The sequence below is a fragment of the Microcaecilia unicolor genome, chromosome 6 (genome assembly GCF_901765095.1).
Source record: "Microcaecilia unicolor chromosome 6, aMicUni1.1, whole genome shotgun sequence".
Classification (NCBI taxonomy): Eukaryota; Metazoa; Chordata; class Amphibia; order Gymnophiona; family Siphonopidae; genus Microcaecilia; species Microcaecilia unicolor.
In genome coordinates, this window is record NC_044036.1 from 254,381,256 (window position 1) to 254,453,344 (window position 72,089).

A 72,089-nucleotide genomic window follows, 5' to 3' on the forward strand; every position below is an offset into this window, starting at 1 on the left:
GTTCTAGAAGAAAGGAGTCACAGTATGAGGATGAAAGGGCATAGACTCAGATGTAGCATAAAGCAACATTTATTTACTGAAAAGGTGGTGAATGTATGGAACAGATTTCCTGTGGAGGTGCTGAAAGCAAAAACAGTAACAGAATTCATGGAAACATGGGATAAGCAGAAAGAATCCTTAGCTGTGGGAAAGCAAGCCAAACACTAGACATATAGAAAGAAAGAGGAAGAAAGGCAGACTTAAATGGGTCTTCCTATTTCTATCTGCTGCCATATTTTGTCTTTATATCCAAACAAAGAGCAATGACATCATGTGATTAGTAGCAAGACTGAGGTGTGGAAATCGTACATTTTAAATGGTATTCCCCGAGGGCCCCTTTCACAAAAGTGTGCTACGTGTTTAGTACACGCTATAAATAAGCATGTGCTAAACATTAGAGACTCCCCTATATTCTTGTGGGCGTCACTAGCGTTTAGTGCATGCTAAAAGCATTAGCGCACCTTTGAAAAAGACCCCCTAAGTGCAATAATATCCCGCAGCAGTTGTATGGGTTATTCTATCTTTCAAAAGCCAAGGATGGAGGAGTGGCCTAGTGGTTAGAGTGGTGGACTTTGATCCTGGGGAACTGGGTTCAATTCCAACTGCAGGCATAGGCAGCTCCTTGTGACTCTGGGCAAATCACTTAACCCTCCATTGCCCCAGGTACAAGTAAGTACCTCTATATAATACATAAGCTGCATTGAACCTGCTATGAGTGGGAAAGCGTGGGGTACAAATGTAATAAAAATAAATCATCTATTGCTCTGACATTTAAAATAAGTGGAGGGACATTTTCAAAATGATGTGTAAGTCAGAATTGGGACGTCCTGCTCATAATGTCCAAAATAAAGAAAAGTCTATCTCACATTTTCAAACAGGAAGAACATCCAGCATAAAAACAAGGATAAGGATGTCTGTCTGGCATCATTTTGAGAAAAACAGCCACATATATGCCCAGGCAGAGCAAAGAGGTAGCCTAGTGGTTGGAGCAGTGGACTTTAAACCAAGGCACCCTGGCTCAAATCTACTACTACTACTACTTAACATTTCTAAAGCACTACTAGGGTTACGCAGCGCTGTGCAATTTAACATAGAAGGACAGTCCCTGCTCAAAGAGCTTACAATCTAAAGGACATGTGAACAGTCAGTCTGATAGGGGCAGCCAATTTGGGGCAGTCTGGATTTCCTGAAAGGTAAGAGTTAGGTGCCGAACGCAGCATTGAAGAGGTGGGCTTTAAGCAAAGACTTGAAGATGGGCAGGGAGGGGGCTTGGCATAAGGGCTCGGGAAGGTTGTTCCAAGCATAGGGTGAGGCGAGGCAGAATGAGCGGAGCCTGGAGTTGGCGGTGGTGGAGAAGGGTACTAAGAGGAGGGATTTATCCTGTGAACGGAGGTTTCGGGTGGGAACGTAAGGGGAGATGAGGGTAGAGAGGTAGTGAGGGGCAGCAGACTGAGTGCATTTGTAAGTAAGAAGGAGAAGCTTGAACTGAATGTGGTATCTGATTGGAAGCCAGTAAAGTGACCTGAGGAGAGGGGTGATATGAGTATATCGGTTCTGGCGGAATATAAGACGTGCAGCAGAGTTCTGAACAGATTGAAGGGGGGATAGGTGGCTAAGTGGGAGGCCGGTGAGGAGTAAGTTGCAGTAGTCAAGGCGAGAGGTAATGAGAGCGTGGACGAGAGTTCGGGTGGTGTGTTCAGAGAGGAAAGGGCAAATTTTGCTGATGTTAAAGAGGAAGAAACGACAGGTCTTGGCTATCTGCTGGATATGCGCAGAGAAGGAGAGGGAGGAATCAAAGATGACTCCGAGGTTGCGGGCAGATGAGACGGGGAGGATGAGGGTGTTATGAACTAAGATAGCAAGTGGAGGAAGAGGAGAAGTGGGTTTTGGTGGAAAGACGATGAGCTCGGTCTTGGACATGTTCAGTTTCAGGTGGCGGTTGGACATCCAGGCAGCAATGTCAGATAAGCAGGCTGATACCTTTGTTGGGTCTCTGCGGTGATGTCTGGTGTGGATAGATACAGCTGGGTGTCATCAGCATAGAGGTGATATTGGAAACCATGAGATGAGATCAGGGAGCCCAGAGAAGAGGTGTAGATTGAGAAGAGAAGGGGTCCAAGGACAGATCCCTGGGGAACACCAACAGATAGTGGGATGGGGGTGGAGGAGGATCCATGAGACTGAACTCTGAAGGTGCGGTGGGAGAGATAGGTGGAGAACCAGGAGAGGACAGAGCCCTGGAACCCAAATGAGGACAGTGTGGCAAGAAGTAAATCATGATTGACAGTGTCAAAAGCAGCAGATAGATCGAGGAGGATGAGGATGGATTAGTGGCCTCTGGATTTGGCAAGGAACAGGTCATTACAGACTTTAGAGAGTGCTGTTTCTGTCGAGTGTAGAGGGCGAAAACTGGATTGAAGCGGATCGAGGACGGCCTGAGAGGAGAGAAAATCAAGGCAGCGGCTGTGGACAACGCGTTCAAGTAATTTGGAGAGGAAGGGTAGAAGTGAGATGGGACAGTAGTTGGAGGGACAGATTGGTGGGAATGGGATCAGAGGAACAGGTGGTGCACTTAGAGGAAGAGAGAAGGTGAGTAGTTTCCACTTCGGTGATCTCAGGGAAGGAGGAGAAGGAGGAGGAGGCCAGGCTAGGTTGGTTGGGGGAGTGGGTTAAGAAGTCACAGGGAGGAGAAGGCTTGGAAGTGAATTCAAGGTTTATCTTCTGCACCTTATCGCGGAAGTAGTCAGCTAGTGTTTGAGGAGAGAGTGAGGGGGGGTGGGAGCGGAGGGCACTTTAAGTAGGGAGTTGAGGGTGGCGAAGAGGCGATGAGGGTTGGAGTCAAGAGAATTAGTTAATTGAGAATAATATTCCTGTTTGGCAAGGAATAGGGAGGACTGGAAGGAGGATAGCATGAATTTGTAATGGGTGAAGTCTGACAGGGTGCGAGATTTCCTCCAGAGTCGTTCAGCAGATCGGGTGCAGGAGCGAAGGTAACGGATGCAAGGGGTTAACCAGGGCTGAGGATTAGTGCGCTTAGTGGGTCGAGAGACAGATGGTGCTAGGGTATCCAGAGCAGTGGAGAGAATTTCATTGTAGGCAGAGACAGCCGTGTCGACAGATTCGGAAGACGAGATGGAAGGGAAGAGATTGGAGATGTGAGAGGATAGGGTAGGGGGGTCGATGGCCTGGAGATTCCTGAAGGCAGTGGCTATAGTTGGGTGAGGTTGAGGGGGAGGGTGATGAAGTGTGAGGGTGATTAGGTGATGATCTGAAATAGGAAGGACTGAGGTGCAGAAATTGGAAGGTGAGCAGGAAGAGAAGAGAACGAGGTCGAGACAATGGCCATTACGGTGAGTAGGGGTGGTAGAGCATAGTTGGCGGTTAAAGGAGGATTAATAAATATAACAGAAACCTTCAAAACAATTTTAAACAAAAAGGAGGATGTCAGAGTGAGGAATTTAGAAGCGTAGGAGTTGGATGGGTCGTCAACGTGAATATTAAAATCACCAAGAATGAGGGATGGAGATGAGGGATCAAGAAAGATGGTGAGCCAAGCGTCAAAGTCAGTAAGGAAGGAAGAGAGGGGCTTATCAGGGGGGCGGTAGATGACTGCAACTCTGAGTGGTGTCGGGTAGAAAAGCCGGATGGCATGAGTTTCGAAGGATGAGAAGCAGTGAGACTGTGGCAGGGGGAGGGGTTGGAAACTACAAGAGGGTGAGAAAAGAAACCCAACGCCTCCACCGCGTGCGTCTGGGCAGGGAGTATGGGAGAAAAGATATCCTCCATGGCATAGGGCTGTGATTGAGGCAGTGTCGTTAGGGGTTATTCAAGTTTCAGTTAAAGCGAGCAGTTGAAGGGAACGGGAGATGAACAAATCGTGGGTGAAGGAGAGTTTGTTGCATACTGAGTGGGCATTCCATAGGGCACACGAGAAGGGGAGGGAAGCGGGGGGGAGAAGGGGAATAGAGATGAGATTGGAGGCATTCTGGGATCGGTTACGTGGATATGGAGAGGAGAGGTGGGGGGGACCTGGATTGGGATTGATGTCACCTGCGGAAAGTAGGAGAAGGAGTAAGAGAGTGCGGAGGAGGGTGGGGGAGGAGGGTCGACGAAGATGACGAAGACGGGATGTGTTAAGGAGGAATGGGGATGGGTTAATGGTGGGGAGGAAGTGTAGAAGGTTGAGAGCTAGGAATGACGAGGGGGGCAGGAGAGCTGGGGAGGTGGTGGGGGGTGGGGGAGGTAGGGTAGGGGAGTAATGAGCAGGACGGGAGGGGACAAGTGTGGGCAGTGAGTTCCTGAGGTAGACAGTGGAAGGGGAGGGGGGAAGAGGTTAGGAAGGGACAGGGCGATGAAGAGAATGTGTATAGGGGCCATATATAGGGGCTAAGGTGGATGCGGGTAGATGTCAATCTCAGATGTCTATAATTTTTAAAGCTTAGTTAAATAGATATTTCAAGAATAACCTCCCCACAAAAAAAAAAAAAATAGTGGAATAGTGCTTCACTTCTTCTATATCCAGAACTTATAAACAATCCATATATGTTGAAATAGATATGTAAGAGGAACAAAAATGGAGGAGAAAGACCTCAGCTGGCTCGCTGTTATCATCAATAGGACACAGACACTGTTTTTCAAACACAGCTCAGAGTCTCATTCACAAGTCAAAAAACTCCTTTTAAATATTTTAAATTTTAAATGTGCTTCAATATCAGTGTTCACTAAAAAAAAGTTCAATTCCTGTTCATGCAAATTGTTTTTATTGTATATCATTTATATTCATGCTTGTCAAACATATTCATAAGTCAAAATAAAGCAGAAAAAACTTCGCTTCGGCAACAGGAACGATCCCAATGGGGAATTGTTTCACCTTCCAGGTTTCTTCAGGGGAACATTTCACCCTGCTGACGCTGCCAAATCAGTATCAACATTTCTGCTGTTTCAAATCCGCTTTGACCACCATAAATCCACCATACAGTATTTAAAGGGTTTCCATGCGTGTTGATGCTAATAAAGACACTGGCTAATTTACAGATACTGTTTGATAAGTGAGATATGATGTGCTAGATTTTCTCCTTATATTTATTTATGAGATTTACATCCCAAACTATCCTGAAAACAAGCTCAAGTTCAATGTGAGTCTTTCAGATTAGTATAGTTCATATACGCAGCAGCCTAGTATAAATCTAGCAACAGAACTTTACTCTAGCACATAATAAATGTGGAAGCATATCTTCAAAGCATTTAAACTTACAATGTTATGTGGAAGGACATTTTTTTAAATGATGTTTAAGTCCAACTTTGGAGGTTTTTCTAAAGACGTCAAAAATTCAAGTGAGAAATATAACCATTTTCAAAACAGAAAAATGTCTTCTTTTTTTTTTTTTTTTCGAAAATGGTTATTTGCTGGAAGTTTTTGTGCTCTGTTTGTTTATCTTTTTGGTCTATTTTTGAAAAAAAAAAGTGCAAGAGAAAAACATACAAAATCAATTTGGGATGTAGGAGGAGCCAGTGTTCTTAGTAGACTGGCCACTCAAACATCCCAGGAGAGCAATGGGGCACCCTAGGTGACATTGTACTGCACTTCAAATAAATGCTCCCAGGTACACATCTCACCATTGCTCCCTTGCTTTGTGTGTTGAGCACCCCAACCCCCCCCCCCCAAAGCCCACTACCCCAACTGTACACCACTATAATAGCCCTTATGGGTGAAGGGGGCACCTATATGTGGGTACATTGGGTTTCTGGTGAGTTTTGGAGGGCTCACAGTTTCCACCACAAGTGTAACAGGTAGTGGAAGGCATGGGACTGGATCCACCGGTCTGCAGTGCACTGCACCCACCAGTAGACTACTCCAGGGACCTGCATGCTGCTGCTGCTGCTGCTGCTGCAGCAGCAGCAGCAGCAGCAAAGGACCTGAGTATAACATCTGAGACTGGCATAGAGGCCAGTACTATTTTTAATCACATCTTTTGACAGTGGGAGAGGGTTAGTGACCACTGGGGGAGTAAGGGAAATTCATCCCTGATACTCTCTAGTGATCATTTATGGCACTTTTTGTCCCTTATTCATTCTAAAAACAGGTCTAGCTCAAAATGTCATAGTTTTAGTCCTGGATGTTTTAATTGTGTTCCATTTCGGCTGAAAAAAGACCAAGACTTGGGAACACCTACATCCCGTCCTTAACACACCCTTTTGAGATTTGGATGCACTGCAGATGAACAGCATACAAAACCATCTGAAACATAGGTTTTGAGAATATGAATTTGGAGGCCTTTGTCACAAAAACATCCAAATATGCTTTATGACATGCCGCTTTTTAGACGTTTTTCTCTTTCTGAAATGAGCCCCATAGAGGGGTATAATCGAACGGGGCCGGCCATCTATAAAGACGGCCAACTGTAATGAGGCCCTGTTAAGCGGCATACTGACTGTATTATCGAAACAAGAGGGCCGGCCATCTTTTGGTTCGATAATACAGTCGGGGCCGGCCAAATCTCAACATTTGGGCCGCCCTTAGAGATCGCCGGCATTAGAGATGGCCGACATTGGTTTTCGGCGATAATGGAAACTAATGGCAGCCATCTCAAACCCGGCCAAATCCAAGCCATTTGGTCATGGGAGGAGCCAGCATTTGTAGTGCACTGGTCCCCCTCACATGCCAGGATACCAACTGGGCACTCTAGGGGGCACTGCAGTGAACTTCACAAAATGATCCCAGGTGCATAGCTCCCTTACTTTGGGTGCTGAGCCCCCCAAGCCCCCCCCCCCAAAACCCACTACCCACAACTGTACAACACTACCATAGCCCTTAAGGATGAAGGGAGGTACCTAGATGTGGGTACAGTGGGTTTTGTGTGGGCTTTGGAGGGCTTCCATTTACCACCACAAGTGTAACAGGTAGGGGGGGTGGGCCTGGGTCCGCCTGCTTGAAGTGCACTGCAGTACCCACTAAAAACTGCTCCAGAGACCTGCATAGTGCTGTGATGGAGCTGGGTATGACATTTGAGGCTGGCATAGAGGCTGGAAAAAATGTTTTTTATTTTTTATTTTTTTGGGTGGGAGGGGGTTAGTGACCACTGGGTGTGTAAGGGGAGATGATCCACGATTTCCTCCGGTGGTCATCTGGTCAGTTTGGGCACCTTTTCAAGGCTTGGTCGTAAACAAAAGAGACCAAGTAAAGCCGGCCAAATGCTTGTCAGTGCCGGCCTTTTGTTTTTCCATTATCGGCCGAGGCCAGCCAACTGTTAACCACGCCCCTGTCCCGCCTTCGGTACACTGCCGACACGCCCCTTGAACTTTGTCCGGCCCTGCGACGGAAAGCAGTTGAAGCCGTCCAAAATCCGATTTCGATTATACCGATTTGGCCGGCTTTAGGAGAAGGCCGGCCATCTCCCGATTTGTGTCGGAAGATGGCCGCCCCCTTCTCCTTCGAAAATAGCAGGATAGTAACCTATGGAACTTTATAAGTCTAAGTGCTTTGAAAATAAGATCCTTATTGTTTCAGGCCCAGGGGCCAGGGCTGGATTGCTCCAGGAGGCCAGGAGGTAGCACTGCATGCATACAATACTGCAGATCACTCTGGTTGGGTATGCTGAACCAACGTCTTTACTTAAACTCCTTACTGCATATTCTTGGCAGGCAAATTATTTACAATGTCTCTCCTCTTTATCTCCCTTGAGACTTTATGAGAAAGTATGCAAATACTATCTACCCACTTCTTTCTTAACACTTGTTCTACTTTGAATCCTGTAGATATTAAAAGGTTAACACTTACAGTCTTGGCAGCTCATCTTTCATTGGAGACCCAGGGATTCCCAAGACTCTGTCAGCACAGAAGATGTTGCTTTACACTTGGGTAGCAAATTATTCCCAGGGGACAAATGACTGCCAGAGGATCTCTTTAGCTCTTTTTTCTTTCAGCCTTTGTTGAAGTAAATCCAGAACCTGTAGAGCTGAGTTGGAAGGTCCTGGGTACCCAGATATAATTACTAAATAAATATACTCTCCCCTCACTCCTGAGCTCTAGAAGTGGAATCAGCAACTATCCTGCTTTTACTGTAAAGATACAGTGATTTTTTTTTAGTGACACAATCATAGTCATTGTATATGCTCCTATATTTTGTTTTCTGGTCTGGATGTTATTAGTGTTATGTCAAGCTCCTGATACAGCCATTGTTGCAAAACGTGGCCACGTTGTTTTTTTTTAAAGTAAAGAAGTTCCTGGACTCCTGGTCTGCTTTGGGAAATAAAGCCAGACCATCAACTCTATGTTTCCCCCATATCCACTTAGATGATCGGGGGGGGGGGGGGGGGGTGGCCATTTGACCTTGTACTTATGGGGGGTTCACATAAGGACAGATTAAGTGAAGATTGAAGCCCAGGAACTCTGTACTTAATGGGAATCTGATTCTTAAAATCTACTTAGGTCAAAGGGAATTTGAAGTCCAGAAGGGCCTAAACCAGTGGTTCTCAATTGGTGTGTCACAAGCTCCTGGGAGGTGTGTCATGGGGCCAGCAATCAAACTGCAGCACTTTTTTTTCAATGTTTGCCCTGCAGTTTCTCCCTCCTCGTCCCTCTGAATATGAATCCAGGAGCTTCTCCTTATCCTCCCTCAGCCAGCCAGCCAGATCCCCTCCCCTCAGGGGCAGCCTTTTCTCCACTATTGCCCTGCCGCCCTGACAGAACCTCCTGTTTTTGTGTTGGAGGGACAGTAGTGGAGGAAAGACTCCAGGTCTGCTCAGGCAGCTTCTTATTGCTGTCCCTGCCACTGCTGTTGATTAACTCAGCTTCTGACAGCCTTGGGGGGGGGAGGGGGTTGCCAGCTGGTTGGCTGAAGGAGAATGAGGGAGAGGTGCTGCACCCATCTTGGGGGAGAGCAGAGGGAGAAGGAAGAGGGAAGGAGAGAGGGAGAAATGCTAAACCCATGGAGAGTTTGTGAAGGGAAGGAGATGTGCTGGACATGGAAGGGGAGGGGAACAGGAGAGATGCTAGACCAGGGGGGAGCTGAGGTCTATGGAGATGCCAGACTATGGGTGGGATGGTAGCTGGGGAGAAGGGGAGGTGTCAGACCATGGGGCAGGTGGGGATAGAGGGGAAGATAGACAATGGGAGACTCAGAAGAAGAGAAAATGGGGGGGGGGGGAGCTAAAGGGAAAGAGGGAGATGTCAGACCATGGAGAGGAGTGGGAGTATGAGAGAGATGCTGGACTGTGAGGGATGGACGGAAAGGAGGGAAGAGATGCAGCTGCACAAACCTTGATGCTGAGATCCTTCCCAGATTGTGTAGGCAGTAAACTGCACTTATCAGGCTTTTGTTTCCAGGGCATTAGGATCTGTGTAGCCACATCTCCGGCTGTCAGACTGAGTTTCCTGCGGCTGCTCTCCCCTCCAAGCCACCAAACCACTGCCTTGTTAACATTAAGGGCGAAGCGGAGAGAGAGGGGACATGGAAATGCTGCACCATAAAGGTAGAGGAGAAGGGAGCAGGGACAGGGAAATGCTGGACCATAGGGTGGAGAGGAAGGGAGAGGGGACAGGGAGAGACAGTATAGAAAGAAAGAAAGAAAGAAAGAAAGAAAGAAAGAAAGAAAGAAAGAAAGAAAGAAAGAAAGAAAGAAAGAAAGAAAGAAAGAACCATGTGGGAGAGACCATGGGGGTTCTCAAGGAGATGCGTGAGTGGAAGATAGTGAGTACAGGGGGCAGAAATGTAGGAATGGGAGTGGGTGAAAGAGAATGGAATAGGAGGCCAGGAAAGAAATGAGGTAGGAGAGCTAAAGGGTGAGAGGAGGAGATTAAAAGTTGATAGATAAGTGAAATATGGGTGGAGCACTGAAGAATGAGAGGGTGAAATTTAAGTGGGCAGACAGAACAGAGAGAAAGAGGAAATATGTCAAAGATGGATGAAGTGAGGGAATGGAAGATGATAAAAGAAAGTAGAGAAAGATCAAATGGACAGTGCCCACTAGAAAAAAGAGCATAAGACAAGAAAGAATAAAAAAGAAACTGGGACTGACATACTTAGAAAAATAAAATGCCCAAACATCAAAGTGTTTTATTTTGAATTTATTAGGTGGAATATGTTAGCTTTGGGAAATGTGCATCACAAATGTCTTTGCATTTTGTTAGAAATGCATTTCAGTTTTATTTCTCCTATGTTGAGGTACTTGCCTAGTTTGACTTCTTTGGGTTCCCAGTTCGATTTTTGTCTTTATATTTCTGTTTCTAATTTGTGATCCCTTGTTCTGTATTTGGTGAGGGTCTGACTATGTTTTGTGTGTGATTGAGGTATGCTATTCTTTTGCATGTGGTTTCTGAATAGAACTCTGTAACAGTCCACTTGTTTTGTTTTATAAGTAGTTGGTGTATTGGTGTCCTTGGCCCTGTGTAATATTTATAATGCTGCCTATTCATAGGAAGAGTTCATATTATTTGAATCATAGGAATTAATAATATTGTTGTATGGTAGGTCTTCTACATGTATGTTTGTATTACTTCACAGTTTGCCTGGTAGTGGAGAGATTTATGTTGCTATTACTCAGATGGCATGAGAATCAGAATATAAAGATATGCACATGACTTGTGGGGGAGTGGGAGAGAGAAGATTTTTATGAATTAAATGCAAACATGCTCCAAATCCACAAGAATTGCCAAACTGTATCAGACCCAAGGTCCATGAGGGTCATGTATGAAGTGTGTCACATATGTGAGCATTGTCTGTCAGGTGTGTCCCAGCTGAAAAAGGTTGAGAAACACTGGCCTATACTAATAGATCAGGGGTCTAAGATTTTAATTTGTTTAGATTTAGCTAATTTGTTTAATTTATAGTATAAGGCAAGTTATTCTAAGATACAGATATTCCTTGTCCTTTGAGAGCTTACAATGTAAGATAGCAGCTGAGGCAATGGAGAATAAAATGACTTGACTAAGGTCACAATAAGCATCATCAGGATTTGAACCCTGGCTTCCCTGGATCTCATCCTGTTGGTTTAACTATTAAGCTTTTCTTTTATTTGTGTGTTTGAGGGGATTAAGGTCCAAGAGAACCTGCTCAGATGGATTAAGGTAGGTGGGTAAGAGGATAATGTCATGGTGGAGCCTGACTCTGATGAGTGGGGATAAGGGCATGTAACTGACTGGGGTATGGAAGAGAGGTTCAATAGAAGCTGGTGTCCTATATTAAATGGATTTAACAAACAAGCTAAGTGATAGCAACTTATACTGAGTAGGGCCCTTTATCATTTATTGTTAGACAAATGTATTTTATGATTTTTGTTGTGTATTCCTGCCTTGGAGCTTTGGGGGAGGGATGTAATATAAATATAAAGAAATAAAGAAATATAACATGCTGTATATCACAAGGTAAGTGAGAAAAACATAGGCACAGTGAGTAATCATACTCTCTGGGATTATAGAGCTATGGGTTTGTGGACTGATGGTCGTGTGGATGTACCCAAGGCAGTAGAGGGTTAACTGACTTGACATCCCCAAGGTCATAGGAAGCATTAGTGGGAGGGACAAAACTTGCACCTTGGCTTCCTCAGTTCTCAGTCCACTTTCTCACTACAGTCTGTGACATACTCACCTTCGGCAGTGACTATCCTATCACCAGAAATACAGTCCTGCTAAATAATCTGAAAGAAAGGCATGGTAAAATATTTCTAGTTCTACCCCCAGCGTCTCTGTCTTCTACAAGAGGCTGGACATAATACCTAAAACTTCATAGACAAAAAAACCCCTCACAACCCCAAACTTTCCATTTCTGGATTTTAGAAATAAAGCAGCAAATTTAGAAACCCGTTCTTTCATGTTTACTTGGTGCCAGAGGTTAACATTAACTTTATAGAAATACAATGCCTTAATGATAACAACAGCTTAAGAAATTATACTGATTCCTTATTTACGTCTGGTATTCCTTTCCTAGGATTGACTCATCTGAAAAACATCCAGAAAAATGAGGCCATGGAATAAACAAATTGACCAGTAGCATAAATAAAAAGTATCAATTTTCTCTTTTATGTTCTGAGCAAGAGTAAATCAACAGTTACATATATTTTTCAAAATATGTTCTTGCTTCTTCTGTGCATAATTCTTTGTACTTTTTTTCCTGGTCATTCTTCCTGGTCCAGGTGTGAGAATGGGGGAAGACTCAAAGGGGCTTTGATTTTTACTTTTCAGGGTGACACTGCTGCTATTTTTCAGCAGAATGAAAGAAGATCCAAAGCTGGAAACTGGAGACCAGAGACTAGACTAGAAGCTGCTTTACCAAAATGAGTAGAAAAGGGAAAGGGGAAGAGATTTTGAATTTAGCACATACCTTTTTCAGTTGTAGTTTAAGGCAAATTACTTTCAGGTACAGTTAGAGGACCACACAGGGCAAATGCAGCGTGGCTGGGGCAAAATACGTAACCTAATACCAAATAAACGGCTCCAGCCAGAATTGACTGTTGGTCGCGGTGCTCATTGGGTGAGATGGAGAAAAGCCCTCAGAAACCACTGGTATAATACTGGTGGTTTAGTGTGTGGTTATGCAATGTTTATAGAATAACTCATGCAGCAGTTCTATCATTGGGCAAAAAACTCCACTGGCCCAGGCTAAATTTTTAAGCCTCAAGGTTCTACACACAGTTTTAGCAAATATATTATTTATATGCTAATATTCAACAACACAGGATAGTGAGTAGCACTTAGCTTATGATTTCTATCGGGCACTCTTTTGTATCCGTTTAACGGGGACCACCGTTTCACCTAGAAACATGGCTTCGTCAGGAACGGAGTGCTCTCTTGTGGTGTTGAGAATCTGAAACAGACAAGATATATATTAGATGCCTGTGATTGTGTGATAAATCTTTTGGTAAACACACCTTCAGGAAGTCACCCCACGGACAGACGTACTTGAGCTGGAGGCATGAAATTGAAAATGGCGCCTCGGCGTTCACGTACAAACAGCTGATAAATGTACTTGCGTGAATATGACGTAATAAGCATCAGTAAAAATTGAACCAATCAATGGAGCTGTTCAGCCCATTGGGTGCTAAAGTGTCCAATTCAAAGATACACCTGGCTTCCCTCCTTGCTAGTTTAAGTTTGCGATCACCGCCCCTATTGGACAGCGCTATCCAATCGATGACAGAACATTGCAGGTCTTCAAATTTGTGTTTTTGAGTGACACAGTGTTCCACAATAGGCTCTTTTACTGCTGACCTCTGAATATTTGATCTGTGTTCTAGGATCCTGACTTTCAAGGGTCTCGTTGTCATCCCGATGTATGTTTTACTGCAGGGGCAGCTTAGAGAATATATCACATGATCAGAAGAGCAATTGGAGAAATGTGCTAGCTTGTATACCGTGTTGGTTTGGGGATTTACAAATTGTTTGATTTGTTTGGTGATATTGCAAATTTGACAATGACCGCATTTGAAGTGTCCTAGTATTTTTGGTTTGTCGGTGTAGGGTTTAATATCTGCTGGACTGATTATTTCTTTAATATTATTAGTCCTAGCAAATGCTATACGAAGATCAGTATTTTCAAATGTATGCGTGGATCTCATAATGTCCCATCTGTTCTTGATCATGTTGGCAAGGTAAAGGCTGTGTTCATTGTATTGCATTACCATAGTAAATGTATTGTCTTCTACTTTGTGTTTCATGGACTTGGACAGCAATAACTGCCTGTCATTGTATTTTGCTCTCCGGTACGCATGCTTTAGGACAGACTTCGAATAACCCCTGTCCAAGAGGTTTGCCATCAAATCATGAGCTTGATTTTTAAAGGTGGCAAAGTCGGTACAGATGCGTCTCAACCTCAGCATCTGTGAGAAAGGGAGACTGTTTTTGAGATGTGAGGGATGGCAGCTGGAATTGTGTAGGAAGGTGTTTCTGTCCGTAATCTTCTTGAATACTTTCGTGACAAAACCATCAATGGTATTGTTGACTTCCACATCTAAGTAGTGGATACATTTGGACGAATGCTGCTCGGTGAATTGAATGTCTTGATTGCAGCTGTTAAGCCAATTCATAAATCTCTGAAGGTCTGCTGTTGAACCTGCCCAAATCATGAAGATGTTATCTATATATCTCCACCAATGCAAAATGATCTCTTTAAATGGAGATTGTGTGATCCATGTCGATTCGAACTGGGACATGTACAGATTGGCAATAGAGGGGGCAAATGTTGCCCCCATCGCTACTCCACTAGTTTGTAGGTAAAGTTTGTCAAGGAACATAAAATAATTCTCTTTCATTGCTGTTCTGGCAAGCGTCAAGAGGAAGTCAGTGAGTATTTGATGTGGTCTGGGTCTGCTGTCCAATACTTGTTTAATTGTGTGTAAAGCTTCTTCCTGTGGTATGGACGTGTATAAAGAACACATGTCAAGGGTGACCATTAGGACTTTATTGTGATCAACATCGGCGTCTTGTAATCTTTGAAGAAAGTGGGTGGAGTCCCTAATATATGAGGGATATTTAGGTACTTCAGTTCTCAAAAAAGAATCAACGAAGGTTGATAATGGTTCAAGGACAGAGTTTCTGCCCGATAAAATTGGTCTGCCTGGTGGATTCAAAAGGCTTTTATGTACTTTGGGTAGAAAGTACATGACAGGAATGGTGGGAGAATTACGACACAGGAACCTTTTGTCTTTAAGAGTAATAAAACCTTCTTCTACCGCTTTCATGGTTGTTCTGTTTATGAAAGACTGTAATCGGTTAGTTGGATTAAGCGGAAGTCTTTTTTATGATTTGGTATCGTTCAATTGTCTTAATGCCTCATTGACATAGTCACTACGATTCAGGACAACAATCCCACCGCCCTTGTCTGCCTTCTTAATAACAATATCATTATCATGTCTGAGTGTTCGGAGTGCTTCTTTTTCATCTCTGGTGATATTGAAGTGTTTAAAATGCAGAAGGCTGTCTTTCGTCTTGAAATCATCCAAATCTTTGAGGATCATAGTCTTAAAAGTTTGCAGTGTTGGAATTTGTGGGACTGAAAAACATCCAGAAAAATGAGGCCATGGAATAAACAAATTGACCAGTAGCATAAATAAAAAGTATCAATTTTCTCTTTTATGTTCTGAGCAAGAGTAAATCAACAGTTACATATATTTTTCAAAATATGTTCTTGCTTCTTCTGTGCATAATTCTTTGTACTTTTTTTTCCTGGTCATTCTTCCTGGTCCAGGTGTGAGAATGGGGGAAGACTCAAAGGGGCTTTGATTTTTACTTTTCAGGGTGACACTGCTGCTATTTTTCAGCAGAATGAAAGAAGATCCAAAGCTGGAAACTGGAGACCAGAGACTAGAAGCTGCTTTACCAAAATGAGTAGAAAAGGGAAAGGGGAAGAGATTTTGAATTTAGCACATACCTTTTTCATTTGTAGTTTAAGTCTCTGATGAAATCAATAATACTATTGCGTTCGTGCTCTCTATAATTAATAATAATAAATGTATTCTCTGCACGTAAATCGTGTTCACACAGTCTTTTTCCTCTTTTAGTTATTTAATCTTTTAGACTTCAGATTTCACCGGTGTGTCTATTACATATCATAAACTACACCTCACCGCTAAGTTTAAAAATAAACTGCGGGAATCCTCATTAGTCTTAAATGTTCTTAATTTTTTTACTTCTTTTTTACATGTTTTATAACCCTTAAACGTAGCACTTATCTTGTTTTCCGGTTTTTTCTACTGGTTCCTAAGTAGAAAAAACCGGAAAACAAGATAAGTGCTACGTTTAAGGGTTATAAAACATGTAAAAAAGAAGTAAAAAAATTAAGAACATTTAAGACTAATGAGGATTCCCGCAGTTTATTTTTAAACTTAGCGGTGAGGTGTAGTTTATGATATGTAATAGACACACCGGTGAAATCTGAAGTCTAAAAGATTAAATAACTAAAAGAGGAAAAAGACTGTGTGAACACGATTTACGTGCAGAGAATACATTTATTATTATTATTTGTAGTTTAAGGCAAATTACTTTCAGGTACAGTTAGAGGACCCACAATCAATGCCTGTACTTGAGACAATGGAGGGTTAATTGACTTGCCCAAGATCACAAGGAGCTGCAATGGGATTTGAAGCTGGCTTCCCTTGTTCTCAGCCCACTGCTCTGCCTCCACTCCATGAAACTGTGTTGGTGTTTCCTTATTTCTTTCATTTTAAATACCAAGTGGTAAATTATGTTAGCATTTTGCTTTACATTTCAAATGAAAGCACATCCCTAACATTCAGATACCCATAACTCTTTCAAATAAAACTGAGGGGTAAAGGAGGAAGACGGTATCTTCATGTTATTTTATTGTGTTCATTTTTTTTTGTTTCAACATGAAAGAGTTTATACTGTCCTGAAAAGGAAACTTACTCATACTGCTTATAAAATCTCAACATTTTGATCATCTTAGTAAGAATTCCTAAGGTAGTAGCTAATCGAAAAGTCAGGCTTACACTTTATCAGACTAACTTAAACTGATTCATAGGCATTATCCTGTGCTGATTTAAATAAACTGCCACTTCAGTTCTTATCCAGTATGTATACAAACATCAGGCTTGCACTCAGTACACACTGCTGAGTCATGAAATGTTGAGTCATCTTCCTGATGTCATGTTCATCTTCCAGAAGAAAAACTTTGTGCCTTCTTCTGGTCTGTGTAGCCTCAAGTGAGCATATAGCAGCATTCAAAAATTCAGCAGAGAAAGATTGAGTTGTGCTATCGTAGGAGATGCAAAAAAGATTTATAAAAATTCCTATTGCATATTCAGTTGGAATTTTTATTTTCTGAATTTTAGGTTTGAACAAGTTCCCTTTTGGGGCATTTATTTTTGAGCTGGCTTTCATTCTAGTGGGCTATGGGGACACATTAATTCTTCCAGTATGTACTGAAAGGGCTACTCGATGTGTTATGGGTGCTTCTATCTGTGAATAACCAGTAGTCCTTGTTCACCTAGCACACTTCTGGTCTATAATCTGAAAACTGCACTGAGGGCCTCAGCTTAATTCTGAGGGCAAATAACATGGCTGAGCCTGCCATAGTGAGCAGGTGCTTATTAGGTTAAATAGGGGTGTAGGTGCAGACTGGAGAAAAAGGGGGTTGAATAGTAAAATGAGTGAGCTTTGATGGCAACTCCAGTAGATGGAACATAAGGACAGAGCTGATCAGATTTCTATGGTCTATGTCCCAGAGACACCAAAGAAAGACCATGAACAAGTATATAATATTGTATTCATTGTTGATTTAATCTTGAATTGATAATGAATGTGACTGCTGAGCAGTCTAGATGGACAATTCAGGTCATTATCTAGCATCACTTGCTATGTTACTAAAAAAGGGTACAATAAACAAAGGGAATTGCGGAAAATTAAGAGTTAAAAGTTATGGGAGTTTTAAACTGAATGGTGGGTAGCGGTTGGGAGGTTGGAATTTGAAAGAATATGTTCCATCCATCCTTCCCAGTACTCCTTAAGGGTAGATTTTCAATCACAGCTGGGGTGGATGAAGGCCTAGTTGTGAAGGAGATTTGGTATTAGGTATTAGGAATTAGTAGAGAATGAAGAGTCAAGAGACTAGAAGTTTGTTGGGCACTCATGTGTGACATCACCATGAGTGTGGGCATGACTTTGCAACACCATATTTATGTTTATTTATTTACAGCTTGCCTTTATCCAAGGTGGGAAACAAACCAACATACATAATCTAAAATACAGAATATAAGCTCACCAAAACACAATAAAAACTAGTACAGCACAAAAAAAAGAGCAGTCCAGATTCCATAAAGCATTACAAGTCAATTTGTTGATTCAACAAACAAATGCTTCGGCATCAGCTTCAATGATGCAATATTCTGCTGGGACTTCCATGGCAAAGTTCTCGCCACAGAAAAAGTATCAGTTCTTGTGATTTTTAGATGCAAGTGTCTCAATCTGGCACTGACAGTAAGCAAGCATCAGATGAGCACAATACCCTTGATGGCACATAACAGTGAAGAATGGTATGCAAGTAACAAGAAGCATCATGATACACTCCCTGATGAACCAATAACAGTAATTTAAACTGAATCCTCTGCACATAGACAACCAGCACAACTGTCACAACACTGGAGAAACATGATCAAACTGTGAAAGTCCTTAAAAGTTGGTTAATGCAAAATATCATTTGTTGAATATTCTTAAAACTGAGATTGTATGGGTAGGTTATAAACCCTGTCTGAAGGATTTAAAAGCTCTAAATTCAGAAACAGTGCATGTCCTAATATGAAAAAAGTGAAACATTTGGGGGTGTTGTTGCACTATTCATTGTCAGTGGATATGTATGTAGCCACGATACTAAAAAGGCCTGTGGCAGGTTGTGCATGGCTGAGCAGATTCATTCATTCTTGCAGTCTCAGGATCTTAGACCACTAATACAATATACGATCCTGAGTAAGCTAGATTACTGTAATTCTATTTTCATGACATATCCAAACATTAAGTAACAGAAGAGAGAGTAGAACAGTACAAAGACACAAGCAACAAAAAAAAAGCACAACTGGGCCTTCAAGATTGAGATGAACAAAAGTCCTTTATTCTGAAAGATCCCAACATGGGCCATGTTTCGGCGTAACAATGCCTGCCTCAGGGGTCTAGTAACAAAACATCATTAAAAAATATATAAAATCAAATAAAACAAGCATATACACAAAGATATAATATATAAAGAACTAAAGCCATAAAAGCTGGTATATATGTGAGTGATATACAGAAAAAAGTGCCTAACATCATGCCTCTAGACAATTAAGTATTCATATAGGCAGAAAAAGTCAAATGAGAAACACTGCCATATGTGTACATGCACGTTTAAAAAGTGATAAAATAAGTACGTAAGTAATGCCACACTGGGAAAAGACCAAGGATCCATCGAGCCCAGCATCCTATCCACGACAGTGGCCAATCCAGGCCAAGGGCACCTGGCGAGCTTTCCAAATGTACAAACATTTTGGTTCAATCTGAACATGTGTGAATGCTTATACAAAACAAGTGATAGTGATACATATCAGTGTTTAAAATATCATCTGTATAAAGTAGTGATAATCAAGTATTGTAATATATGCTATAAAAGGAATCAATTTAGTTTGAAATTCATATGATATACACAGTATCAATACAAAATGTTGAAATGTGAAGGAAACCAATCCTATGCAAACTATGCCATGAAAGAGAAGGTGAAAAAAAGGAAAAAGGAATCCACCTGTCTTACCCAAAATCACAATACTCTTAAAAGCACAGAAAAAGGAAACACTGTAAAAGCAGGTTCCCTACAGTAGTAATGTGTCCTACCGATAGAAAAGGAAAGAAAAACCAAGGAGGCAGCTGTTTATTGAGTAAATAAAAATAAGTTTGGCAAGAGCGCATTCATTAATAAACATGAAATGAAAAGTCATTGTAACATCAGCAAGGCTACAAAGAATATAGATTTTGCTGCTAAAGTGCTGACTTATAGCTCAAGATCCTACTTCCTACTACTCCAAGCCCACAGGTGATACAAAAGTCAATCCAAGGAAACTCTACTCCTTAGTAAATAGTCTATTGAACACTCAGTCTATATCAACTACAAAAGAACCCACTCCAACTGCAGATCAATTAGCAACATATTTCGAACAGAAAATAACTAAAATCAGACTAGAGCTAAACAACTCTTTTACATCAACTGATTGCCTCCTCAATCTTCAGGATCAATTACCATCTTGTTCTTATACAGACAGATTTTGGTTCGCTTTTCACCCAATTACTATTGATCAGGTCAGTCACACCCTACTCAAATATGCAAAATCACAATGCCTACTTGGCACATGCCCTAGTTACCTACTCTGATCAGCTCCTAATCTATTCATCCATTATTTACACTCAAATCTTACACTGATGCTATCTCAGGGTCTGGTCCCCTCTCAAAATGGCAATATTATCTTGACTTCCATACCAAAGAATACCCAAGGAAGCTTAAGCATAGTCTCCAATTATAGACCAGTGGCCTCAATTCCTCTATTGGTTAAAGTTATGGAAGGACTTATCATGCAACAACTAATGGAATATCTACAACTCCATAACATCTTGCACAGCTCACCATCCAGTTTTAGACCCGCTTATAGTACTCAAACTGTTCTTAATACCCTCTTAGCCAAATTCAGAAGAGAACTGAGTATTGGCAACAAAATATTAATACTTCAGTTTGATATGTCTAGTGCCTTTGACACTGTTGGCCATAATATTCTTCTAAATATCCTCGACCATTATGGAATCTGTGGAGCTGTCCTGAAATGGTTCTCTGGCTTTCTAAAGTCCAGATCATATCAAGTCAAACAATCAGATGCAATTTCTTCAACATGGTCTGCTGATTGTGAAGCACCTCAAGGTTCTCCTCTGTCCCCTACCCTGTTCAATATCATGATGATCCCCTTAGGTAATCTACTAGAAAAAAATGGTCTTTTGTCATTCATTTATATTCCATTTTCTAAAGAATTATATGAAATAACAAACACAATCAAATTAGGCATCAAATTAATAGGATCTTGGGCATCTAATTTTAAATTAAAACTGAATACTAATGGTAACTAACCCTCACCACCCTATAAATCTTAAATATTTTACATTAGAGAACATGACTTATTCCCTTGACTCATCAATTAAAATATTAGGAATCACAAATGATCAATTCCTTACCCTTGAAACTCAAGTTTCTAAGGTGGTCTTAAGTGTCTTAATTCACTTTGGAAACTAAAGAGATGAAGACCTTTTTTCACTAAACCAGTCTTTTGTATTTTGGTTCAGTCCCTAGTACTAACAAATTTCAACTACTGCAACTCCATTTAAGCAGGAATTAAAGGTGGCCTTATCAAAAAATTACAAACTGCTCAAAATACCGCTGCGTGCCTCATATGTGGATCACCTCGCTTTGCCAAAGTAACTCCTCTTCTATATAACCTACACTGGTTACCAATAAAAGATAGAATATCTTTCAAGTTCTATGTTTTTATTCACCAAATTCTATATGGTTTTGCGCCATCATATATGAACAATCTCATGTAATAGTGTATCATCATCCAGAGAATATCTCATTCTGCATTTCCCTATTTGTAGGAATGTAATCTATAAAACAATTCATAATGCCAGTTTCTCATATCAAGGTACTGAAGACTCATTTTTTCAATTTAGCCTTTCAGAAAACAAAACATTCTATGTGAACATTATCCATTCATACAATTAATTTAATTTCTTTTCTTTCCTCCCTTATCCTATCTAGCCCTAATTGTATCCATATTTATTCATCTTCACTTCTTTATTTACAAACTTAATTATGATTTAATCTTCTTCTCTATCCATCTACCCTTAAGAACAGTTGCATCCAGGTTAATTCACCGCATATGTTATATTTGTTTTACAAAGCCAATGTTATAGCATTATTTATTGTACTTTATAATCTGTTTATGTAATTTTTAATATGTATCATTCATTTAATTGTTTGATATGCAAGCCACATTGAACTTGAGTCAATCTTGGACTATTGTGGGGGTAAAAATGTAATTAAATAAATAAATAAATAAATAAATAAATAAATAAATAAATAGATAAATAAATAAAGATGGCAAAGGGCTTTTCTGCTTGTAATTGTCTTGCATAGACTCCCAACTGAGTTGCAGGTAAAGTTTAAATAATTGCTGTATAATTTGGTCCCTAAATATATTCAGGCTGGGATGAATAAGTACGCACTAGTGAGGTGTCTGCATTTGAGTCAGCATAAGATTTTCATTTCAGAGGCAAAAGCTTACAGATTAAAAAAAAAAACAGTACATTCTCAGGCGTTCTTCCAGAAACGTGGAATTCAGTGGATTTAAAAGTGGTAGATTCATTGCTTTTCATCTTGGGTTGAAAACTGCTTTATTCAAAGAATGCTTTTTGAAGTGAATGGCGTGTAAAGTTTAGAAGGTGATTTTAATGCTACAACATTGTTTTAATTTAGTTTTAGTATGAATGAGATTTTTACTGTATTTGTAATCCATATGGAAAGCTCTGTTGAATTGTAAATGTAGACTATAAGTTTTCAGCCAGCCAATTTACACAAGTAAATCTTCATGAGTAAATGGCTTTGAAAATTACCAACCCCCTCAGTAGATTGCTTCTCTGTAGGGTCAAACATATTAAGCAATTCCCCCATAGGCATAAAATGGGGAAAGCCCTTTAACACTTTGACACTTGACTCATAACTAATAGTGCTGTAAAAAATGAAGAGGTATTTGCCCAACCCTGCAGTGTCAAGAAGAAAAAACTGTTGACTTTTAGTTCATTTATAGCCTACTGGCAGGCAAAGATTGGATGTGAGCTGTACTTTATTTGCCAGTAATAACATTACAGTTGACATGAGGTGGGATAAGTGTTTTGCCCCTGCATGCAGACTGCCAACTGTTAATCCATGTATGATGAGAAAGGCCATATGAGTCTATGTCAGAGCACCTTGATGGAGACTGGCTGGTAGTGCCATGGGAGTTCTACAAGCTTCGACATTGTGTAATAAAAGAAATAGGATGTAGACATTGGCAGAAGCTTTCATAACATTTCACTTCAAGGAAACAGAATAGATAATTTAATAGAAAGCGTATACTCCTAATTTGGCACTTTGTCCAAGATCTGTCAAATCAGTCTAAGTCACAGACAGAAGTACAAGGAGAGACTGTCATGCAGCCCTGACTCTTGCTTGAGATGGATTTCCTTTGCTTCTGTGTCTTGGCCAACACAAATCTGTGTCACTGAGAAGTCTAAAAGGACTTTAGCAGTGAATTAAAGAGCAGAGTTTTGGTTCATTTTAAAGTTTGTTGTTCCAAATGAAGACTAATGCCAAGTTGGAACACAAGGAGGTGGTGAAGGAGTAGGAGGCTGTACAATACAACCCCCCCCCCCCAAAAAAAAAAAAAAAAACCCACTGACTTTAAGTCCCATGTTACAATTCACTATCGCCTACCTGAAAATAATAGCTTTGTGTGAGAATGATGTAACCTAGCATCCGGTCAAGTCAAACTCCTTTGTTAAGTGATAGTTATAGACCCAAGCAGATTATATGTTTGCTTAGAATGTTCCTATGGTTTTAAACTGAGTTGACTTAAATGGAGCTGGTCACAAGTTGGTCACAGAAGGAAAGCAGATGTTGTGGATTGACCAAGTTTTATATAGTTCCATAACCAGAAGAGGCTTCATTAATGCTCTAACCAGAGCATATCAGTTCATTTATCCACATCTGCTATAGGTATTAATATTCAAAGTGCCAAAATGAAAGCAATTCTGTACATTGGTGATGACTGGCTTGCAGTGGACTATGAGAGACTTATTTCACGATTCTCCAAGAAATGTTAGAATAGTTGCATGTAGTTTTTGCTTTAGGAGTCTCCTTTTGGTTTTCTTGCTGCTGTTTACTTTTGAAGCAAGGCAGCAATCAGTCAGGGGGGCAGATGGCTTGGACTTTTGGAAGGATTCAATTATACACACACATATATCTATATCTATTTATTTTTGGATTTTGCTCACACCCTTCACGTATTTCTCTGTCCCTAGAGGGCTCACAATCTAATTTTGTACCTGTGGCAATGGAGAGTTAAGTGTCTTGCCCAGGATCACAAGGAGCAGCAGTGGGATCTGAACTGTCCACTTCTGGATGTCAAGACTGGTGCGCTCTCTCTCTCTCTCTCTCTCTCTCTCTCTCTCTCTCTCTCTCTCCCCCTGCTATTGCTATACATTAGAGTGCTGCAATTATATTCTTGTAAATAACTGGATGAACCTTTCAAAATTATGCAGTTTAAGCCCTGTTGCACATGCTGCAATTGTTTAAAAATATGGGTAAAGTGATGTGGTAGCCATGAGAATAATAAAAGGAAAATTTAAAACAATCCATGAACACAATCCATGAATGTAAGTCATTTGAATTAAAAAATGATGAAATATCTTGACACCCACCAGACAGGACTTAACAAAGATCTGGGTTTCTACCCACTATAAACCATAAAATTCTACTACTTTGTCACCCTGTTGTCAACCATCCATCTTTCCTTGTGTCTCACCCACACAACTCTCCCTTTTTCTTACCTAACCTACCCCTCCCTCTTCCTGTGAGACTGTCATTGGAATGCTTTAGTGCATCACTTATATATTCTGATATTTATCAACATTTGCTTATTTTGGATCTGATGAAGAAGGGTTACCTTCAAATGCTAATTAAAAATGTTTTATGAGATGTCCATAACTGAGCATGTTTCTGTATTAGATCGTTCATGCTCATGGGGCATTTCAGCATTGTGTGTGTTTCATGATGTGGAGGGGCATAATCGAAAGGGGCGCCCAAGTTTTCCTGAGGACGTCCTCGCAGGACGTCCTGGCAAGGGGTCGGGGAAACCCGTATTATCGAAACAAGATGGGTGTCCATCTTTCATTTCGATAATACGGTCGGGGACGACCAAATCTTGAAATTTAGGTCACCCTTAGAGATGGTCGTCCCTAGACTTGGTCGTTTCTGATTTTCAGCGATAATGGAAACTGAGGACGCCCATCTCAGAAACAACCAAAACCAAGCCATTTGGTCATGGGAGCAGCCAGCATTTGTAGTGCACTGGTCCCCCTCACATGCCAGGACACCCAGGTGCATAGTAACATAGAGGGGCATTATCGAAGGTCGCCGGCGAAATAGGTTGCCGGCGATCTATTTTGGCGGCAGCGCAACAGCTGGCCGGAACTGTATTTTCAAAAAAGATGGACGGCCATCTTTTTTTTCGATAATACGGTGTGGGCCGGCGAAATGCCTTGGATTTCGCCGGGTTTGAGATCGCCACTTTTGTTTTTCCGCAATAATGGAAAAAACTGCCGGCGATCTCAAACCCGGTGAAATCCAAGGCATTTGGCCGTGGGAGGAGCCAGCATTTGTAGTGCAATGGTCTCCCTCACATGCCAGGACACCAACCGGGCACCCTAGGGGGCACTTCAAACATCTTTTATAAACAACCAAATTAGCTTCCAGGTGCATAGCACCCTTCCCTTGTGTGCTGAGTCCCCCAAATTCCCCCCAAAACCCACTGCCCACAAGTGTGCACCATTACCCTAGCCCTAAGGGCTGAAGGGGGGCACCTACATGTGGGTACAGTGGGTTTTGGGGGGTTTGGGAGTGCTCAACATTACCCACCACAAGTGGAACAGGTAGGGGGGGGGGGATGGACCTGGCTCTGCCTTTCTGCAGTCCACTGCAACCAACAACAACTGTTCCAGGGACCTGCATACTGCTGTCTGGGTGCTGGGTATGACATTTGAGGCTGGCATACAGGCTGGCAAAAAAGGTTTGTATTTTAATAATTTTAGTGTGGGAGGGGGTTGGCGACCACTGGGGGAGTAAGGGGAGGTCATCCTCCATTCCCTCCGGTGGTCATCTGGTCAGTTGGGGCACCTTTTTGAGGCTTGGTCATGAAAATAAAAGGACCAAGTAAACCCGGCGAAATACTGCTTATCGCCGGGTTTTATTTTTCCTTTATCCGCGAAAGCTGGCCATCTGGTAGCCACGCCCAAGCCTGCCCATGTCCCGCCTTTGCTTCGCCGCCAACACGCCCTCTTGAACTTTCACCGGCGAGGTGAAGGGAAAGCGGCGAAGCTATCACAAATGTAGCTTTCGAATATATGCTTTTCGCCGCTTTTGCAAAATCGCCGGCCATATCCCGATTTGTGTCGGGAAATAGCCAGCGATTACTTTCGATTATAAGCTGGATAGTAGCATAGTAGATGACGGCAGAAAAAGACCTGCACGGTCCATCCAGTCTGCCCAACAAGATAAACTCATATGTGCTACGTCTTGTGTATACCTTACCTTGATTTGTATCTGCCATTTTCAGGGCACAGACCGTACAAGTCTTGCCCAGCACTAGCTCCACCTCCCATGTTCTGTTCCAGGGCTCCCAAAAGCCATAGCTCCCTTATCTTGTGTGCTGAGCCCCCCAACCCCTCCCAAAACCCATTACCCACAACTGTACACCACTACCATAGTCCTTATGGGTGAAAGGAGGCACCTAGATGTGGGTACAGTGGGTTTCTGGTGGGTTTTGAAGGGCTCACATTTGCCACCACAAGTGTAACAGGTGGAGGAGGGGATGGGCCTGGGTCTGCCTGCCTGAAGTGCACTGCACCCACTAAAACTGCTCCAGGGACCTGTATACTGCTGTCATGGAACTGGGTATGACATTTGAGACTGGCATAGAGGCTGGAAAAATATTTTTTAAAGTTTATTTTGAGGGTGGGAGGGGGGTTAGTGACCACTGGGGGAGTAAGGGGAGGTCATCCCTGATTCTCTCTGGTAGTCTTCTGGTCAGTTCGGGCACCTTTTCACGGCTTGGTTGTAACAAAAAAAGGGCCAAGTAAAGTCGCCTAAGTGGTCATCAGGGACGCCCCTTTTTTATTATGGGTCGAGGACGCCCATGTGTTAGGCACGCCCAAGTCCCGCCTTCGCTATGCCTCCGACACACCTCCGGGAACTTTGGTCATCCCCGCGGCAGAAAGCAGTTGGGGACGCCCAAAATCGGCTTTCAATTATGCCGATTTGGACGACCCTGGGAGAAGGACGCCCATCTTCCAATTTGTGTCGAAAGATGGGCGTCCTCTTTCAAAAATAAGCCTGACAGTGTAATTTTTGTTACAAAATATTTCAGTAAATATAAAGATACAAAAAATGTGTTGTTAGTCCAATAAAAAAGGTATTGTCTTATTTTCTTTTCTATGTTACATTTTATTTCTATTTATTACCTACAGTATAAGGGAAACAGGAATCTAGAGGATAGACAAAAGTGCTATGCCATCTGTAGGTCTGTCTGCATATCTTGGGTAATGCTAATTTTCAATAACAAAGTGCATTCTGCATTCTGAAGGAGAGGAATCCTATGTATGCTGTCTGAGTCTAACCACCAATGGCAGTACATATGTATACTGAGGTAGACCACTTTGCATGCAATGTGAGTGGAACCAGTGATACAGTAAGCCAATGCAAACCTCATGCACTGTAGCTAGGGATTCACAAATCTATCATAACTGAAATGGAAGATCATTGGATTGATGGAGGGCTTTTCAAAAATCTGATATAATCCGGTAACCTCAAACCAATTCAGATTACAAAGTTCTCTGGAGCAGCAGGCAAGATCATCCACTTCAAAATGTTTAAGGGAAGTTGACAGCAGATTGACTACAGAGAAAAGGGGTCACCTCCAGGGAGTGTCAGGGCAAGATTATGAGAAGTTTGTAGAGAGAAGAAGATGAGAGATAAAAATAAGCAGAATATATTTTATAGATTGTTCTGTTCTGATTTGTTTTGCAGCTTTGGTATGTGTGGATTTATTGTTTTCTATTTGTAACTTCCTCTCATTTTTCTGTCTTCTTTGAACTAGGAAAAAATTACGTTCTTTTGTGCATGGATGGAAACATCATTTCAAGACCTGCTGACGAGGTTGATTATATGGTATTTCTCACTGCTAGGGAATGATCTACAACTGCAACCTCAAAAAAATGTTCCCAGATGACTTTCTTTACTTGAAAGCATAATCAACCAAAGAAATAATTACAGAAGATAGTAAATTATCACATTATCTGAAATCCCTACCATGCATGGTGGGCTTAAACTCCTTCCTATCTAGTACAATATAATGTTTCTTCTTTTTTTGTTGACACAGCACTTTTCTTCCATTCCTATTTCTTTGATTTGTGATGGAACCAGATTTGAACTGATGCCCTGAGTCTTCATTTGCACTGCCTAAGGATTTCCTTCCCTGTTTTTATATCCATCTCTCACCCACACAGTCAGTTGGGCCTTGATGTTGACAATCTTGGCCCAGAGGACTTGCGGCTTGGCTCTTGGAACTTGGCAGCCATAGGCCTCTACTTGGCCATCTAGGTGTTAGTCACATGATCACTGTGATTCATGGAGGTGGGAGTGGAGGATATCTTTGCAGCTTAACCAGCTTCAGATGGCCTGAAGGGTGGAGGTTTTCACCCAGGAATTAACCAAGAAACGTTTTAATGTGTTTTTGGAAGGAGTAAACAAGTAATTCACATCTACCTGTTCTACTCCACTCAGGATTTTGTAGACCTGTATCATATCTCCCCTCGGCCATTTCTTCTTAGTTTAGTTTATTGGCATTTGCTATACCACATTTGCTAACTTATCAGATCAAAGTGGTTTACATAAAATTAAAATCAGAAGAAATGGAAATGAACTACAATACTCGAATTGGAAAGAATAAAAATGTCATACAAGAGAAGTCAGAATTAGAAACATGACCAACAGCATGGGGAAAGGGGCAGAGGAGGGAAGGAAAAAAGGTGTGTGTGTGGCGGGGGGGGGGGGGGGGGGGGGATAAGGTACTCCTGAATTGAGCAAAGTCCAAAAGACATCCATTAAGTGGGACTGAAAGCTAAGGTGAAGAGCCAAGTTTTTAGAGTTACTTTTAATTTGTCAAAGGATAGTTCACCCTGAATCTCCTTTGGAAGCAAATTCCAATTAGAAGGGGCTGCAAAAAAGAAGGCACAGCAATGTGTGGAGTCCATACTGGCCTTTTTTAGACCAGGTAGAACTTACTGATGGTCATTTATTGAACACAGTGTATGTGCAGGAGAGTAGGGAATAGTATGAGTAAAGAGATAGTCAGGAAGACCCAACTGAAAACCTTAAAGGTAAGTATGAGTGAATTGAATTCTTTGTTCAACTGGAAGCCAATTATGACTTTTTAGCAAAGGTGAAGAATGATCAGAACGATGCGCACGGCAGAGGAGACATATAGCTGTATTTTGCAGTGATTGTAGCTTTTTTAACCAGAAGCAAAGGCAACCAAGGTAGATAATGTTGTAATAGTCAAGCCGTGTGATTAAGAGAGACAATATGAGAGAATGAAACGATTGAAAGTTTAAATATCACAAACAGACTGTAACTGACGCAGAATAAAGAAACCAGTTTTACAGACTGTGGAAATATGTTGTTCAAAGGAAATAATCACCCTAAATAACAAAAAGAGTTGACTGATATAATATCTGTTTCCATGAGACAAAGGGTGAAGTAGGAATGAAAGGACTACAGGTAAACCAGCAGGCAACTGTTTTTTGAGGGTTAAGGACCATTTTATGCTCAAACAGCCAGTTTGTGATCGATTTAAGACATTTCTAAAGAGGAGTAATGGATAGGGAATGCAGATCCGTAGGGAAGAGAAGTAGGATGTTGTCTGCATAGAAATAACTGGATATTCCTAAGGATTGGATAACAGTAGCAAGGGGATTGAGGAAGAGGTTGAAAAGACGAGGGGATAATATAGAACTCTGAGGAAAACCACAGGGGAGAGAACAGGAAGAAGACACAGAAGAGTTAGTAATAACCCGATATGAGCAGTCTGAGAGAAAAGATCAAAACCAAGAAAGGACTGTACCTTGGAACCCAAGAGACGAGAGACAAGAAAATGAAAGAGAGTGATCAACTAAATCAAAAGCGGCTGATAGATCAAGGGAGACAGTAAGTACAATATTGTGCTTACATCTAGGTGAGAGTGAATTTCACTGAGAAGACTAACAAGAACATTTCCATGCTGAAATGGGCCCTGAAACCGGTTTGTTTGGGGTGAAGAGCAAGAGTCTTCGCAATAAAGGATGAAGCTTGAAAACAAACTATCTTTTCCAATAATTTGGAAAGAAAAGGAAGGTTGGAGACTTGATGATAGTGAGCTGCCTCTGAAAGATCCAAAGAAAAGTTTTTTGCTTTTTTTTTTTAGAATTGTGCAAACTATGACCATTTTCCAGAGTGAGGGGAATTTACCAGAGGAAAAGCTTGTATTGATGACAGTCAAGATAACAAAAAGTAAATTCAGGTTGGGAAGTTGGAACCATGTGGGGGGAAGTGGGTCTAACTGACAGTGTGTGATGCACATAGTTATAAAAGCCTCAGAGAGAGAAACAGAGTCTGAAGGTAGAATGAAGACCAGGTAGAGTTTAAGGGTGGGGGGATGATTATTGAAAGAAGAACAAGATGCTGAGAAAGAGGAGGTAGCAGGGGAAGGGAGGGGGAGGGTAGTGAAGCACTGGGAATGGTCTTTAGGAGATCAGAGAGAAAAAGAGAGAGTCTCTGCTGTAGGTGCTTGAGATATACGTGAAGCTTGTGCTGTAGACGTGAGATTAAGGAAGATGCAATGAAACTCCCTAGCAGGATTGGGGGATCTATTAATCTATCCAATGAAGTATTTGTTTTTTGATTTCCTAAGGTGAAAGTTATAATTTCTAAGTTTAAGCTTATAAGTAGCCAGATATGTAGGTGTTTAGATTTTTTTCCAGGATTGTTCAGCCTTCCTAAGCTGGCGTTTGAGTAGATGGAGCCCACTGTGATACCAAGGTTTATTATGTTTTTGAGGAGAATGGCAGACTGGCTGAAAAACCCTTTCCTCATAGGGAAGTGATCCCATCCCTTTTATCATCTGTACCTTTTCTAATTCTGCTATATCTTTTTTGAGATGCATTGATCATAACTGAACACAATATTCAAGATGCAGTCACACCATAGAGCGATACAAAGGCATTATAATACAGTGCAATCCGCTTAAGTGCATGGGTCAGGGACCAAAGAAATTGTAAGGTCTCCACCTCTGGGAGACTCTTGGAAAAGTCTACTGCACCGGGAGATTCTTGAGTCCCTCAGCCCTTTAGCTGAGCTGTGTGCTGTAATCCACTGCTAAAGAGCACACGGCAATCCACAAGGTCAGATCATTATACTTTATTGTAATCCCTTTGTGTTAACTGCTCCTTCAAAGGTAGCTCCCACTACAGCATTTCTCAAGAAGCATAGCAGTTCAACAGCATAGTAGTCAAAACAAAACAAAACAAAAAAACCCCAAAAGCTTCCAAAATCTCAGCAGTTCATGTATAGCAGGTATGCAAAGTAATTCTCCCAACACGGTAGCTCCAGAAAGGGTTCAAACCCTCCCCAGCAGTTCATGTCAGCAGTTGGGCAAAACAATTCCCCAAACACAGCAGTTCAGAAAGGGTTCAACTCCCAGCAGTTCATATATAGCAGTTATGCCCCAAACCACCACTCCTCCTCTCTCCCTTTCAAAAAAAAATCAACCTAGGGAGAGTGGCAAGTGTCCCTCCCCAACCAGGCCAGAATTATACTCTGACCACCACCCGCATGACCCTTCCTTGGTAAACCTGTTCTCTCAGCTCCCCTCGTGGGATAGCCACCTTTTTCCTTCTTCTACCAGGCTCTCCTCCCAAGCAGCCCTCTGCTGTTTCACCTACTTTCCTTCCAGTTTAGTCAGAGCAGCAATCTCTTGCTCTAGTTCTTCCTCCTTTTCTTCCCCTTGCCAGTCCATAGGTCCCCCCCCCCCCTCCCCACACCCATTGCTCAGCTGCTCTCCATTTGCTTGATTGGGCAGGTTCAGAATTCCTTCCCTCATCCTGGCTCTCTGGGACATGTTTTTCCAACTCCCTGCTCTTGCCCTTCTCCTGACCTCCTCTGGGGGCTGTTGGGGATTGAAGTCCCTGTTTCTACCATGGGACCTACTCAGGGGCTGCTGGGAATTGTACTCTTTTCCTTTTCTCCAGTCCCCCAGGGGAAAAGACTCCTTCCTTTCTATACCCAGTCTTCCTACCTCTCAAGCCTCCCCATTCCTCCATGTGCCTTCATTCTCCTTCTCACCCTCATATTCCTCACAAAATACATGCAGTTAACAAGAGCATGCACTTAACCGCTGTGACCCAAAGAAGCTTGACATCTGACAAACATATGTACAGTACTGTTTATTATACGTACAGTATACAGTCTCCGTTAACTGATGTTATACAGTCTCCGTTAACTGATGTTAGGCTTACTTGAAGTAATCATAGTCCTCTGTACACTCTTGTGTCTGTGAGTTCCATAGACTATGTCTGCCAGGTGGTAAAAACTGTCATAGCACTGACATCCAGTGGCCTCCGCACGGTGTTGAGACTCTCCAGTGCTCTTGCAAAAGTGACAGGAGGTTGTTGAATTTCATCAGCATGTGCCTTGCTGCTCATTTCATCATCTGTTTCATCATCAGCCGTTTCCTGCGTGTAGGCGCATATCTTGACATCAGTGCTGTCGTTAGCTGTTTGTAGATCGTAATAAACAGCTACGTAGTGATGAAACTCCTCTTCAGTAACACCGGCTGGGATGTCAATAGCTTGTTCATCTGATGCGTTTGCAATAGTTGCATCTGTTTCGCCCCTCTCCACATCCCTAACATTTAGCCACTGCTTCCAAATTTCCCCAGTCATCCATGAATTTGCATTAGCCTCGTATGACACAGGAAGTTGCTTAACATTCTTGAAGCAACGGGGCTGTTTGCTCTTTCCAATGACGAGTGGTTCCAACTTCTCACTCCATCCATATTGCAGCAAAGGAAGATCGTCAGTCGGTCCTTTGACATTTTACTTCCTGTAGTTTTGGCTTGTTTGAATCCAAGTGTTCCATCAGGAATTGCTTGCCAGCACTGAAAATGTCACGAGGTGCAAACTTGTTCAAGATGGTAAGAAGAACTGAAACAACCCAATTTTCAGCACCAAAGTCATCAGCGTCTTGTTTTTCACCATGCTGTTGTCACGATTGTGACTATTTTCTTGGTTGGTGCCTTCCTCGCCCTCTGGTGGCCAGTGCCAGTGACTGTTTTAGACTATCTGTTGCTGTTTTCCAAACATGTTCCAGAGGCCAGTCCAGTCCGGATTTTCCGGTCTGCCAGACTTGCTTGGCTTGTTTGTACCTAAGCAGCACCCTTACTTGCCTTGAGATTCCTGCAGCTGAGCCTCAGCTGGTGATTGTCTTTTTAAGCACCTGTGGGCTTTACTGCTTTGCCTTTGCAACGCCAAAGGTCGAGGTTAGTTGGTGTGCTGTTAGAAGCACTTCTGCCTTGCTTTACCCTTTTGGCTTCCCTGCTTTACCCTTTTGGTGCTTATAGGAGCCCTTCTGCCTTGGTGTGCTGTTAGTAGCACTTCTGCCTTGTTTTACCCTTTTGGTTTCCCTGCTTTACCCTTTTGGTGCTGTTAGGAGCACTTCTGCCTTGCTTGTTTCTGTACCTTGTATCCTGTGTGAGCATCCTGAACCCTAATCCTGTTTTAGTCAAGCTTGTTTCTGTATCTAGTATCCTGTGTGAGAACCCTGAGTCCCAACCCCCTTTCAGTCAAGCTTGTTTAGAATCCTGTTGGTCCAGTCTGTCTGCAAGCTCAGTCCAGTAAGTCCTGCCGGCCGCCTGCACCTGGGGGCTCAACCCCTGGGGAACGGTGGTCAAACGCAGGTGAAGACTGGTTGCTCTGTCCTGCTTATCCCCTGCTTGCCTACTGCTTTAGTTCCAGTCCTGTGGTTCCAGTTTGCTTGTTTCAGCTTTGCCTGTCTGCAGCTTCTCCTGCCTTGCTTGTTTACCCAGTCCTGGTTGGGGGTCTTGCATACTGCTGCCGCTTGGCAGCAGTGGTCCAAGGGCTCACGTGGTTCTTGTGTCCGAGAGCCTGAGACCGTGGCAGCTGTTTCTTGAATTTTATGCTGTTCCTCTCCTTCCATCTTTCCAACCATCCAACAGTGGCTTTGAATTCAGTTAGTCCAAGACTTTCAGCTAGCTGATTAGCTTTCTCCATAAGCAGTGGGCCACTGACAGGAAACTGCCTGCTTCTGACATGAGAAAATCACCGAAGAAGAGCATCTCCTACATCCTCAGTTTTTCCTGCCCGTTTATGTTTCCGGTGTGGATTTGTATTGTTTTACCAGTCTTCCAGAAGCTGGTCTTTCTGCTTCAAGATACGTGAAATTTGACTGGGATTGAAACCATATTCTTTAGCAATAGATGCTTGACTTTGTTTTCTAATTTTTTATTTGTTCAGCCAGTGTTAAAGTTTTACAGTTGCGCAATGACGACAACTCCAGTGTACACTCTAACAACATTCTTTCGCTTCTTCTGCCTGTGGCAGTTAACCAACGAGATTTCAAATTTACCACCCCTTTGTCATACGCCAATCGGCTTCCATATTTCACGTGTGCGCTTATGTGGAGTCTTTCCTGCAGAGGAGTGGTCTTAAACCATGCATATAAGCGAATCTTGCACTTATCAGTGGTGCGCTAAACTGAATTTTCTCCCCATAGAAATTGATGGTGCCAAAAACGGGACCGAAGTATGGCATGCAGTTAAACAGAGCATGTGCTTATCCGACATGCACTTAAATGGAGTGCACTGCATTCTTAGTTTTGTTCTCCATTCCTTTCTTAATAATTCCAAACATTCTATTTGCTTTCTTACTATTATTACATTAACGCCTATGTTTACTAGTGTGCACTATAGGCGCATTAGCATTGTTAACACATGTTAATGGTTAACGCACATTAAACGTTAACGCGCCCGTAGAAATGTATAGGCGCGTTAGCATTTAACGTTCTTTAGCTTTAAAGGTGCAGTAACAATTATTTATGTATTTATTTATTTGTAACACTTATACCCCACGCTTTCCCATTCATTAGCAGGTTCAATGCAGCTTACATAATATAACAGGTTTACAAGATAACAGAAAAAGGATAACAGCTGTAATATAGTGAATAAAGAGGTGAACAATAAAGTGGATAAGTAAAATGGGTAAGGGAGGAAGGTGGTAGAGGTAGCGCACCTACAGCACGGCTTAGTAAACAGGGCCCTTAGTTTTCAATATGTTCAGAGAGCGAGGAGAGTGTGAAGATACCTAACTGGAGTGAATAGGAAGGGAAGACTTGATACTGATGCCATCTATTCAATGAAAAGGATGTTAAAAGACTGTGCCTGAGCATGAGAGAAAGAAGGGGATGGGAAGAGGACAGAGGATTGGAGGGAGAAAGATGCTGAGTTCATGTATCTGGACAAAAGGGACTACAAAAGCCAGGTATTGATTGGGTTAATAATCAAGGGGAGATGAGTAGAAAAAATGGTGTATATGATGTAGAGGGCAGAATAGAATTGTAAAGGTATGGTTGTATAAGTTGTACTCACATATGGTAGATGTATAGTTGTGAGTTTGCAAATAAAAAAATATAGTTAATTGTAAAAAAAAATGTCTGTGACCCAGTCAGCCTAGTGTCACTGCTGGGATGTAGACAAGAGGTCTCTGGTACGAGCAGCATATATGTGGCGATTGTAATGTAATTTAGGAGTATGTTTACTAAGGTGCGTTACAATCACTACATATATGCTACATAAATCAGCGCCAACTGCGGTAAATTGCATCGCCCCCTAGGTGTAAACATAGCGGAAAGGGGTAGTTTGCGGTGCCCCGCCAAAATGAGTAAAAAAAGCGGAGGTACGCTAAGAGACGGAGAGCGTTTGTCCACGAGGCAGCTGGCGAAGGCCCTGACACACCCTGCATCCCCGAAGTCGCGGAACGCGTCTGAACCAGAGCTGCCTGCCCGCACAGAGGAGCGAGAGGTTCACGCTTCTACCACAGCGATTCCATCGGAGTTGAAGAAATGCTTTGAGGCGATCCGAGCTGAAATATTGGCTTCAAAAGAGGAGATTCTCGAGCACGTGGACGCCTTGAGTGTTGACCTCCGAGAGCTGGGGGGCAGGGTGGAGGCGCTAGAAGAAAGAGCTGACGAGCAGGCCGAAAAAAATGAAGAAATAGACAAGAGACTGACCACAATGGCAGAGCAGGCATAAGAGTTACAATATCATCTGGATGATATAGAGAATAGAGGGCGCAGGCAGAATCTTCGCTTTCGTGGAGTCCCAGAGGCTGGAGGTATGGAAGACGTCCCGGCGGTGGTGCGTGCTATTTGCTCCCAGATGATGGGAGAAAGCTTTGATGCGGGAGCGATGGGCATTGACAGAGCCCATAGAGCCTTGGGGAAACCAAAAGACAACAAACCGCGAGATATTGTGGTCAGATTCACAACATATGGGAGCAAGGAGCAGCTATGGCAGAAAGCGCGCCAGAACCCTCTCCTAGAGTACAACAGAGGAAGGGTAACGATTTATCAAGACCTCTCCCTGTTCACGTTGAACCAAAGAAGAGACATGAAACCGGTGGTTGAAATTCTGAACAGGGAAAAGATACCTTACAGATGGGCTTTTCCATTCGCCATTTGTTTTGAGATTCAAGGAGAGCGGGCCCGCTGTAGGAAAGTGGGGAAGGCGTGGCGCTACTTGTTTTCAGCAGGGCTGGTGCAAACAGAGGCCCCCCCCCCCGTCCGGGATGGCATCCTCCACGAAGGCGCGACTCCAGAAATGGAAAAGGGTGGAGAAATCCTCAAAAAAGAACGTTGACCAGACATGACTGGAGGGTGTAGCGCAAGTATATTCTGGTACTTTAATGTTATGCTCATAAGGTAGAGCACATTGGGACATATGAAGGGAAGGGGTCGAATGGACATTTTGTAAGGACTGGACTGTAAGTAAAGCAGTTGGGAGTATGGGTGACAACATCGAGGGAGGGAGGTGGGGTGCGGGAGGGGGGGGAAAGGAGGTACTTCGTTTGTAAGTATTGTGCTAAGTTTTTTTTTTTTTTCATATAGTGTTTAAACTGTTCCGCCTGTGGGTTATTTTCTCTAAAATCCCAAGTAGTGTGGGCTCACACTGATTGGTGGGTGGTTCACTCGGGGGGGGGGGGGGGGGGTTAGGACAGGAGGGATTGGAAGGGAGGGAGAAAGGAGGAAATATAGCGAAAAGGTGGGTGGTAGAAAGGCGAGAGGTAGGGTTAGGGAACAGGGGGTGGGAAGATGGGGGTTTAGGGGACAGACCAAGCAAATATGTAACACAATGCTATGTTGGGAATGGGTAGATGGCTAGCCTAAAATTGTTGACCTATAATGTAAAGGGGCTGAACTCTCCTTATAAGAGACACGCCTTGGGGCGTGAATTACGTCTGATGTGCCCACAGGTGGTTTTTCTACAGGAAACGCACCTGCGCCGGCAGAAAGAGGGGTTATTGGCCTTTAGACAATACCCCTTAGTGCGGTGTGCCTCGGACACTAAGGGAGCAAAAAAAAGAGGAGTGGCAATCCTGTTTCACAGAAATGTACACGTTCAAATATTGCATGAGAAGCGAGATGCGGAGGGGCGCTACCTCTTTTTACATGTAATGTTGGAACAGGAGGAATGTACATTGGCATGTGTATACGCCCCTAATGAGAGGCAGGAGCGCTTCTTCCAGCGGCTTCAGAGGGATTTGCAGGTGTTCGCAGGGGGCAGGGTGCTGGTGGCAGGGGATTTCAATGCGACTATGCGCCCCGTCCTTGACAGAACTACACCCCCTGCCCCAAGTGACAACAGAGTGTCCCAGGCTCTGAAAAACGTGGTGGAGGGTTTGGGTCTGAGTGACATGTGGAGACTGGGACACCCTAGGGGGAGGGATTACACGTTCTACTCTCGGGTGCACTCATCCTATTCCAGATTGGACTATATTTTTGTTGACAAGACTTTGCTTAGTGAGGGGGGAGGGGAATCCTCCATAGGCCATATCACAATTTCAGATCACGCCCCGGTCTGGGCTACCATTCCAAGTTTGCGGGTGGAGCTTAAAGACAGAAGGTGGTCCCTCAACAATTGTTTGTTGCAAGACCCAGACATTGTGAAAAGATTTGTTCCAGTCATGAAGGAATACTTTGACATTAACAAGGACTCTGGCCCCACAGTGGGCACAGTCTGGGATGCATTCAAGGCAGTGGCAAGGGGCTATTTCATTAAGTGCGCAAGTCAAAGGGCGTAGGTGCAGAAGGCTCGACTGGCCCAGTGTATGGTGAGGCTGGGGGAGTTGGAGGAAAGATACAGGGCCACAGGCTCTGTGTCTGACTACCGAAGGCTCCAAGATGTGAGGCTAGAGATGACTGAATTGCATGAAGAAAGTTTGAGGTTTGTGCATGCCAGATTAAAACAGATGTACTATGAAAGCTTTAACAAACCGGGTAGGATACTGGCTAATAAATTGCGGAAGTTGAGGGCGGATAGGCAAATTTTGCGAGTGAAAGATGGCAGGGGCGCCATGGTGCAGACCTCGGCTTTGATCAGGGAGAGGTTTGCTCAATATTATGAGTCACTCTACAGAGAGGATACCGCTATGCAGACCGTGGAGATAGACCAATACTTGCAAAATAGGGGTATGTCAGTGTTGTCAGAACAACAGAGGAGGGATCTGGAGGTGTCAATCCAGGTAACCGAAGTGCTCCAGGTTATTAAAGCACTGCCAACTGGAAAGGCCCCAGGCCTGGATGGATACACTAACGAATTCTTTAAGACCTTTGGGGGGGAACTGGCTCCATATTTGGCAACGGTTATTAACTCAGTGAGGGAGGGGTCTAGGCTCCCCCAATCAATAATGGAGGCCTGGGTGGCAGTCATCCCAAAACCAGGAAAAGACGCAGTAGAATGCGCGTCCTATCGCCCTATCTCGATACTTAACTCTGACATCAAGATCATGGCAAAGGTACTAGCTAACCGCCTGGGTGAGGTACTCCCCTCCTTAATTCACCCAGACCAGGTCGGGTTTGTAATCAAGAGACAGGCTATGGACAACATACGCAGAACGTTGAATTTGTTACATAGTGCACAAGTAAAGGCTACTCCGGTAGTATTGTTAGGACTCGACGCGGAGAAAGCCTTTGACAGGGTTCATTGGGGATACCTGGACAAAGTGCTACAAAGAGTGGGGATAGGTCAGTATTACAGATCCTGGATTCAATCACTTTACTCATCCCCACAAGCATGTGTGAGGATAAATGGGGGGAACTCAGGGGCATTTGGGTTGGGAAGAGGCACCAGACAGGGGTGCCCTCTGTCTCCTTTGTTATTTGCCTTGGCGATGGAGCCACTGGCGGCGGCAACACGCGAGAACGTAGATATCACAGGGATTCGGATTGGGTCCCAGGAACATAAAATTGCATTATTTGCTGATGACATTCTCTTGTATTTGACAAAGCCATTGGTCTCACTCCCTAATTTGATGAGGGAGATGAAGGGCTATACCAGGGTATCAGGATATAAGCTGAATGCTAGCAAATCAGTGGCTATGTCTGTGGGGGTCTCGTAGAATGTGTGGAATCGCTGAAGACATCCTTCCCGTTCAAACGGGCTATAAAGGATATACAGTACCTAGTGGTGCAGATTCCTAAACACTTGTCAGAACTGTTTGAGGTTAACTACCCAGGACTTAAGAGAGATATATTGGGAGACCTGGCCCGTTGGTCACATATGGGGCTGTCTTGGTTTGGCCGAATCGCTACAATTAAGATGAACGTATTACCCCGTTTACTGTACTTATTTCAAGTAATCCCCATGCGACTGTCCAGGTCGTTCCTATCAGCTCTGCAGGATAGCTTACATAGGTTCATTTGGAATCAGAAGAGACCGAGACTCCCATGGGTGCTCTTGTACAAGAGTAGAAGGGAGGGGGGCCTGGGGGTACCTAACCTCTTTTGGTATTATTGCGCAGCACAGTCCCAGGCAGCAGTGGAGTGGTTCCGCAGTGATGAACATAAACTATGGGTTCACATGGAACAAACCTTGGTGGGATCCCGTAAACTAGGACACCTAATGTGGTTGCCAGCACGACATAGGGGACAAGTCGACAAATTCCCCCCGGCGGTACAGGCTACATTTTATTACTGGGATCTTATGTTTGGGGATCGTCAGGCCCCAATCTCTGGACTTGCGCCAATAGTGGATAACCTGGAGTTCCCCCCGGGGGTGGGAGACACCACCTTTAGCAGATGGGTGAAAAATGGACTAGACTTGTGGGGGCATTTGCATGTGGGTACAGCAGTGACACCCTTTGATCACCTGGTGGACGACTACAAACTTAGGTCGGAAGACCGTTACGCCTACTTACAGGCTACACACTACATGCAAGGACCCACTTATGTAGGGTGTATGAAGAGGGAGGCCCATCCACTAGAGCTACTGTGTATTGACTTTAAGACCACACGTGGGTTGATTGCCTCTTTATATCGCCACATAGGAGCCCGGTATAGACCCACTAACACATATAGAAAGAGGTGGGAACAAGAGTTGCATTTCACACTGCCAGAGAAAAACTGGGAACAGTTGGAGAAAGGTATATTGAAATCTGTAAGATCAGTAGCTTTGCAGGAGAATGTAGTCAAAGTCTTTTATAGATGGTACCTTACGCCGGTAAGGTTACATCACATGTACCCATCGGTGACAAGGTTGTGCTGGAGGCTATGTGGGGAGACAGGAACCATGGGACACATCTGGTGGACCTGTCGTAAGGCGCAGGCGTACTGGAGGGGAGTCCAATGTAGGCTTTAAAAATGGGCAGGAGGGTCTGTACAGTGGCACCCCTTGATTTTTATGTTAGGGCAGAGGCCTGAGGGTTTAAAGTCACACCAATGGATGTTGGTACGGGGAGCCTTGCACGCAGCCCGGATAAACCTGGCAAAACACTGGAGGGTTTCGAAGGTCCCCTCACTGACAGAATGGGTCACGAAAGTGAAATATATATGTGAGATGGAGAGATTGACTGCTGAGAAAAGGAGAATCCTTCCTAAATGGGAACAAGTGTGGCTGCCATTTCTGAATGAGTGCTAGCAACAACAGATGCTTGGTCTGGGAGGGGAGGGAGGGGGGAAAGGGTTGTCTAGGGAGGGAGACTAGGGGGGGGGGTAGAAGGGGAATTAAGTACGTAGGGGGAGGGTGGGAAGGGTTCTAATAAAATGGCTAAAAAATTGAAGTATACAATGTGATATTGGGGGTCTGACGATTATATAAGGTAATGTCATTGTATTTTGTTCGTTGTTCTGGTTGGCTCACTTGGAATATGATGTTTAGAGCCGTGTATAGCATATTATGTTTTATGTTTATTCTGCTCAATAAAGACTTCTAAAAATTAAAAAAAAAAAAAACTACCAATATTTGGAAAAAGAAAAACGGGGTACCAGATTACTGTTAATGATGTCACAATGATATTGACTTTTGTACAAAGGACCAGTGGCCTCCAAATTCTGGGGAACAATGTTGGAGGCCACTGGCCACAAGCTCTTCTCAAAACTACAATCGCCAAACTGAAGGAAGTGCTGCATATGATCTGGACAGCCTGCTACAGGGACCTATCAACAAGGCTCTTAAAAACTTCCTGAAGTGACTGAAGACCTGTATTAAAGCAGGGGGTGGACACTTTGAGCCTTCACAGTGACTGAAAAATTGTGTTGTTCAAATGATATTATTATACTGTGTTTTAGCTCAAACATAGTTACCGTGCAAAAATAGCTAGGTAACAGTACTAAAATGTCAGTATCAACATAGCTTAAGATAATTAAATGTTGTTTAATAGTAATACGTAAGTATGATGACTAAATAAGTATGCAAAGCTTCTCATTGAAATTCAAAGCGGTTATTGAGAAAACTGCAAAAGAACAAGAAATTTTCTTTGCCCCAACCTGTAGAGATAGATAAATAGATAGCCATGCATATCTATCTATCTATCTACTATTCATCTCCTAAGGCTACAACAGTTAGGCCTAAAGAATACTGCACTCCAGTGGTTTGCCTCCTATCTCTCTGATTTTTCCTACATAGTTCAAATGAACAACCAAACCTCTAGTTCCTTTTCGCTTCTATCTGCTGTTCCACAAAGATTGGTTTTAGCTCTCATGCTTTTTAATCTTTTCCTTTCACTCTTTCTGACACTTTTCCGGTCTTTGGAATTTATCCTTATGTCTATGCTGATGAGAAACAAATCCTTTGTACACTCAATCCAATGAATCCTATATTTATTCAGCATATCAATATTAGGTTAACCAAGTAACCAAATGGCTTACTGACAATAAACTTGTGTTAAATCCCAACAAATCTAAGCTCCTTCTCTTCTACCACCTCATTAGAAGTCCTATACACTCCATTTCAGTCCTCTAGTAAGGAGTGCCAAAATAGGAGTCACCATTGATTCAGACCTCTCATTTATTCCCCTAATCTCTGTGGTAATCAAATGTTCTTTCGTCAAACTTCGCATTATCCGTTCCATCAAACCTCTTCTACACCTCCAGCTATTAACATTCTTGTGCATTCACTGATAATTAGTCAACTTGACTATTGTACTTCTCTATATAAAGACTTTGAATTACAGACCTTTGCTGTTTACAGCTAATGCAAAACACAGCTATTAAAGTCATTACCGACCACAGGAAAGTCAATCATCTCACCCCGCTCTTAAAAACAGCACACTGACTTCCACTGACTCATCGTGTTACCTACAAACTATTGCTCCTTGTCTACAAGATCCTCTCTTCAGGTGAGTCAGTTTATTTGTCTTACCTTCTCACTCCCTATTGTCCCCTTCATGCACTTCAATCAGCTCAACAGAACCAGCTCACAGTTCCTTCCTTCCGAGAAATCCACCATGAGTAAGGTTACCATATGGTTCCAGAAAAAGAATAGATTGAGCCAGCCTGGGTCTTACTTCCATTGCTTTCAATGGAAGTAAAATCCAGACTGGCCCAATCTATCCTCTTTTTGTACAGCCATATGGTAACCCTAGCCATGACACTACACGTCAGTTCATCTTTTCAGTTCAAGACCCCAAACTTTGGAATAAACTACCAGTTCAACAGTGTCTTTCATCTTTCCTAGAATATCCAAGCCTCCTTAGGCATATCACCTTTTGAATTAATATATGAAGGAATATTAGATATTCAGAAGGAACAATAAATGGAAAATAGGGGGATCCGAAAAGTATAAGGGTGAATTCTATATATGGTACCAAAAAAATCAGTGATGAAAAAACAGTGCTTAGTGCTATTTTATAAACCTTGCCTAAAGTTAGGTGCAGTTTATAGAATATGTGTAACACCCATTCCTGTGACTAAAATTTAGCACGACCATTTACGTCAACTAAAACCTAGAGTAGATATCTATACCTAACTTAGGCGTGGATCGGGCATATTCTATAGCAGTATGAATAATTTTTAGAAATGCTCATGATCCACCCGTGCCCCTCCCTTGGCCATGCCTCCTTTTGAGATTCATGTGACAGAATTTATGCACACCACTTTACAGAATGCACTTAGAAAGTTCCATGTATAAATTCTGACTAGTGCTAATTAGAGCCAATAATTGCTTGTAAATGGCCAATTATCAGTGCTGATTGACTTGTTAACCAATTAGGTTGCATTCACAATTTGGCTGCACTGCCAAATTTGTGCGTGCAACTTTAGGCACCATATATAGAATCTGGGGGACAGTGTGTTACTTGAAAGGGTTAAAAGTATGTTGAAGAGAATATCTTGAGTGGCACAAGAAAACCTAGTTACGAATCAAGAACAAGAAAAAATCTTATTATGACAGAGGTATCCAAAAGGAGAGATTTTAAGGAATGGGATAAGTTTAAGTTTTAATTCCTTGATTTATTCATATGTTTTATGCTAGGTAGAGGAGTCCTATTCTTGTACAGAAGAAGTTAGGTTCCTTATGTTATGAATCCTAAACAATAGGGGGGAAAGGCAAGCCTGTCAAGTGAATGTGATAAAACTCTGACACAATGCAAAGGCTTTGGTAGCCCTGGGTTCATAGTTAAACGAGCTTCAGAGGAAAAGTAAGCCTAGGGTGAACTAGGAGCTAACACTAAAACATAAAGCAGACCTGAAAGAGTTACTGAGAACATTTCAAGAGGTATTGACCCCTTTGCCAGGAGAAACTTACCTAGTAATCCATGAGATAACCACTACCTTGGTAATGGTAATAAGACAGAAACTGTATAGATTTCCTGAAGCTAAGAGACAAGAGGTGATCAGAGAGATAAATTAAATGGACAGCTTGGAATAACTGATGAGTAAAGAAACCCCTGGGCTAGTCCTATTGTGTTAGTGCCTAAGCCTGATGGGACACAACAGTTTTATATAGATTTTCAGCAAGTCAATGCACTGTTACAATTTGATGCTTATCCCATGCATTGACAAGCTACAAAGACAGGTTGGAGAAGGCCCAGTATTTTACCACACTAGATCTAACAAAAGGATACCGGCAAATTCCCCTTATCAAAGAATCATACCCCAAGACCACCTTTAGTACTCCTATATGATTGTATCAATTCAGACACATTTTGGCTTAAATAGAGCTTCTACAACCTGTTCAGTGCCTTGTTGATACAATCTTATGAGGCTATCAAGACTGTGGCTGCCTATATGGACAATATTATAATTTTTAGTCCAGATTGGCAGACACATATGCCTAGGGCAGGTGTTTTCAAACCACTCCTTGCAACACATACAGGCATTCAGGTTTTCAGGATAACTACAATGAATATGTATGAGATATATTTGCATACAAAGGAGGTAGTACATGCAAACTTATCTAATGCATACTCGTGGATATCCTGAAAATCTGATTGGCTAAGTGTGTCACAACGTTAGCTTCACCTTAAGCCCCTAAAAGTGAGTCTACTCAGAAAGAAGTGAAATACCTAGGATGCCAAGGGGGGCACAGACACGAACGACCTTTACTAGACAAAGTAGAGAGCTTAAGGTGGTTTTCATGATCAGTTACAAGCAAACAAATCCATAGTTTTCTAAATCTGGTAGGATATTACAGGAGGTTTGTTTTTTTAATCAAAATTTGCATGACAAACGATTCATTTAACTGAATTGTCCCAATCAGTTGCAGTGAACAGAGAGAATGTTACAAGATTTATAGGGTCTCCATGGAAGTTTCTGTAAAGAACTGATACTGCAAGGTATGGATTTTAACAAGGAATTCTTTTTATACATGGACACTTCAGGCATGAATTTAGGGGTAGTCCTCTCCAAGATGAAGCATGGAGAGGAGCATCTGGTTCTATACTTTTGAAATCTCCTCCCCATGAAAAGAATTATGCCACAATTTAAAAAGAATGTCTGACTCTTAAGTGGCCCATAGAAACCTGTAGGTACTGTCTAACTGGATACTCTTTTACCATGATTACCAATCATGCTTATTTGAGGTGGCTGCAACAAATAAAGAACAATAGAGGGATAGAGACATGGAGACTCGCTGCAAGAGGTGGAATCCTGGGGTGTGCTGCCATCTGCCCCCCCCCCCTGATAGGGATGAGGTCCCCCAGCATTTTACATCATCTTTTGGGTGCTGGTTAGTCTCTCCCTATAAAAGAACTGCCGCGGATGTGAGCTGTTGGGGATAGAGACACAGAGACTCACTGCGAGAGGTGGAATCCTGGGGTGTGCTGCCATCTGCTCCCTCCTGATTGGCCTGAGATCCCCTGACATCTGATGTCATCTTTCATGCACCAGTCAGTCTCTCCTCATAAAAAAACTGCCACAGAATGTGACCAAAGGGGCACAGGCCCTTTTGGAGCCCTGAGGAGCACCAAGGAAAGTAACAGACAGACAAATCGAGGATACTCCCGAGGTGAGTTTCTTCTTCTGTTTGACTTTTTCCTGACTACTTTGTTTGATAATGGGTAAAAAGTTGAAGATTGTTTGGACTTCAATGCATATCACTAAGGGTCCTATGGACAAGCATGTTATTCCAGGATTTAGAGCCAGGTTACCTTCTGAAGCATCTTCACCTGAAGGAGCTTCTTTTATCTCCCTTGAAAGTATTCCTCCTCCACAACTGGTGGTATTATCTACCCCATCTAACCACAAAGACCAAACCCAGGAGGTTAAGAGTTCTGAAGTGAATGACATGTATTTTCCCAAGGAGGAATCTTACCTATCTGATTTGGACCCAATGGTTTCTGTTGCTTCAAAAGACATTAACATTGAAAGATATTTGATCATTGGTTACCTGTACTGAGACACTGCTGAAAAATGTGGTACCTCAGTAATGTTTACTTACCTCAGAATCTATTGCTAAATCTAAAGAAATGGATGGTAAATTAAAAATAGTTACCTATCAGTTAAAAAATGTAGAGGGGGAGATTTTATCTTTGCAGAATACTAGTGTCTCTGCTATTAAGGATAGTCTCTTCTTGCATCACAAGATAGAGTCAATGGAAAATATTTCTATGAATATCAATATTCCTGGTAACTCATTTCCTCTCAGCAGAGATACTAACAAGGAAATATTTTAAAGAAATATTGGAGTTACCAAATGCAGATAACTTGGTTTTGGTTAATTGCTATTATATACCTACTAGGAAGATCTCCTTGGAAGATCAGTAGGGTGCTTACTGGAGGATTCTACTTATCTTATCGCTGCAAGGTCTACCTTTCTGATAACATTCTTACATTAAGGGGATAAAATTTCTGTGTTGAAAGCTTATTTCAAGAAGAAATCTATGTTGTTCTGTGGTAAGACCATCTAAAGTTTTCTATATGTGTCACGTGGTACTCAATTGTTGAGGAAAGCATTTTTAGCTTTGAAAGGTTAGGTTTTAGCCCTAGGTGGTTCTTTTTTCTTGCAGTTCCCTTGTAAGTGTATCACTTACAGGGGAGTTCAATATGTATTTTTTGATATGTTACATCTTGAGAAATGTTTGCAGGAATATGACTTTAAATGATTTAGGGCCCTGTTTACTAAGGTGCACTAGCATTTTTAGCACATGCACTAACTGTGTTGGTGCCCATAGGAATATTGTGGGCGCCTACACAGTTTGCACGCGCTAATGGTTAGCATGTGCTAAAAGCACTAATGTGCCTCTAGCGCAGCTTAGTAAACGAGGTCCTTAGTAAGGTATGAAGGTGTAAAGAGTTCATATTGCTTGTCCAGTCCCATTGATTAAGAATTATTCTTCTAATTTTTTTTTACTTTCATTGTGTACTTTATTCCCCTCTTGATGTCAGCTAATTTTGATTTCTATTTCTTCAATTTTTATTGCTTACCTCAGTTTGAGGATTATTAATTTTTTTTATTGTTGCTTAATGTTTGATTTGGAAACGTATATTTCAAAACATCCATTTAAAAAAAGACAATAATGTCCACTTAATTTATTTAGATTTTACTTACACCTTTTCAGTAGTAGCTCAAGGTGAGTTACATTCAGGTATTTGGGGTATTTCTCTGTCCTAGGAGGGCTCACATTATAAGTTTGTACATGTGGAGAGTTAAGTGACTTGCCCAGGACCACAAGGAGCAGCAGTGGGATTTAAACCTACCATCTCTGGATACTGAAACTGGTGCTCTAACCACTAGGCCACTCCCCCACTCCAATTAATGCATTGGTATTTGACCCTAGAAGACTTTACTTTTAGGGTAGAACATAGAACAGGTAAATTATATAGCAATCAGAACTGTAGAGTCATATCTGGAAACAATTTTCAGTGGAGTTGGAATCAGAGTCAGAGTTGGTAAAAATATTCCGATTCAAGCTCTAAAATAAAAACTTACAACATAAGTTATATTGTCAAGAACTTTAGATCCAGAACAAAAAATTTAAATATCAGTAAGGGCTGGAATTGGAGTTGGACAGTAAGGAGGGTCTTTTACTAAGTGGCGGTAAACCCAATGTGGGCTTACTGCTCGCTAAACTGGAAATAGCACTGGTGTTTACTCAGCGGTAATCTGGCAGTGCCGCCTGCTGCTCGGTTGCCACCATGTTAGCATGGGAGTTTTTACTGGCTTATTCCAGTGTTAAGCGCACACTGAGAAGATGACTTTCCAAGGGTTCTTTCATATTCTAATACATAATTCTTGTATATAGTTATCACCAAAAAGCTCTTGATGTATCACAGTCCTAAAAACTAAAAGAATGAAAGAATTTAAGAGATCAAAAGGTCAAATATATTAAGAAGATAATACATACTTTTTAAATAACCAGATTTTCAGTTGCGTCTCAAAGTAGATAACAGCGAGCTTCTAATCTAATTTCAAATGGAAGAGAATTCCATATAGGCACATATGTGCATGTTATCTTTATACGAGTAAAATAGTTATAATGTGCATTTTTGCTACACAATGTATGTGCCAATTGTAAAATTACTCTCTCAGGGGTTGTTTTACTATGCTGCGGGAAAAAGGACCCTGAGGTAGCAGCGGGGGGCTGTTTTGCACCAGGGCCTCTTTTATCACAGCGGGTAAAAAGCCAACCCCCCACCCAAAATGGCCACAGTAAAATAAACCTTACCACATGGCCATGCGGTGTGGAGCTCCTGCAGTAACCCGGCGGTAGCCAGGCAGCACACGGCAGTGCCCGATTACTGCCAAGTTAGCGCTGCACTAGACAAAAAAAATCTCTGGAGCACAGGAAATGGCGCACGTTCCAGCCAGAACTACTGCCGGCAGCCGCACTGGGACAGCGGTAATTCCACATTAGTGAGCAGAAAGCCCACGTTAGGCTTACCGCTGCTTCATAAAAGACCCCCTTAGTACTTAGGGCAAGGCAGGGCATAGTGACATTTCTAAGGTTACAAGGAGCATCAATAGGATTAGTGGAATATGCATCCTATCTTTTCTGATTCTTAATCTGTTGCTCTAACCACTAGGCCACTCCACCAATCCTAGCATTTCTCAACTTCATCTGTATTCTTGAGAGCTTCCTTGAAATTTCCATGAAGATTAGAAAGTGCATGTTCAGAATGTGGGGAGGCAAGAATACCATAGGGATTAGGGATATAGGTGTGATTATTTGTGGTTCATTTTTGGTTTGTTGGCATTTTTCACAATTTTCTGGTATTTATTTTTTAGTTTGTTTCACTTGGAGGGGCATAATCGAAAGGGACGCCCAAGTTTTGCTGAGGACGTCCTCACAAAACGTCCCGGTGGAGGGGTGGGGAAACCTGTATTATCAAAACAAGATGGACGTCCATCTTTCGTTTCGATAATACGGTCGGGGACGCCCACATTTTGAAATTTAGGTCGTCCTTAGAGATGGTCGTCCCTAGACTTGGTTGTTTCTGATTTTCAGCGATAATGGAAACCAAGGATGCCCATCTCAGAAACGACCAAATGCAAGCCCTTGGTCATGGAAGGAGCCAGTATTCGTAGTGCACTGGTCCCCTCACATGCCAGGACACCAACCGGGCACCCTAGGGGGCACTGCAGTGGACTTCATAAATTGCTCCCTGGTACATAGCTCCCTTACCTTGTGTGCTGAACCCCCAAAATCCCCCCAAAATCCACTACCCACAACTGTACACCACTACCATAGCCCTTACATGTGACGGGGTGTACTTAGACATGGGTACAGTGGGTTTCTGGTGGGTTTTGAAGGGCTCACATTTACCACCACAAGTGTAATGGTGGGGGGAATGGGCCTGGGTCCGCCTGCCTGAAGTGCACTGCACCCACTAAAACTGCTCCAGGGACCTGCATACTGCTGTGATGGACCTGAGTATGACATTTGAGACTGGCATAGAGGCTGGCAAAAAATATTTTGAAAGATATTTTTTGAGGGTGGGAGGGGGTTAGTAAGCAGAGGGGGAGTAAGGGGAGGTCATCCCCGATTCTCTCCGGTGGTCATCTGGTCATTTCGGTCACCTTTTTGTGCCTTGGTCGTAAAAAAAACAGGACCAGGTAAAGTCGTCCAAGTGCTCGTCAGGGACATCCTTTTTTTTTCCATTATGGGTTGAGGATGTCCATGTGTTAGGCACGCCCAAGTCCCGCCTTTGCTACGCCTCCGACACGCCCCCGTGAACTTGGTCATCCCTATGATAGAAAGCAGTTGGGGACACCCAAAATCAGCTTTTGATTATACCGATTTGGGCAACCGTGTGAGAAGGACGCCCATCTTCCGATTTGTGTCGAAAGATGGGCGTCCTTCTGTTTCGAAAATAAGCCCGATATTCATGCTAATAAAACACTTTAACAATTATTTATTTATTTTATGTTACGTTATTTGATATACCACCAATCGCCATATGGCATCTGGGTGGTTTACAATAAAAGCTCAACAGAGCAATAAAATACAGAGATACATAAATAGAGAAAAAGGAAGAGGCAGGACAGAGCAGAAAATCACAGTGAGAAAGCTTGACTTTAAAGAGTTTTTTTAAAGGTGGGATATGAAAGTTCAAGCTTAAGAGAGAGAGAGAGGCAAAGTATTCCAGAGTCGAGGACTGGTGTAAGCAAAAGCAGTGTCTCGTGTGGTGTCCAGTTGTATGATAGAGAGGAGGGAGGTGAAGAAAGTGCTACTAAGAGGAACGTAAGGGTCAGGAGGAAAAATGTGGTATAAGTAGTCTCAAGATGTATTCAGAGGCATATAGGAGTAAACCTTTGTATACAAGGAGGAGAAGCTTGTATGTCATCCAGTAAGATACTGGTAGCCAGTGTTCTTGTTGCAAAAGTGGAGAAACATGGTTGAATTTACGAACATTATATAAAGGTTTAACCACAGTAGACTGTATAAACAGCAGACATTTTAATGAAGAGAGGGACAGGCCAGCGAAAAGAGAATTACAGTAATTTAAGAGAGATATGACAAGACAGAGAAGAAGAATACAAATACATGAAGTCGGGAGATAAGACCTAACTGACCAAATCCGTTGTAAAGCAAAGAAAGATGATTGGATGGTATTATCAATATGGTGTTTGAAAGAGAGTTTAGGGTCAAACATGATTCCTAATATGCGGACCTTGTCAGTAAATGTGAATGAATTCATAAGTTAACATTCTTTAAAACTGATTTCACATATACCAAATGTTTTAAGGCTTGCTAACGAACCAAATGAGCACTAATGAATGCACATCCCTAACAAAGACACAATGTTCGTTATTCCAGTTCTTGTATCAGTTATATATCATTGAAATTATGAGCTGAACATGGCTTTTACTTCCAATGATTCAGTCCTTCCAGGCTATTTGTGGACCATTCAGATTTGAAATCCTGGCAATATTTGAAGTGTTTCAGATTTTTTTAATTATCACATTCATCTCTACATGGAACAACAAAACAAGTAAAGACCAACTGGTGCCCACCATTTCCTACTTTCTGCATAAAGATTCCTTTGATAACTCAGGACAGAAATCCATACATGGCTCCAACGATTATAGCAATTATTGCAAGTTTCTTGGGAAATGAATGAAGTGAAGGGATTTGGCTGTCCCCCTGGAAAGTATTCCTGTGGAAATCTAAACATAGGAACGTGCTGCATTGGAGGAAAATATTCCTGTGAAAACACAAAAAAATGTCTTTAATTGAATTTTCTTTTATTTCCCTTACGTTTCAACTAGGTGATAAATCATCTATTCTTGGTGTTGTGTTTTTATTATGACGCCTTCTGCAGACAGTAAGTACAAAACCCTCAATACAGTAACATATGCATGAAATATAGGACAGACACATCGGCTAAGAGGCAATTGCTACATTTTTCCACTGTAACTGAAAATCTCTTTTAAAATTAAGGGCCATAATCTCCTGGGGCCATCTGTTCCGGAAACCCACACAAAAGTATAAATGATTAATCTTTTTCCAAGAGAAATCTAAATTGCGCTGTGCTTTCCCCCTCAGAGAATGCCATTCCTCTAATTTTAAAGAAGTTTTATGTCAAAACAGGAAAAGTGGATATAATTTATAGATAATGTTGACAAGCACATGTTGGTGTGGTGAAGTGAACTCAAACGCCATCACACAGCCAGTTATTTACACTTGGAGATCCACATAATGTAGAGATTTCAAGGTGGCGTGGTTTGGGCGTGACAAAAATCTACTAAGTATTCCCAATTTCACAAAAAAAAGGGGAATGAATGTCAATGGGAGAAAATACCCATATGGTTTTACTCTAACTCAAAACTACACACAGAGTTTTAAAAAGCACTTATTTCGGCCAGGGCTTTACGTGAGGTATAGTGGGAATAATTTTCCTTAATCCCCTGTTGTTTCTTTCTGCCTCCAAAATGAAAACAAATTCAAATTACAGCCTTACTGCTGTGGCAACACTTCCATGTATACATTTGTAAAATTGGACAGCCACGTGTGGAAGTAGGGCCACATAGAAACTGCTGGGTTTGAACCACTCAAGTTATGCAGATTTCTAAAATGTCTACCTTTGCTGTATGCGCAGGAAAATGCACATGCACTCCTGCAGGTAATTTAGAAAAGGCTCTGCATCAGTCACTTCAATGGCTTCCTATCCGTTTCCGCATACAGTTCAAACTCCTTTTATTGACCTATAAGTGCATTCACTCTGCAGCTCCTCAGTACCTCTCCACTCTCGTCTCTCCCTATATTCCTCCCCGGGAACTCCGTTCACTGGGTAAATCTCTCTTATCTGCACCCTTCTCCTCCACTGCTAACTCCAGACTCCGTTCCTTTTATCTTGCTGCACCTTATGCCTGGAATAGACTTCCTGAGCATCATGCTTCATCTCTGGCCGTCTTCTAATCGAAGCTAAAAGCCCACCTTTTTGATGCTGCTTTTAACTCCTAACCCTTATTCACTTGTTCAGAACCCTTATTTTATCATCCTCACTTTAATATTCCCTTATCTCTTGTTTGTCCTGTTTCTCTGTCCTAATTAGATTGTAAGCTCTGTCGAGCAGGGACTTTCTCTTCATGTTCAAGTGTACAGTGCTGCGTATGTCTAGTGGCGCTATAGAAATGATAAGTAGTAGTAGTAGTTTTTAAAATACTGCTGGAATTAAGCATGTCTCAGTTCCAATCTCTGGGGCCCTTTTACTAAGCTGTGGTAGGCACTGGCGTGTGCCTACTGTTCATCAAAACGCATTGCTGTGGGATGCACTGAGGTATCCCATGGTAGGATGCCAATCAGCACGCACTAATCCCCTGCTAAACAAAAAGTTGTTTTTTTTTGGCATGGAAGGTGTGGCTATGGGCAGAGAGCAGGCACTACCCGATTAACGCTAAGCATGCCTGCTCTCTGCCCATAGCCACACCTTCCATGCCAAAAAAAAACAACTTTTTTTTAGCAGGGGATTAGTGCGTGCTGATTGGCATCCTACCATGGGATACCTCAGTGCATCCCACAGCAATGCGTTTTGATGAACAGTAGGCACACGCCAGTGCCTACCACAGCTTAGTAAAAGGGCCCCAGAGATTGGAAGGAGCCACAGTATGCCACCACTCATGATACCACCACTCATGATGTATTGTAAGCCACATTGAGCCTGCAAAGAGGTGGGAAAATGTGGGATACAAATGCAATAAATAAATAAATAAATAAATAAAATATGCAGAAAACTCATGCACTATAAACAGCGTAGGCCACTTTTGAGTGCATGTTCGTAAAAGGGCTCCTCTATATTTTATATAAAATGGTCTGTATGTGATAATTTTGATGTCTCTAAACGCTTAGAGTCATTTGTGATGTAATTAACAAGTGAGCTACTTTTTTGGGTACTTTACAGCAGAAGTTAGCTATTCTAAAGGCTTACTTTCCAACAGTGCATTTTATTCTAGCGAAAAAGGTGCCAGTACTCAAATGCTGGGCCAGCCTTCAGGAGTGGAGTGATCAGTGAGGGAACAATCCCACAATAGCCAGGCCCCTTGCAACCAGTTATAGAATCTATGCCAAGGCAGAATTCTTGTGTAGAGTCTGAGCTCTTTCATTAAAACTTGGGGAACATGGGCCAATTTTAGTAGGCAATGGAAAATAATAGGTGATTTCAATTACCCCGATATTCATTGGGTAAATGGAACATTGGGACACGTTAGGGAGGTTAAATTCCTTGATGAAATCAAGGACAGCTTTATGGAGCAGCTGGTACAGGAGCTGATGAGAGAAGGAAAAATTCTAGACCTAGTCCTTAGTGGAGTGCATGATCTGGTGCGGGAGGTAATGGTGCTGGGGCTGCTTGATAACAGTGATCATAATATGATCGGATTTGATTTTAGCTTTGAAGTAAGTATACATAGGAAATCAAATACGTTAGCATTTAACTTTAAAAAAGGAGACTATGATAAAATGAGAAGAACGGTGAAAAGAAAACTTAGAGGAGCGACTGCGAGGGTCAAAAATTTACATTAGGCGTGGATGCTGTTCAAAAACACCATCCTGGAAGCCCAGGTCAAATATATTCTGCGTATTAAAAAAGGAGGACGGAAGACCAAACGACAGCCGGCGTGATTAAAAAGTGAGGTGAAGGAAGCTATTAGAGCTAAAAGAAAATCCTTCAGAAAATGGAAGAAGGAACCGACTGAAAATAATAAGAAATGGCATAAGTAATGTCAAGTCAAATGCAAAGCGCTGATAAGGAAGGCTAAGAGGGACTTAAAAAAAAGTAAAAAAAAATTTAGGTATATTAAAAGCAGGAAGCTGGCAAAAGAATCGGTTGGACCGCTAGATGACCAAGGAGTAAAAGGGGCAATCAGGGAAGACAAAGCCGTAGCGGAGAGATTAAATGAATTCTTTGCTTCGGTCTTCACCAAGAAAGATTTGCAAGTGATACCGGTGCCGGAAATGGTATTCGAAGCTGACAAGTCAGAGAAACTTAATGAATTCTCTGTAAACCTGGAGGATGTAATGGGGCAGTTCTACAAACTGAAGTTTAGCAAATCCCTGGACTGGATGGTATTCATCCCAGAGTACTGATAGAGCTGAAAAATGAACTTGTAGAGCTATTGTTAGAAATATGTAATTTATCCTTAAAATCGAGTTTGGTACCAGAAGATTGGAGGGTGGCCAATGTAACGCAGATTTTTAAAAAAGGTTCCAGAGGAGATCCGGGAAATTATAGACCAATGAGTCTGACATCAGTGCCGTGCAAAATTGTAGAGACTATTATTAAGAACAAAATTACAGAGCATATTCAAAAGCATGAATTAACGAGACAAAGTCAACATGGATTTAGTGAAGGGAAATCTTGCTTCACCAATCTACTACATTTCTTTGCAGGGGTGACCTGTACAACATCTAGCTTTTTGTCTTGTACTCCTATTTTATGCTATGAAATGAGCACTATAATGTGTTTTTCAACACAGTGAGCACTTACAGTCATGATCAGAGAAAACGTCTTCACCTTATTTGAATGCCTTAAATGGAATAGTGCCACACAATGGCCTTACAGAATATTGTGGGCTTTAACTAATGGCTATTGCATATCTCAACAGGATAAACTTAATTGTTCTTATCCATGAATTTAGACTAGGTAAAAAAGGGAAAACCAGTGAGTTTGGAATGCTTCAAAAGTGCCCCAAAAAAACAACATTTTTGAACTACAGTAAAACTCAACTCTGCAAAACACATGTTTTAGACTAGAGTTAACTCCAAGGCTCAGATTTATTAGCCACTGTTTCACAAGATCAGTAGGCAAGTTATTGTTTTGCATAGGACATCTATGTCAGAAAAGGGAGATGCAAGTTGGTTCATTTATTTATTCATGTCTCCATCATGCCCCCTTGAAACCTTTGCACACTGCATGTTTATGGGTGTTAAGTAACTGCATTTTAAAATTGGTACTTACATATGAACATCCATTTACTCATCTTATATGTGAAGGCTGTCTAACCCTTCTAAAATGATCTCCCACGTCAACTAATTTAATGTATTTAATTTAATGCAAACTTTCTAAAGTTGTACTCCATTCCTCAGATTACTTAAAAATAATGTAAAATTATGATTTCTGGATGTACAAGTAAATTGTAGGTTGTACTACAGTAGTGTGAAAAAAAATCTGGAATAAGTAGATTGCAATGTGGAATTTCAGTACAGTTCATATTAATTTAATTTCCATTTTTTTAAATGTGTACTTATTTAGTAACACACAGTATCACAGTAAATGATGGTGATAAAGACCTGCACAGTCCATCTCGTCTGCCCAACAAGGCAAAAGAACATAAGAGTAGCCATACTGGGTCAGAACAATGGTGCATCTAGCCAAGTATCCTCTTTCTAACAATGGCCATGCAGGTCACAAGTACCTGGCAAAAACCCAAATTGTAGCAACATTTTATGCTACAAATCCCAGGGCAAGCTGTTGCTTCACCATGTCTGTCTCAATAGCAGACTATGGACTTTTCCTCCAGGAACTTGTCCAAACCCTTTTTAAACTCAAATACGCTAACCAATGTTTCCACATCATCCAGCAAAGAGTTCCAGAGCTTATCAATTCATTGAGTGAAAAAACATTTCCTCCTATTTGTTTTATTGTTTAATCATTTATTTATTAACACTTTAAGGGGGTCATTTCCTAAAAATTAGCTTGAGTTATCTGCAGCAGGGCCCATAGGAATAAAATGGGACCTGCTGAAGATAACTTGAGCTAACCTTTAGTAAAATACCCCTTGAATCATTACAAGCTTATACACTTGAAAAAGAAACACACATTTTAGTAAAAGTAATTAGAAAAAGAAAAGGAAGAAATAGATCAAACCCATTTCTCCAAATTCCAACTGAAGAAATAATTATAGTGTTCAGCAGGCCACTAAAAGAGGAGATCCAAGAGTAGGAAAGCATGCACCTTGAAGCATAGGTGAATTTAAAGAAATAATAATAATTCAATTGCGAACTGAAGAAGCCAAAACTAAGGGGTATGTTTACTAAGGTGTGTTAACGTTTTTAACACACCTGTAAATTTAAGGCGCGTTAAATGCTAATGCACCTATACATTTCTATGGGTGTGTGAGTGTTTAACGCACATAAACCATTTTTGCGCATTAAAAATGCATATGGAACATGATCTTAAGTACACCATGCTATTACAAGTAGAATTACCCAATGGTGGTAATATCTCTGAGGCTTTAATTATAAAGGAACAAATCCTTATATATAGGTGGAACACTGTAAATCCTAATGGCTTAAACCATGAGGTTGAATGGTTGTAATGAAATGACTCATAATATATTACCATATGCAAATATTGGAGTGGTAATAAAGTAATGATGTGTTGGCGTATTACATCTCACGTTAAGGTGGGGCTACAAGCTATTTAAACTCTCGGTTCATTTAGAACTTAGTTGACGAAGAGTAGAATTTGGAGATCCCACAGGGTAAGTGGCTGCTTTATGGTTTTATAATGATTTCATATTATCATCATCATTGTTTTCATATTTACAAGTAATGTATGTATACACATTTGGTTGCAATTTTTGATTGGATATAAGCTTTAGTTTCTTTGATATGTGATTTTTTAGTCATTCCTCCTGATGAAGATCTGTTGAAACTCAGCTGGAACTATTAGTGAAAGATTAGTGAAACAGCTAGAGTCGAGGATTAACAATATGGGACATATAGAATTGCCTTTGTTTTGATACTACACTAATTTCACGATTTATGGATATCGGCTTTGACGGGAGAAATATTTTTTGAACTGAGTATGGATCCATCTGCAAGCAACTGGCACTCTCTTATACACTGAAAAAGCTTACAGATAAGTACTCATATATAACGAGTTACTTAATGAGTTTATGCCAATCGGCAGACATTAACAGCACTTAACTAGTGATTCTATCACCTAGTTCTAGTTATTATTATGTCTTTGTAACATCTGTTCATTACCTTAGATTTATTATGTGTGCCATGAATGACATATCCAAATATATTTACCATCGGTAATTTTTATTAGCCTTATAACAATTGATATAACCAACAATATAAGTAGTTCATTCTACATTAATTGCAATTGGAATTACTTAGGTAAGGCTTTGGTGATTAATGCTTGTTAGAGACAACATGTCTGTCTTTATATAATGAGAACGCTAAGGGTGCGATGATGGTTCTCTACTCAGCCAGTCACGTTTAACTATGAGTGACTTGTGAACTGAGCACTTAATATAGTAATATATTTACATCAATATATATGTTTTTTAATTTTATGATTTAGATGTATTATACAAAATAGGCCTATATCATTTTGGAAAATACCTAATATTGATAGTCACATAAAAGCTGCCAGGTACACATCTCACCATTGTTCACTTGTATTGTATAGTGAGCCCTCTTAAATCCACCAAAAACTTATTTTACCCAATTGTACACCACTACAATAGCCCTTATGGCTGCAGGTGTCACTTATATGTGGGTACAGTAAGTTTTTGGTGGGTTTTGGAGGGCTCACACTTTCCACTACGTGTAACAATTAGAGTGCAATATTGGCCAGGGTACCTTTCTATACAGTGCACTGTACCGACCACTAGGTTACTTCAGGGACCTGCTTGCTGCTCTAATAGGACTGGCTATAACATCTGAGGCTGTTATAGAGCCTAATATGTACTGTTTTTTTTACATCTTTGGGGGGTGGGAGGGGGTCAGTGACTACTGAGGGAGTAATGAGGGGGATCATTCCTTCATTCCTTCAATAGTCAGCTGATCATTTAGGGCATTTTTTTAGGGCTCACAGTACTTGAGGGATCATTCTTAAGGGTGAAGGGCAGTGGGTTCTGTATACCCCTCACAGTCCTATGATTGGCATTGGAAGTTATAGCTGCTGCCAAGCTCGTTTAGGATTTGGTAAACAGCTGCTATTGAACAGCACTCCCCTGGAGGTACTATCAGCGGATTGCCCCCTTATTCCCCCAAAGTTTTTGACTCCCCAAATGACAAACTGGCAAAAGAAACGGTTCACTGTGATAGCATCAGAATACTAACCAGTTATGCTTCTAGGGTTGCAAAGATAACCGGTTATGTGCCGGCATATAACAGGTTAACCAATTATATGCTGGCTTACACCCATTTATTTTGTATCTGTTTATTATTCTAAAATGGATGTTTATACTGCAGGCACCCAGCACATAAACATCCATTTCTCCTGTATTTTAGAACAGATGCTACATTGGCAGATTCTGTTCTAATATACTGGTGACATTTGAGATGCATATCTCAATTCCTACTTCTATCACCTGTCTAAAGTGAGGTTGAGAATGTATGATGTTCCATCATTACATTTATAGTTAAGCAAAAAAATGCATACTGAAGCTTTGAAACAGCATTAAGAGCTGCTTATTTCAGACTTTTACACATCATTATATTACAGCTTTGGTGAAGAGTTTCAAAGTAAAATGAGAAAGGAAAGTGACAGAGGTACAGGTGGCCTTTGCTTCTCATTTTTATCTTCTTTTTATGTTAGTGGTATTAAACTCAAAACCAAGGATAATAAATTCTTGGTCTTGTTAAATTTAAACAGAGGGCATGCGTTATCAGCTGAGGTAATGTGTGATTAACTTGCCAGGAGTGTTATAACAATTATTCCATGTTCATTATCATTGTTATAAATTCCATTTCTATGGCGCACAGCATATTTCTGTACTGCTCACAGGTTTTAAACTTATGCTAAGTCAACCGTTTCATGTGATTGTTATGTGTCCAATGCATCACTCACATTTTTCTATATAATAATCAAAAATTGTTTGCCATTTCAGTGACCCTGAAATTGAACTGCTAGTGCAGGAAATACAGAGAAGGCACACACATCTGTTTGCTCCCATGGGCCAGAGGCTGGCTGCTACTACAAAGCAGAGAGAATGGGAGGCAGTAAGGGACCGGGTCAACGCAGTCTTCCACTCTAGTAGAGATGTGGAGGACTGCAAACGGAAGTGGTGCCGGCTGAGGCATGATGTGAAGAAGAAGGCTGGTGCCAACCTCCCAGCAGATGACACTGCTAACTTGACCCCCCTTAGAGCGCATCATTCATGGGCTTTTGCCCCAGGAGGGGATCCACGGCATTGGGTCCCTGGACACATCAGCTCAGCCTGAGGGCTCAGGTAGGTTGACCATTAGGAAGCTGGGATATCTGTTGTGCTGCACTACACTCTGTTTTACACAAGTGGGGGACAGTGTGGTGCACCTACGTAGGGGAAGGGGTGAGAACACCACATGCAATACAAATCACTATTCATTACAGACCATGACACAGAGTAGCCAGGTGGAAGGGGGGGGGGGAGGTGGAGGGTTTCCAGCTATGTATGTGTAGGTTACCACTGCTTCACAGCTTTGGGGGCCTTCCCCACTCCCTCCTCTTTTCCCATCACCAGACTGTGCATATCTCCTTCCCACACCTCTGTGTTGTAGCCAATGTGTCCTCTGCATTCCTTCCACAGTTCTATGTCTACCCGCCTGCCTGTGTGGCTCTCTTGCACATCAGTCTCTGAAGTACACTGCGCTCCTCGTCTCCAGCTCTGTACTATGTACAATGACATCTGTGGCTTGCATTCCAATCCCATTCCTCGCCATCTCTTTGCTGGGTCTTCGTGTGTGGGGCTATGTATATGAATGCTGAAAAACATAAATGGGTTATTTTGGCCAACATACTTACTCCCCTTTTGCTTTACAGGTGATGACAGCCAGTCAGAGGAAGAAGCTGACCCTAGTGGCCACCAGCACACTGAACAGCACACAGAGCAGCAAACCAGTGGGGCTGGAGGTGTGCCTGCACAAGAAATCACACAGGACCAGTCACATGGGGTGGAACCACAGCACCCAGCAGCAGTAGCAACAGCGCCAGCTCTCCCTCCCCCACACACAGCAGAGGCTCTCCCTCCACCACCCACAGCCTTTGCCGATGGTGGCACAGAGGAAAAAGATGCAGAAGGGGGGGGGCACATCCTCAGCAGAGGCCATCCAGCCAGAGAAGGCAGCTACTGCGCCTCGCGACACAGTTGCTGGGCCACAATGTGCACCTGGAAGATTACTGGCGCCAGAAATTGGAGCCGCGATGGGAAGCGCTACAGGTGCAATGGGAAGTGGTACAAGCCCAACGTGAAGCGGTACAGCAGCTCCAACGGCTGGAGCACAGCATCAAGGGCCTACGCCGTGACCTGAAAGCACATAGTACAGTCCTGATGCAGCAACAAGTGGCGTCTACTTCCACCACTGCACAGCAACCACCCACAAAGAAGAAGAGCTTGAGATCCTCAGCCCCCTCCCCCCCAGCCACTGGTCCAGCAGCCACCACACCAGCTCCCCTTCTGGGTCCTGTACCCAGGTTGCAGGGCAAACCACAGACCTCACGGTGGTTGGACTTCCACAGGGCAGCCGAGGCAGCAGGCTGCCTTGTGGACACAGTGGAGGACAGTGGGAGCTCATCAGAGGAGGACTCTCAACAGAGTTCCCTTGCAGCACCAGCTGTAAAGGAACACGGTGGGAGGGGTAAGAAGGGACGGGACCAGGGGAGGGGTCGAGGAAAGTAATGGGGGTGCTGGGAGGTGGGAGGAAGGAGTGTGAGGTTGAAGGGAGGGGAATGGTGGTGGTGGGGGGTGGTGGTAGTGATGTGTAAGTAGTATGTGATAGCAATTAATGTCAACTTACTCTCACACAAAACTTGTCTCGATGAGTCTTTGCCTGGCTCTGACCCCCAGCTGGTGTGCACTCTGCTCTGCTCTGTGGGCAGGAGGTGGAGAGGGCTCCTCATCCTCTTCATCTGGGGCCGGCTGCTGTGATTGCTGTGGCTCTTCTGGGAGGGCCTCTCCTCTGTGCATTGCCAAATTATGTAGCATGCAACAGACCAGGAATATCTTTGTCACTTTTTTGGGGGCTGTACAGGAGCTCCTCTACAGAACGGTTTAGACACCGGAACCTGTTCTTAGGTGCACTCCATGATACCATGTGTAGTCCAATGTCTACTATTGTAGTTCTCCTCCGACCCTGTTTGTGGGTGCACTATGGGGATCATGAGCCAACTCCACTGTGGTAGCCTCTGTCACCTTTGGGGAGAAGCAGGATGAGAAAGATGAGTGTGTATTGTTTGGAGTGGGTACCTTGTGGAGGTGGGGGGGGGGGACAGTGGGTTGTGGAGTGAGTTGGAGGGAGACAGTGCTGAGGGTTGCCCGGTGGAGGAGGTATAGTTTGGGAAGATCTTTCCTGCACTTATCTAGGATCCATCCACCGTTGATCTCCCCTCGGTCAAACCTGCGGAAGATTCCTTAGTGCTGCAATATATAGGCGTCATGGGTGGAACCTGGGTATCGGGCACACATGTCTAGAATCTCCCCCTGGGCGTGACACACAACTTGCATATTGAGTGAGTGGAATGTTTTCCTGTTCCTATAAGTAGCCTCTCGTGCCCGGGGGGAGGGGGGTCTGAGTGCAACATGTGTGCAGTCAATGGCACCTATGACCGAGGGGAAGTGAGCTACAGTGTAGAAGTCAGCCATGTTGTTCTGCAGGGTCGGGGGGGGGGGGGTGGAGAAGGTGATGTACTCAGAGGTGTGGGTAAGGAAGGCATCAAGGAACTGGGTGAGGCAGTTTGAAATGGAATCCTGGGTAAGACCCGTGTTCACAGATAGTACAGACTGGAAACTCCCAGTGGCCAGAAAGATAGAGAAGCAGTGATCTTTAGGTGCACAGGGATGGGGTTGTTCCTACAGGTACTGGGCTGCAGGAGGGGTTGGAGCTGGTCACAAAGGTGCTGAATGGCAGCCCTATCAAACTGGTACCTAGTGAGACACTTCAGGTCAGTGAGGTCTAGGAAACTGCTATGGGGCCTGAAAACTCTGGGGCATGAGTACCTCCTGTGGTGCCTTCCCTCTTCCTCCAACATGTAAGCCACCTGTGATTTAGTGCCTCCATTTCCCCACACTACAGGTGTAATGCAGTGACAGCAGCCAACCTGGTGAAACACAGCAGCAACAAACAGAAGCTGACACTCACTCTCCCACCACCGACAAACAATGTGGTCACACACAGTAGAGCCACACTGCACGCACTCTCTGACTCACTACAAACTCTCCTGCCACACCCTCTAGCCACTCTCCAAGCAGTAAACGACAGTCTTCACAAACACACTGCAGCAGCACACAGGACAAAGAGACAAACAGAGACAGCAAACAGGTAAGGGAATGAAATATGAACTTGGGGAAAAGTGAATGGAGAGGGATAGGGGGAGGGGAGGGGGGAGATAGAGGAAGGAGTAGTGGTGTCTAGGTTTGGGGGCTAGAAGGGGTAGGGAAAGCTGAAAAGGTAAAACACAAAAGAGGCAGGTGAGGGTGAAAACATTCTGACTAGGGCACACAGACAAAGGTAACAGGTACTCAACAAACTCTCAGCTTTCTCTCCAAACAATGATTCAGCTTTCTCTCCCAATAAGGATCTTGCAACTCTCCAACTCCACAAAATCGCTAATGGGTCGAAAGACGACTTCCCCCTTACCCTGGTCGCTTTTATTTCAGGTCTAACTAAGGACGCACATGTTCCCGCCCATGCGAAACCATTTCTCTGTCCGTTATATGTTGGAGGCGCCCATCTCGTAACGCCGCCCATAACACGCCCATAACGTGCCCCCTGTGGGGACATCCTTAGATGGGCGTCCTCATGCTGAGGACGTCTTTACAGCCCTGTTTCAATAATTAGATTTGGACGACCTTCTTTCACAGGGACACCCATGTGCCTTTTGTGTCACTTTTTGGACGCCCTTCTCTTTCGAAAATGAGCCCATGAATGTCTAAAGAGGCTCAAAAAAGGGAACTTGCAAAACCATAGTGCAAATGAAAGGGTGAGAGGACCATACCTTGAAAAAGATGTGACGTGTATTCTATAAAGTGATGTGCGTAAATTCTAAGTTGCAAATTGGAAAAGGGGGTTTGGCCATAGGCGTGGAATGAGTGGGTCATGGGCATTTCAAAAAACTATGTGCACTGTTACTGAATACACCCAACCCATGCCTAATTTAGGTGTAGGCATTTACACCCAGTTTTACTTGGCGTAAATGTCCACAACTAAATTTAGTCATGTGGACAGACACTAGACATATTCTATAAACTGTACCCAACTTTAGGTGTAGTTTATAGAATACACCTAGATGTAGTTTTATTTTGTTTTGTTTTTGTGCCAATTTTTAAGGTGCCATATATAGAATCTAGCCCTAATTGAAGAAATATTTTCTCTAGTTTTTTTTTAATTTACTACTTAGTAGCTTCATTGCATTCACCCTAGTTCCAGTATTTTTGGAAAGAGTAAACCAGTGATTCACGTCTACCAGTTCCACTCCACTCAGTATTTTATAGACCTCTCTATCATACTGTCACCTGCTCTGTGAACTTCACACAGTTTGTCCAATTAACCTTTTTATTTGTAGTCATGTATGTAGCCAAAGCCTAAACTGTATTTAGCCCACAGAGTACAGAGCGAACATAAGAAAACATCATCCTTAAAAAGGTGTTCGATGAAAATAGTTAAAGTAAGTTTTGATTTCTGTAAAGAGAATCAATTTAGTTTACACAAATTCAAGGCACAACCACTTGTAAATATAAATACATTATTTATTAAAGTGCAAATAAATGATTATATTGCACTAAGAATTTTATAGAACTAGTTAAAAACATTTAATCCTTAAATATATTAAATATAATAAATAATTAATATCCCTCCTGGATCCAGTTTTACATTCTAAAATATTTCCCTTTCTTATAGAAATCAATAGGATTACTAAAAACTACAAGTAAGTATTGCACATAAACTGTAAAAAAATCTAGCATAATATTTCCTATTAAAATTTTACTTAACAATTCCAATTTTCTTTTCTTCTATAGGAATTACTTTTAAGGTAAGTAATAATATCACAGATCAATTGTATTATTAATAAGTAATTAAACTAATTTAACTTCCTTTTCTTGTGTCAGGTGCTCAGTTCCTTAAGGTAAGTATGAGTAAAAATGTAAATCTAAAATGTCTCTCTCTCAGTTTCAGAGTCTTGTTGAATTAATTTGTTTTTCTCAGTACTTAGCTTGAATTCCAGCTTTCTTGACTTTAGGAAAATTTCATCTGTCTTGGTTGTCTTTATCTTGATCTTCAACCCTAAACTTATTCTTTAAAAGAAAATAAAAGGAAAGAATCTGCCTCCCTGCAATGTATGTATCTAATGATGAGCCTTACTGAGTATTCTAATATAAGATAAAATAAAATAAGCTTTTCTCTGAATCTACCTTCCTGACTTCTGATACATTTTTAATTCCTAACCCTAGTTATGGAGAGAGCATTTCCTCTTTCCAGGAAGTTGCTGAATTTGAGGATCACAGCTGGTCATATCACTCACACACACACAATCACACTGGATTCACACAGCACTAGAAGATTTTGTTTAAATTAACTCTATTTTATTTTTCTAATATCAGATAATTTAATTATCTGACTAATTCAGACTTCATATATTAATTTATTGGTTTTCAATAAATTCTTTAAAAATATCTTTACATCTCAGAAGATTTCTTTCAGAAACAATATCATATCCGTTCCTATTTCAGTTACCTCACCCCACTGAAGGGCTACTGAAATCTAATGCTTACCAGCACTTTTCAGAATAAAATATACTTTTCAAATAGTATTCTAATTATTCTTAACATGTAGTACTATTAGTTATTTTTAAATAAACCTGTAAAACACAAGTTTTCTTTCTCAGGAGAGAAATCTAAACCTCTTGAATTTATTACAAATCTCTTTATATACTCAGTGCTATCAGTTAAACTATTCTCAACCACTCTTTTATTATTTCACTCAAAGTTTATAATTTATTCCTTTCACTCAAACCTTTCACTCAGACACATCAGGGTGCAAGTCTTCTCTCATCAAGATCTTCCGTCACTAGTCACTAGTTAGGTCCCTTACTAGAGCAGTGCAGCCAATCAGAAAGCTCCTTTTGAGAACACATTTCCATACTGACATTCTATTGTGCATTTTTGGTTAAAAGCAGTATATAAAACCTTTATTTTTGGATTTTAATTACATAGCACAGGTCAGAGCACTGCCCTAACGTTTATTCTATAAAATATTCCATTAAAATTGACCCCCAAATAGCCAAACTGGAACATCACAAAATCGGAATAATTTGCATAACATCTAAGCTTCAATAACCTCAAAGCAAGCAAGCAAGCATAAGCTCCCAGGGCCTGAATTCCACCATGCAAACACTTTAAAATGTATTTTTAATACATTTTAGATTTCCAAGTGTCAGTGCAGGTCTCCTTTAACTGTACTGCGCATGTCCTGAAATTTGCATCATTTTGGGTCACCATGGCAACCAAGGATGCCTCCAAAGCTTCTCCTGTATCTGCTATCAGTCTCTGGGGCAAAATCAATTAAAAATGTGACACATGCACGTGCCTCGCGCATACGCGATTGCGCACAACCCCCGATTTCAGCAACATTAATATTTTATTACTCAGATTCTTCTTTGGGTCACAATAAACCCCCCTTGCTTATTTTCAATATTTAATTGGTGGCATAATGGTCCCCGATGCTCCGTTTTAACACCGGAGCCATCGGACAGAAACGGGGCATTGCGCATGCACTGCTGATGTCACTGATGACATCAGTGTGCACTGCAACACGACGGACCAATTTTCAGCGTTCCCTGCTCAGACATGTGCACAACCTCCTAGAGCGCCCCAAGGTCAGGTAAATAAATAAAAATATAGTTTCTTATACCAAAAGCTCTGAATTTGGATTTGTCTCTTACTTCTAGTTTTAGACCAATAGTGAGGATTTCACTGCATACTAAGCTATTGAAGACATTGATCAGTTACCAGTTGTCTAATTCTATTGATAGATTTTCATGTTATCATCTGTCCCAATTTGGTTTCAGATCCCAACATAGTACTGAATCTCTTATTGGTTATAACTACTATTGTTAATGAGTACTTAAGTAGGGGAAAACTTATTGGTGGCTTTTGACTCAGTGGATCATGATTTACTATTAACAAGATTAAGTAGTTCGGGTCTGACTGGACCTGTGTTGAATTGGTTTAAGGATTTTCTTCAGAACCGATCTTATTCCGTTTGGAAAGGAGATGTCTGGTTCTTGGAGGTCTACTTGTGAAGTGCCTCAGAGCTCGCCTTTGTCCCCAATGCTTTTTAATTTGTTTGAGTTCTCTTTCACTTACATTTTCATTCTTACCTAAAATAACATTTTCTTATGCTGATGATATTCTAATATTGGTCTCTGCTCTACTTTAGATGAAACGGCAGTTAAAATTTCTGTTGCCATGAAAAAAATTCAGAATTGGGCTATATGCTTCAATTAAACCAGTTAAAAATAAAAGTTTTGTGGTTTTCTAATTCTCTAATGGATATTCCTCTGAATATTACACTACCAAATAGCATTATTCTAAATGTAGAAAAAGAATCTAGGGTTCTGGGTGTTAATCTGGACTATTCATTGTCTTTTGAAGCCCAGATTAATCGAGTTTGGAAGAAGCCCTTTTTTCATTTATATCAATTGAGACTGATTAGGTCTTTCTTTCGTAATTCTTACTTTGCTGTTCTGGTTCAGATGCTGGTTTTGTCTAATTTAGACTACTGTAACTCTTTATATGTTGGATTCAGTAATAAGTTACTTTATAAGTAGTAATTGTTATAGAATACTGCAGTTCGGAAGATTTTTCGGTTGAAGAAATGGGAAAGCATATGTTTATTTTAAAGAATTTCATTGGCTTTGGGTTCATGTACGTATTTCATTGGTATTATTAATTTAGTTTTTTTTTCTCAATGTTTTTGTATGTCAACTCGAGTTAGTGATAGCTTGTTATTAAACTTCCCTGTTTTAAACATTTTTTGATTTAAGTATCAACTAGGTTCTATGTTTTCCTTTCAAGCAGTTGCTGCCTGGAATGATTTACCAGGTACAATTCAAACAGTTCAAAATTGTATGCATTTACGTAAGATGCTGAAAACTTTTTTTATTTGATAATTGTGATGGTTAAAATTTTGTTTTTATTATTATTTAAAATCCTCATTTTTGATTGAGTTTCTTTTTATGTAAACCACCTGGAACCTCCTGTTGGGATAATATTAATAATTAAAACATTGATAAGTACATAAGTAATGCCATACTGGGAAAAGACCAAAGGTCCATTGAGCCCAGCATCCTGTCCCTGACAGCAGCCAATCCAGGTCAAGGGCACCTGGCAAGCTACCCAAACGTATAAACATTTTATACAAGTTATTCCTGAAATTGTGGATTTTTCCCAAGTCCATTTAGTAGCGGTCTATGGACTTGTCCTTTAGGAAACCATCCAACCCCTTTTTAAACTCTGCCAAGCTAACTGCTTTCACTACGTTCTCCGGCAACGAATTCCAGAGTTTAATTACACGTTGGGTGAAGAAAACATTTCTCCGATTTGTTTTAAAATTACTATACTGTAGTTTCATCGCATGCCCCCTAGTCCTAGTATTTTTGGAAAACGTGAACAGATGCTTCACATCCACCTGTTCCACTCCACTCATTATTTTATATACCTCTATCATGTCTCCCCTCAGCTGTCTCTTCTCCAAGCTGAAAAGCCCTTGCCTCCTTAGTCTTTCTTCATAGGGAAGTCGTCTCATCCCCGCTATCATTTTTGTCACCCTTCGCTGCACCTTTTCAAGTTCTACTATATCTTTCTTGAGATGCGGCGACCAGAATTGAACACACTACTCAAGGTGCGGTCGCACCATGGAGCGATACAACGGCATTATAACATCCTCACATCTGTTCTCCATACCTTTCCTAATAATACCCAACATTCTATTCGCTTTCCTAGCCGCAGCAGCACACTGAGCAGAAGGTTTCAGTGTATTATCAATGACGACACCCAGATCCCTTTCTTGGTCCGTAACTCCTAACGTGGAACCTTGCATGACGTAGCTATAATTTGGGTTCTTTTTTCCCACATGCATCACCTTGCACTTGTTCACATTAAACATCATCTGCCATTTAGCCGCCCAGTCTCCCAGTCTCGTAAGGTCCTTCTGTAATTTTTCACAATCTTCTCGCGAGTTAACGACTTTGAATAACTTTGTGTCATCAGCAAATTTGTTTACCTCGCTGTTTACTCCCATCTCTAAATCATTTATAAATATATCAAAAAGCAGCGGTCCACGTTTTTAAAAGCTTTTGAAAACTAAGATAAGAAGAGGCATTGTACAATTCATCTGGTAAAGAGTTCCACAGTGAAGGGCCCACATATGAAAACGCTCTCTTCCTCATCACTAACAGCCTAATCACACTGAGCCCAGGTAACTGAAGATGTTTTTTTGTGATGAGCACAGAGTCCTTTGATAGTCATACTTTATCAGCTTATTAGAAAGGAAATGTGGGACCTAAATGAAATGCTTTGAACACCAAGCACAATGTTTTAAAAGTGATGTGTGCAGCCACAGAGAGCCAGTACAATTGAGGTAAAACAGGTGTAATATGATCACTTTTTACTTCCAATAATTATCCTAGCTAGTATTCTGCACCAGTTGTAATCTATGCAAGATAATTTTACCTGCAGTAATCCAACCTGCAACTAATCAGGTCACGCACTATCTTTAGCAAACTGCATTTGGTCAAAACAGGTTTTAGTTGCAGAATCATTGAATAATTAACAAAGCAGGATTTCACAGTATTTCCAATTGGTTAATTAAATTTTAATACACTATCACAGTGAAAACCTAAAGTCACAAGATCCAGTGATAGTGACAAAGGTTCACCGCAGATCTCAGGAACAACACATAAAACTAAGGATGGCTAAGGATGTAAAAAGAATTGAGGCGGTGCAAAGAAAAGCTACAAGAATGGTATGGGATTTGCGTTACAAGACGTATGAGGAGAGACTTGCTGATCTGAACATGTATACCCTGGAGGAAAAGAGAAACAGGGGTGATATGATACAGACATTCAAATATTTGAAAGGTATTAATCCTCAAACGAACCTTTTCCGGAGGTGGGAAGGTGGTAGAACTAGAGGACATGAAATGAGATTGAAGGGGGGCAGACTCAAGAAAAATGTCAGGAAGTATTTTTTCACGGAGAGAGTGGTGGATACTTGGAATGCCCTCCCGCAGGAAGTGGTGGAGATGAAAATGGTAATGAAATTCAAACATGCGTGGGATGAACATAAAGGAATCCTGTTCAGAAGGAATGGATCCTCAGAAGCTTAGTGAAGATTGGGTGGCAGAGCCGGTGGTGGGAGGCGGGGCTGGTGGTTGGGACGCGTGGCTAGTGCTGGGCAGACTTCTACGGTCTGTGCCCTGAAAATGGCAGATACAAATCAAGGTAAGGTATACACAAAAAGTAGCACATGTGAGTTTATCTTGTCGGGCAGACTGGATGGACCGTGCAGGTCTTTTTCTGCCATCAACTACTATGTTACTATCCTGCTTATTTTCAAAGGAGAAGGGTGCCCATCTTCCGACACAAATTGGAAGATGGGTGTCCTTCTGCTAAGGTCGCCCAAATCGGCATAATTGAAAGCTGATTTTGGGCGTCCTCAACTGCTTTCCGTCGCAGGGATGACCAAAGTTCAAGGGGGTGTGTTGGCAGTGTACCGAAGGCGGGATGGGGCCATGGTTAACAGATGGATGTCTTTGGCCAATAATGGAAAAAAGAAGGGCATCCCTCACGAGCATTTGGCCGATTTTACTTGGTCCATTTTTTTTTTCACGACCAAGCATCAAAAAGGTGCCCGAACTGACCAGATGACCACCGGAGGGAATCAGGGATGACCTCCCCTGACTTCCCCAGTGGTCACTAAACAACTTCAAAAACTTTTGTCTTTTTTTTTTTTTTAGAGTATGTCCTTTGTTATGCCTGTCCCTGAATTGCAGTTGAGGATGTCCAAAATGTGGATGTTTCTGTGAGAGGAACATCCATGTCTTTGGCACCCTCTTTATTTATTTGGACTTTGGATCACAAGTAGCAGCAGTGGGATTTGAACCAGCCACCTCTGGAGTGCAACACCAGTGCTCTAGCCACTAGGCCATTCTACCACTCCTCTAGGTCATGCCACTCCCTTGAAATTTGTCCATCCCTGTGGGGTGGGAGGGCAGTATTCAGGTCCCTGGGGGGGGGGGATGTGTGTGTGTGTCAGCGGAGGCATAACAAAGGCGTGGACGGCCAAATTTAAAGGGAGTGGCATAATGGCCTAGTGGTTAGAACACTGGTCTTGCACTGTGGAAGTGGCCAGTTCAAATCCCACTACTGCTACTTATGATCCAAAATCCAAATAAATAAACAAAGAGGGTGTCAGGAGGTCCTTCTCACAGAAACACCCACACTTTGGGTGTCCTCAACTGCAGTCACTTCCCCTCCTTAGAAAGAAAATCATGTGCAAATGAGCTAACCACAAGCAGTTCATTTGCATGCAATTTTCTTCATGCATGCCTGTTCCTTTCCAGATCAGTAAAGGAAGGGCTTTTTCCATTCAGTTAGTGGGACCAGTGCACTACGAATGCTGGCTCCTCCCATGACCAAATAGCTTGGATTTGGTCATTTCTGAGATGGGTGTCCTCACTTTCCATTATCGCCAAAAACCGGGGACGACCATCTCTAAGGTCGACTTAAATTTCATGATTTGGGCATCCCTGACCATATTATCGAAATGAAAGATGAACGTCCATCTTGTTTCGATAATACAGTTTGCCCCGCCCCTTTATGGGGCCGTCCTTACAGATGGGCACCCTTAGAGATGGGCGCCCTCGTTCGATTATCCCCCTCCATGTTACTATGTTATGCTGGTTACAATACCTTCCTCAGTCGTCTCTTCTCCAAGCTGGAGACCCCTAGCCTCTTTATCATTTTTGTCACCCTTTTCTGTACTTTTATAATTCTGCTGTATCTTTTTTGAAACAGAATTGCACACAGTATTCAAGGTGCAGTCGCACCATGGAACTATACAAAGGCATTATAACATTCTCATTTTAGCTTTCCGTTCCTTTCCTAATAATACCTAACATTCAATTTGTTTTCTTAGCTGCACAATGAGCAAAGGGTTTCAACCTATCATCAACAATGACAGATCCCTTTCCTGGGTGGTGATTCCTGATGTGGAACCTTTCATCAATTAGCTTTAGTTTGGGCTCCTCTTTCCTACATGCATCACTTTGAACTTGCTTATATTAAACATCATCTGCCATTTGGATGCCCAGTCTCCAAGTCTTGAAGGGTCCTCTTGCAATTTTTCACAATCCTTTTGCAATTTAACAACTTTGATTAACTTTGTGTCATCTGCAAATTTAATTACCTCACTAGTTCTTGTCATCTCCAAATCGTTTAAGAAATATGTTATAAAGCAGTGGTCCCGGCACAGACCCCTGGGGTACCCTACTATCTACCCTTTTCTATTAAGAATACGATCATTTAACCCTACTCTCTGTTTTCAATCGTTTAGCCAGTTTTTAATCCACAATAGGATATTACCTCGTATCTCATGACTTTCCAATTTCCTCTAGAGTCTTTCATGAGGTACTTTGTCAAATGCCTTTTGAAAATCGAGACACACTATATTGACCAGCTCACCTTTTTCCACATGGTTATTCACCCCTTCAAAAAATGTAATAGATTGGTGAGGCAATATTTCCCTTCACTAAATCC